The sequence below is a fragment of the Rattus norvegicus genome, chromosome X (genome assembly GCF_036323735.1).
Source record: "Rattus norvegicus strain BN/NHsdMcwi chromosome X, GRCr8, whole genome shotgun sequence".
NCBI classification, from domain to species: Eukaryota; Metazoa; Chordata; class Mammalia; order Rodentia; family Muridae; genus Rattus; species Rattus norvegicus.
This window is the reverse complement of record NC_086039.1, coordinates 124,614,119-124,686,207: the sequence shown is the minus strand read 5'-3', so window position 1 is coordinate 124,686,207 and position 72,089 is coordinate 124,614,119. Positions and strand designations below refer to the sequence as shown.

Here is a 72,089-nt window from a genome sequence, read left to right as displayed (position 1 = left end):
TGAACTTTCGTGAAGTAATGCTGTTTGGATGAATTAGTAATTTTTATAGAATTCCAGGTTTGATTCAAATAATCTTAGGAAGAAAGATTTAAGAGATGGTTTTAGTTGTTTTGCTAGAAAGGTGTAATAAAGTTACAATCAAGACTAGAATGTTTATACTCCTCATAATAGTAAGTAAAGGCTGCATAATAAATGCAATGAGCTTTCATAATTACACTAAGTAGAGAAATAGGCTTGGGTCAAATTTGTGTTCAAGGGAAAGCATTCAGGTCCAATGATGAAGCCAAAGGTGTGCAGTATCATAAGACAAGGCCATTTTTTTTCATTTTTAGTGGTTATCATATTTATTTACGTTTCAAATTTTATTCCCCTCCCCAATTTCTCCTCCACCAGCCCCTATACCCTTCCCCTCCCCCTGCTTCTATGAGTGTGCTCACCCATCCACCCACCCACTTCCTCCTGCCTCCCTGCCCTGGCATTCCTGAAAACTGGGACATCGAGCTTCTATAGGGCCGAGGGACTCTCCTCCCAGTGATGCCCAATGAGCCCATCCTCTGCTGCATATCCGGCTGGCATCATGGGTCCCCCCATGTGTACTTTGGTTGGTGGTTTAGTCCCTGGCAGCTTTCAGGGGTCTGGTTGGCTGATATTGTTCTTCCTATGGGGTTGCAAACCCCTTCAGCTCCCTCAGTACATGTTCTAACTCCTCCATTGGGGTCTCCATGCTCAGTCCGATGTTTGGCTGCATACATCTGTATCTGTATTGGTCATGCTATGGCAGAGCCTCTCGGGACAGGTATACCAGGCTCTTGTCAAAAATAGTTTCTTGTCATCTGCAATAGTGTCTGTGTTTGGTGCAGACGGGATGGATCCCTAGCTCTGGCATTCTCTGGATGGTCTTTCTTTGACTCTCTGCTCCTCTCTTTGGCCCTGTACTTCCTTTTGGTAGAAGGAATTCTGCATTAATATTTTTGAGGTGGTGCATGGCCCCATCCCTCAAGCAGGGGCCATGCCTAACCTCTGGATATGATTTCTACATGTTATATCTCCCCTTTTTTGGGTATTTTGGCTAATGTCCTCCCTGTTGAGTCCTGGGAACCTCCTGGGTCTCTGGGACTTCCAGGCAAGGACAAATTAAACTGTTGCTTTGAACTCATAATGAGCCTATAGAATAAAACATTGCTTTGAATTTGTTACTGATACTTTTCTGTAACTCCCATTTTGTGTAATATTTTATCTATGAGGTCATTTCCTAAGCACTTTTGTCTATAGTAAGGGCAGAGAAAAGAAATAAAGAGGATGGTTTTGGCTTGGTGGTGCTGGTGGTGGGGCTCTGTGCCATTCACCTACCCATCCATCCCAATGTAATGATGTAGTTGTTTTCCTCTTCACCTGGTGGTGTGTGTGTGTGTGTGTGTGTGTGTGTGTGTGTGTGTGACCTTTCCTTTCCTTTTTCTCTCTGTTTCAAAAAGTGTTAACCAGCCTGACCAGCAAAGGTCTACTGCCTGCCCAGAGAAGAGAGGCTTCTAGCAATATATCCTTTCACTTAATTCCTTGCTGCTATACAGCATGTGTTAATCATGAAGACCAGTGGTTTTCAGCCACAGAATAAGCAAGAGAGTGTTAAGTCATCAGCTAATAGCAACCAGAGTAGAGTTAGGGAAAGTTACAAGGCCAGAAATCATCAATCTTTTGTCCTGCATCTGACTATATGTCCAACCTCAGCTCATTCCTTTAAGTCCAGGCAGGCCCCTGGCATAGTTATATATTCTAGCTACAATTATAGTTATCCAGTCACACCAGCCCATGCTTAAATGATAGGAAGACTTTTGGTTCTGTGAGATAAACCTAAATAATTCAGTGTCTACATAGAATAGTTCTATCTTTCTGACTTGCATCATATATCAACTATTTTAATGCATAGCATATTTAATTGCTGTTAAATTATTAGTTGTTTAGAGAGAAGGAACTATTAAATTTTTAGATTCATATGTATATTTCTTATAGTTCACGTAGTAATATTTCATACATTTATTTTATTTCTTGCCAGAGTCCAGCCCCAGCCTTTGGGTACAGGTGAGGTTGGACACAGTATCAGTTAAAGTTCACTGACTATGATCTCTGGCCTTGTACCTCTTTCTATTTTATTGTGCTAATAAGCACTGATTTCTTTTCTCTCTTACTATTCTGTGCTAATAAGTGCTGTTTTCTTACTATTCTGTGGCTAAATACCCCTGTTTTCTGGTAATAAACTCCGATTGGCAGCAGGATAGAGCCAATAAATTAGAACGTATTGCCAAAGTTGATATGAAGCCAAACAGAACAGTTTAGAGAGAAGCTGAGAGAACTTGGATTAAGTCACTCATCATGGAAGATTAGATTATATAGAGTCTAGAAGCTTCCAGGCCTAGACTTAGGGATATGTAGTACAGAAAAAAAAAGTAGTGTGAGCTCAGCCCAAGCCATGTTTGTGCATAGCTTGTGTATGGCCCTCATCTCATCCCTGCATGTGAGGAAATACAAGTGAAATTTAAAGTCTGGTCCATACTTGGAACTTTCTGTTAGAAATCTGCATGGCCCATTAGTTTCTCCAAACTTGATTTATCCAAGATTCATTGTATCCCTCTATTTTCACTGAATCTGTTTTTCCCTAAACTATATATTGTTATTTTAGTCATAATACAAATATCAAATTTAAGAGTTATTAATCATAGAAATCACTATTGTAGATTCTATTTCTGATATACAAACTATTTTGCTCTGTCCCTTTCTACTACCAGTATCATTTAGGCTCCCATTATATCTTATTAAAACACACTGCAACCATAAGTTTTATAGAGTTTGTTCTAAAATTCAATGCAAAACTATTTTTTAAAGATTTTTTTTATTTTGATTTTATGAATATTAGTGTTTTGCCTGAATATATATGAGTAAACTATGTACATGAAATGGTCACAGAGGCCAGAAGACCACATCAAATCTGTGGAACTAGTGTTACAAATGGTCACTGAGTTACCCTATGGGTACTGTAAGCTGAACCTGTGTCCTCTGCAAGAGCAGCTGCTCTTAAACACCAAGCCATCCCTCCAGCTCTGTAGTGAAACATTGCTTTAGAACCTGTAAATGATCTGACATAGAAGTAAGTTTATAACAAATATAACAACAAAATAAAATGCATATATTTTAATTATAGACTAACGGTAGGCATAGTATAATACTTACATTAGGAGAGTCCCAAAGGAAGTAGGAGATTGGCCGGGCAATAATTGTTCATGTTCCCATCTCAGACTCTCCCTAAGGTATAAATTAAATGAATGGAATAACAGATAAAACATCACACTTTAAAAAGCAGGCCATTTCTTTGTGGAACATATATTATAAAATACATGTATGCTAAAGTGATACATGCTTGGACTGTGCCTTGAGTTTAATATGACCTTTCAAATTTCTACCTACCTCTAATCCATTTAAAAGCACTGCTGCCTGGCTAATTTTGTTGGAGTACATTCTTATTATGTGCCTTTCTACTATGAATATCATCAACACTGCCCCCAAAGCAATAATTAAAGTGTCTTCAGTCTGCCATTCTGTAAACTGGATGAGCCGTATGAAGCATTATACAAGCACACCAGACACATGCACAGGCACACACACATACATGCATGCATACATGTACACACACACACATATACACACAGTTTCTACTAACCTAAACTATTGAATTTGGTCTTTGACATTTTGACACTTTTGCTCACTTTGTTTTTCCAGAAATACTCTAACATCATTTTATCTAGATGATATTATCAAGAATATTATATAATATTAATACTTACTAATTAACCTTCATGAAAAATTTGAAATTAAACCAAAATCTTTTTTCTGTTTCTTCAATATCTATCTGTCTGTCTGTCTGTCTGTGTATATCTATCTATCTATCATCTACCTATTAATCTATTTTCTATACATTTGTATCATCTACAAAGCTGTATCTACACATAGATATATTTATGTATCATTGTTTTTAGATAGAAGTTGTTTATCTTTATTTATGTTAATTAAAAATTGACACCACACTCATATACACTGTAATGTGATCCCATTTATGACACACTGTTTTTCTCTCATTTATATTTTACTCATACTGCCTGTTTTATTTTTCCTAACTAATCAGTGTCTTAGTGACAAAACACCATAGATACAACTTATCAAAAAAAGCATTTAATTCCGGGTTCATGTTTCAAGAGGACTTAGAGTCCATAATCATTCTGGTGAGTATCATGACAGTGAGAAGACTGATATGGCGCTGGAGTAGTAGCTGATTGCAAAAATTATAAGGTAATGGGGGGAGAGAGAGAGAGGGAGAGAGAGAGAGAGAGAGAGAGAGAGAGAGAGAGAGAGAGAGAGAGAGAGAGAATAAGAGAGGAGCATGCAGAACATACTAACTTGGAATGATGTGAACATTTCAAACCCCAAAACCCACCTGCATTGCAAAGCCACACCTCCTAATCCTTTCCAAATGGGTCAACCAACTGAATAGCAAGCATTCCAACATATGAGCCTGCGGGAACCACTTTCATTTAAACTACCACGTAAACCTGTCTTCATGTCCTTCCTTCCTCTCATCAACCCCAACCCCACTCACTCTCTCTCTCTCTCTCTCATACACTCTCCCTTCCTACCCTACTTTCTTTTCCAGGCACTGTGGAGGCATTCATAGATATTTTGTGTGCATGAGTGCAATCCCCATAATACTTTGCTCCATTCTTTGGCTCCTGCAGTCTTTCTGACCAGCATTTCAGTGTTCTCTGAGCCTTGGATGGGTGTGACATGTATATTCTTCTTGAGGTCAAACATGCAGAAGTCACTTTTTCTCAGTGCTTTTGAATAGTTATGAACCCAAACTATGAAGATTATCTAGTGCCAAATGGGGCTTGTATGATCAAAATTGAGGGCAGTACTAATCTATGATCATAAACATACATCTTTGGAAGGCAGTTTTATTAGATGTTCATTTGGCAAACCTTTAGTAGTAAACTACCTCCTAAGATTTGTGACCTCCTTATCCATATCATTTTGAGTAGTTTTACATTGGAATATATGAATTAGTTTTCATGGAGCAGGCCTTAAATTTAAGCGGAAAATGATTGGTAACACCAGAATATTGATGTCAATGTTTCAATAGTAGCCATATCTTTTAAGGCAGTACAATGTTGTAGGGTCTGTAGGTAAATGTGATTGCTACTAAATTTTATCCTTCAACAATCTACATTGTTACTTTATACCACTATGGGTGCTAGCCAGCAGGGAAGACAGGGTTAGATCAGTTCCAGCGTGGTATCTAGGTTCCTGTAGCTAAAATATGTGGTGTGTTAGGAATAAGGTCTTACTATTTTGATCTAGTGGAGACTGAGGTAAACACAGCTATATAACAGTTCAAGTCTATGATCTACAAATAAGAGAGAAACTCCAGTGTTTACCTATCTTGTCCTGGCTTACTTTACTTAGCATAGTGTTTTCCAATTCTACTCATTTTCCTGAAAATTTTATCTTTACGTACTGCTGAATAAACTTTCACTGTGCAAATCTAACACATTTTTGTTACCCTTTCATCAGTTGATGGATATTTCAGCTGACTCTATTTCCTAGTTATTGTCAATAGGGCAGTAATCTTATCCCATACTGGATTATCACTTTCCAAAGAAATATGAATACATCTTCTTCCTATAAGCCTCTAGGAAACTCTATCGTACTTAATGTGCATTCTATGAATAATATTAAAGAATTATAATTAAATGAAAATGATTTAATGATTCTTCCTTCTCCCTATTCCTGAACCCTGCCATATTATTATTCAGTACCTTTTAGTGTTATTTTAACAACCACGTTAGTAGTGCCTTTCTGAGATGACTCAGATTTTTAGAGGATAAATGGAAATTCAAAGCACAGCAATCTAATGAAGTGCTGGGGGTAGGGTTGAAGTGGGAGAGAAACTAATTAAAGTTAATTTAATTATAGGATAAGAAAGAACATGACTTAAGTACCACTATTAGGCTTAAATGTACTGAATCATTTTGACAGAGGTATGTGAATTGAACATCATTCCTTTACCATGCCTGATGAGAATGGTCATTCTCATGTAACTAAAAGACTGAAATAAATGGACCAATTTACTTCTGAGAGTGAAAGGGGGAAAAGTGCATGCATCTGAGCACATTCATCTTTTAGTATGTGAGTCTAGGATGATTTGGTTTGACATTTGCAAATATGAATTAGAAGTTTGTCCAAAGATTTTGGGCCAGTGTACAATACCTACCTGAAAAACCACTTCATACTTTAACGGAATTAAATGTTCAATACATATCCTATTTGTATCTTATGAATGTATCTACTGCACTGATACCAGTACTGCAAAGAAAGAAATCAGTAAAAAAATGGTCCAGAGACAGCACAGAGCCAGATAAACAAAGCATAGCTAGTGAATAAAATATACAAGCAGAAGTTGGGATAGTCCTACACCAGGTCAACGACAGAAACCATGAGTTGAAAAAGTCCATGTATAAGCATAAGTTAATAAATATGACACTAGACTTTCAAAACTGAGCCTCTCTGTGGATATGTTCCTTTAAAATCATATAAACGTTGTTCTCAGACCATGAGCATAAATTTTCCCTTTGAACAGCATGACTCTTCATTGACGAAGATGAGCTACATATTCTTATTAGGCACATGTGCTCAAAATTTTTATCCCATCCAAATTAAAAGATTAAAAATAAAAAACAAAACCCCCAAGGATTTCTAATAAAAAATTAAGTGTTAGAACAATTATCATTAATATTTTATTTGAGTGCTGGTATGGATGAGTGTTTTATCAGTTAATCTATAGTTTGAGGCTTGTTTTTGTAATGTTACAATATGCAAATGCCAGAATGTATAGTCATTTTCCTGATTAACTTTGATTTTTTACTATGCTCACATATTTCAACCTCCAGATAAATATACTGATTATTTTAATGACAGTCAATATTCCATGAGAATTCACGATGATCTTTAGCCATGTCGTGCAGAAGACAGAACTATCAATTAGGATCCACTATGTATTGTTCAGTAAAAAAAAATGATCCCAAGTGTCAATGGCTTAACAAAACAAGGTTTACTTATTTAGACAGAGTCTATTGTGCGTCCCAACATTCCTCCAAAGAGGAGCTTTCTCCCTATAGTTACTGTAACACATGGTGACTTGATCTCTGGCCTTACCATTTTCATGCCTCCTTCATGATTGTTATAACAGAGGAGGAGAGTTAGAAAAGAGTTACATGTGTTTTTAATAATTCACATCCTAGTAGGCATCAGTTTCCACATTTTCACTCATATAATTCATTTTGCTGCATAGTGGCCATGGATTGTTCTAATGGGAAAGAACTAGATATTGGTAAACTATAGTGTAACAAACATATAGTTCCACACAGCATCCCTTCCCATTACATTTGATTTGGGAACAGCTGTGGTGAAAGTTCATCTCATCCTATGAAATATAAAGTCTCTGCTTCCGTATCTTGACATTATCTCCAAAGTGTTCTTAGTTTGCTCAGCCTAATCATTCCCCACCTGGGCTGCCTAGTCTGGCCTCAGAGGGAGAGGATGAGCCTAAGCCTAAAGAGACTTTATGTGCCAGAGTAGGGGGATAACAAGGGGAACCCCACCATCTGAGAGGAGAGGAGATGGGAAAGGTCCTCTCTGAGGAAGGATGGAAGGAAGGGACAGCAGTCAGGATATAAATCGAAAAGTAAATAAATTAACGGAAAAAAGTATTTCAAATTAACATCACACAATAGGTACTTGAAATCCAGAAAAGAAAGGACATAACCAGTTTTGATAAGATTTTTAAATACATAATTGGGGAGCTCCAGTAGAACAGAACAGCAGTTGGTTACTGGGTAGCTTATTCAAGAGTGCATATTTTGTTGGCTTGTGGCCACAATCATTCACCTGGGCTTTTCAGATCACTTACTAATTTAGTTTGCTTTAATTGTTGTGATAAAGACCATAACACAAGACAATATGGGGTAGAAATGGTTTGTTTTGCTTATATATCCTGGGGCATAGTCAATTGAGGGAATCTGACTCAAGTCTGGAACTTAAGCAGATATCATGGAGGAATGCTTACTGTCTTTCTCTCCATGGATTGAACAGCTTACTTTTGCATACAACCCAAGACCACTTGTCATGGGGTGGAACCACCTAGTTGCTTGGCATTCATACATAAATGGTGAATGAGGAAAGTTCTCTACAGACTTGTCTAAAGGTCAATCTGCTGAAGGCATTTTTCTCTACTGAGATTTCCTTTTCCAAGGTGATCCTAGCTTTTGAAAAGTTGACAAAAAAACCCAAACAAACAAAAAACAAACAAACAAACAAAAAAAGCGACCAGCATATTTCCCATGTGAACTATTTTTTCCCAATTTTCGTGTCTCAGGGTCTTCTATAAGAAGAATGTAAGCTAAACCAGCTAGCAGTGTAAACACCTTTGGTCTATAGCATGATTTCATGGGAGAGAAGGAAGGCATTGTTTCAGGCCTTTTGTCAGTCATTGTAAGACAGTTATTATAAGTGCCTCCTTTTTATTTTTAACCTTTAAAATATGTTTTTGGACTACTAAATCTCTAGCACTATTATGTGATTATATCATAATTCTGGTTAGTAGTCTTAAAATATTTCCTGTAGATTAATATTTCTTTGTCATTAAAGAGGAAAAAATAAAAATAAAGATTTTTGTTGTTTATAATATTAGCCAAAAAATTTTTAATTAGATACAAGAAAAATATATTTCAAAGTATAATTATTTTTGAACATTTTAAAGATGAAGATTACTACTACTTGTAAGTTAAATGATGTTTAATGTGGTGTATGCGCTACTAATTTGATTCTATTTAGGTGTGTGAGTATAGGGAGACTAATTCATTACAAATTTAGCTGGTCAGAAATGGGCCAGAGATCCTCAGCCTCCTTTTTCATAAAACCAAAGAAGAAAATGTCAGTTAGTCAATTCAGACCAAAGACTTCCTTAAAATGATGACCTTCCAGGGGGCTATCCATGTTTAGCTTTGGCAAATATTAATAAAATTTAGCTAACACTGAGTAAACACCATGTGCCAGATGTTGGCATAAAAACATAACACAAATTATCTTATTTAATGTTCTCTAGAATAAATGATGTAAGCACTATTGCAAATGTGCTTTTTTGCTAATACATTTTGCTAGTATATTTTGCTAGTGAGGAAATTAAAGCTAAGACATATTAAATTTACATTCCCTAGATCACATGTGTGCTGAGTGGCAGAACAAGGACTCAAACAAAATACGCATTTGTTATTATAGCTTAAGTATCTAATTTTATTGCTGCAGTGTCTTGCCAATGTTGGGTAATAAGTGATAGTCCCAATACAGACTTTGAGGTCCTAAAAGAATCTTAACAACAAAAATAACAAAAGAATAAAAGAAAAAAATCTTTAGTTTTGGAATTTTATTAGTCCAGGAAACTCAACCAAGAATTCAGTACAGTTATTACCAGATAGCCTTCTGAATAACTTTAAAATTATTTAATTTATGTGTTATGCATTAAACTTATGATTATGAAAAACATGAAAAGGTTTTCCCCAGCTGTCATTGTTCTAAATTCATAAGATATTTTGAATATAAATCAAAATCTCAGCCTTATCTACCCATTTGATCTCAAATATTTAGAAAACTGAAAAGTTATATTTTTGCTTATTTAAAGAATATATTCCTAGATGATTCAATGGGAAGAACACTTGATGCTCTTTTATAGGATGTGATTTCAGTCCCAAGCACCCACATGATGCCTTAAAAATGGCTATAATTTCATTTCCAGTGGATCTCATATTCTCTTCTGGCTTCCTTGGTTACTAGATATACACATGGTATTCACATAATTCAGTCAAACACTCATAAAATAAAAAATAAACAAATCTGTTGAAAAGTAAAAAATACCTTATATGTATTATCTATCTATATCTACCTACCTACCTAAATAAATAAATAAATATTAACAGATATATATTTTTCCATTATTTCATAGCATAGAAATGTTCAATTGGTTGATACTTTTCCTTGTATTCCATATTCTAGGAGTAAGGAAAACTATGCTTAACTAGTACTATGAGGTAACAGTAGATGATGAGGTTCATGGGGAGCAGATATTTTGTGTGGGCTCACACAGAGGTCTTTCAATGCAGGAACAGTTTTCTTCATTAATTATTTATTCACTTTATATCCCTATTGCAACTCTTCTTCCTCCTCACCTCCCAGTCCCACCTTCACAAACCCCTTCCCTCTATTACCCACTCCCATTCTCCTGAGACAAAAGAAAGTCCTTCAGGGCTACCAATCCTCCATGGCACATCGTGTCAGCAGGACTGTGTGCATCTTCTCCCATGGAATTCCAACAAGGCAAGATCCAGCTAGGGGAAGAGGATCCACAGGCAGGCAACAGAATCAGAGACAGTTCCCACTCCAATTGTTAGGAGACCCATATGAAGACCAAGCTGGTTATCTGCTCCAAATATTTAGAGGGTCTAGGTCAAGCCACTGCATACTCTTTGATTTGTCTCTGTGAGCCCAAATGGGTCCACATTAGTTGGTTCTATAGGTCTTCTTGAGGTATCCTTGACTTCTCAATCCTATCCCCAATTCTTCCATGAGACCCTATAAGCTCCACCTACTGCTTGGCTGTGGGTTTCTGCATCTGTTTCCATCAGCTGCTGGATGAAGCCTCTCAGGAGACAGTTATTCTAGGTTCCTGTTTTCAAACACATCAGAATATTATTAATAGTGTCAGGGTTGGTTTTCTCCCATGAGATGTGTCTCAAGTTGGGCCAGTTATTAGTTGGTCATGCCCTCAATCTCTGCTCAGTCTTTATCTCTGAGCATCATCATCCACCATGATCAAATAAGCTTCATCCCTGGGATGTAATACAATATATGAAAATCTAGCAAGCCATTCTACCATATAAATGAACTGAAAGAGAAAAGAAACATGATCATCTCATGAATGTTGATAGTTTGACAAAATCCAACACTACTTTATGTTAAAAGTATTGGAATGATCTGGGATACAAGGTGCATACCCAAACCCAATAAAGGCAACAAATAGGAAGCCAATAGCCAACATTAAATTAAATGAAGAGAAACTTAAAAAATACCACCGAAATCAGGGAAAAGGATATCCATTCTCTATCTATTCAATACAATACTTGAAGTTCTAGATAGAGTAACAAGACAACTGAAGGAGATCAAAGGGTATAAATTAGAAAGGAAGAAGTTAAATTTTTGCTGTTTGCAGATGATATGATAGTTTACAAGACTCCAAAACTTCTACCAAAGAACTCCCACTGCTGATAAACACCTTCAGCAAAATGGCTGGATACAAAATTAACTCAAGAAATCAGTAGCCCTTCTTCTACAAATGATAAATGGACCAAGAAAGAAATTTGGGAAACACCCTCACCCCCTTACAATAGCCACAAATAATGTAAAATACCTTGGTCTAAGTCTAACCAAGCAAGGGAAAGACATGAATAACAAGAACTTCAAGTCTCTAAAGACAGAAATTGAAGATGATATCAGAAGATGGAACGATCTTCCATGCTCATGTATTGGTGGAATTAACATAGTAAAAACAGGCATTTTACCAAAAGCAATCTACAAATTCAGTGCAATCTCCATCTAAATTTTAATGCAATTCTTACAGACTTTTGATGAAACAACTTATTAAACAAATTACCCCTGAAGGAAGTGTGGATGTCTTATTAGGTTGGAAGTATGGTGATTGTGTATGCTTTTTCTTTTCTTTTGGTGATTAAAATGAAAGCGTTGCATTTAAGTCTGTCTAGGATCCAGCAGATATAGCTGGTTGAGATGTTTGTGCAAACTCTTTGAAAGGGTAAATTTACTTACGTAAGTATTACTGAAAAATGTTACCATTGCTGATAAGATCAGTCTTCCTCTTTTGGCAAATGTGCTTGAGGATAGTCTAAAATTTTGGTGGAAAGGTAAATATTCTTTAGGAATCTTCTGTAGGAGGATTTTGAGTTAGAAGCACAGAATAAAGAAAAAATGGCCAAGACAGATTTTTGCCTTTCATGGCTAGTAAATGCAGAGCATTTTATCTTTTTATTTTCAATTTACATTTAAATGGAGGAACCCCTTAGTGTTGATGGAGGTGATGGGGAAAATGGTATCTGCATTATGAATAATAAACATCAGGGGAAATGTCATTTTTTCCCACAACCTACTGGCACATTTTGTTGCTATGACAACAGAATGCAAAATGATTTCTTAAAGGGAAACATGAGAATTTTTGAAGATAAAGTGATGTTCACCAAACATAATATATTTACATATAATCTTAGATTCATAGAAACAAAGAACACATTGAAAATGATGTAGATTTCTCCATTATTTCTTTTTAATAGAACTAATTATGAGAAGACTCATGCTGAGGGTAGCAAGTAAAAACATCAGTAGGGAATTTCCCCTTGAAAATATAGGACATGGCCATCACTTGGTCTATCTAGTGTAGAGCCAGTAATTGACACCAATAGACATAGATACTTTTAGTTCTCAGACAATGGAAAAGGCTGTGTTTTAACATTACCAGTGCATATACAGCTTTTCAAACTGAGCCCATGTTTAACTATTTTTAAACCATTAAACTCAATAGAAATTAAAATTTTCTATCCTCCAAGGTGAAACTTACCTATCTCTAAAAGAAGACAATGCTGAGACATGATTAATGAATTCACAATTTCATATGCTATGACTATATGAGAAAGAATTTCCAAGTGGTTGAAATAATACATCCTATTGATGTCTCTGAGAGCAGATGGCATTCAGATGTTTGATTTTATTAGCATCAGCTTCAAATTTCCTATTGGGGAGTCCCTGCTTCCAAATTTCAAGCAAGATCTTTGTAGCCTGTGGCAGGTATCACTACATCATTATAACATTCTTTTATGTGGAACCTGGAAGTCCATTTACCGTCTTTCTCAACATGATGCTGCTCTAGGCAGTCAACAACCACAGTATATTGTTTGGCACTGGCACAAGAGAAGAAACCAATCTGCTAACTCCACATGATGTTATAGAAACAACAACCAAACACATAACCCTGGGTTTGAGAATTTAAAAAGAAAAAGTCCTCTCTTTTCACTGAGAATGTCCTGAATGTTACAGCTTATTCTCATTTTTTTTCTTCCATGCAAATCTTATTTTCTTTGTATTCTTTAAATTTCCTTTACGTTTTAATTCTTTGTTGTCTCATGAATCTTAATTCTCATCCCCAAGTGTATTTTAGAAAGGCAGGCCAAAGGACAGTTAGAGAAAATCAACATTCTAATTTATAAATTTTTCCAAGCTGTTCATGGCACTAGAGTGGTAAGGGTCCTGATTAGAAAGAGTACTGAAAGGAAGGTAGAAAAGCAGACAGAGGACATATGGTCATCGGGCACGGTATGGGCTTTCTTTCTCCAGCTGTAGAGGTTCCTGGATTGCAGAGGATATGGTAAAGGATTTCAGTAAGAAATTTTTAATCTTGACTTTTGGCATTTAAGAATTACTTTATTAATTTTAATTAAAATATAATTGTATCACCCTTGCCCTTTATATCTCATCTTCCAGTCTTTTCCAGGTTCCTTCCCCCAACTCCTTCCATGTGTACTTTCACTTCCACATTAATAGTCTCTTTTACTATGATTATTTTATTTTGATTATTCTTGTGTGTGTGTGTGTGTGTGTGTGTGTGTGTGTGTGTGTAAAACCAGATACTGCATGGGAGATCTTTCTACCTGGTATGTTCTTTACTTTTTCTTTTCTTTTTTTTTTTTTTTATTAACTTGAGTGTTTCTTATTTACATTTCGAGTGTTATTCCCTTTCCCGGTTTCCAGGCAAACATCCCCCTAATCCCTCCCCCTCCCCTTCTTTATAGGTGTTCCCCTCCCCACCCTCCCCCCATTACTGCCCTCCCCCCAACAATCACGTTCACTGGGGGTTCAGTCTTAGCAGGACCAAGGGCTTCCCATTCCACTGGTTATCTTACTAGAATATTCATTGCTACCTATGAGGTCAGAGTCCAGGGTCAGTCCATGTATAGTGTATAGTAGTGGCTTAGTCCCTGGAAGCTCTGGTTGATTGGCATTGTTGTTCATAAGGGGTATCGAGCTCCTTCAAGTTCTTCGAGTTCATTCTCTGATTCCTTCAACAGGGGTCCCATTCTCAGTTCAGTGGTTTGCTGCTGGCATTCGCCCCTGTATTTGCTGTATTCTGGCTGTGTCTCTCAGGAGCGATATACATCCGGCTCCTGTCGGCCTGCACTTCTTTGCTGCATTCATCTTGTCTAATTGGATGGCTGTATATGTATGGGCCACATGTGGGGCAGGCACTGAATGGTGTTCCTTCTGTGTCTGTTTTAATCTTTGCCTCTCTATTCCCTGCCAAGGGTATTCTTGTTCCCCTTTTAAAGAAGGAGTGAAGCATTCACATTTTGATCATCTGTCTTGAGTTTCATTTGTTCTAGGCATCTAGGGTAATTCAAGCATTTGGGCTAATAGCCACTTATCAGTGAGTGCATACCATGTATGTCTTTCTGTGTTTGGGTTAGCTCACTCAGGATGATATTTTGCAGTTCCAAACATTTGCCTACGAATTTCATAAACTCGTTGTTTTTGATAGCTGAGTAATATTCCATTGTGTAGATGTACCACATTTTCGGTATCCATTCCTCTGTTGAAGGGCATCTGGGTTCTTTCCAGCTTCTGGCTATTATAAATAAGGCTGCAATGAACATAGTGGAGCACGTGTCTTTTTTATATGTTGGGGCATCTTTTGGGTATATGCCCAAGAGAGGTATAGCTGGATCCTCAGGCAGTTCAATGTCCAATTTTCTGAGGATCCTCCAGACTGACTTCCAGAATGGTTGTACCAGTTTGCAATCCCACCAACAATGGAGGAGTGTTCCTCTTTCTCCACATCCTCGCCAGCATCTGTTGTCCCCTGAGTTTTTGATCTTAGCCATTCTCACTGGTGTGAGGTGAAATCTCAGGGTTGTTTTGATTTGCATTTCCCTTATGACTAAAGATGTTGAACATTTCTTTAGGTGTTTCTCCGCCATTCGGCATTCCTCAGCTGTGAATTCTTTGTTTAGCTCTGAGCCCCATTTTTTAATAGGGTTATTTGTTTCCCTGCGGTCTAACTTCTTGAGTTCTTTGTATATTTTGGATATAAGCTCTCTATCTGTTGTAGGATTGGTAAAGATCTTTTCCCAATCTGTTGGTTGCCGTTTTGTCCTAACCACAGTGTCCTTTGCCTTACAGAAGCTTTGCAGTTTTATGAGATCCCATTTGTCGATTCTTGATCTTAGAGCATAAGCCATTGGTGTTTTGTTCAGGAAATTTTTTCCAGTGCCCATGTGTTCCAGATGCTTCCCTAGTTTTTCTTCTATTAGTTTGAGTGTGTCTGGTTTGATGTGGAGGTCCTTGATCCACTTGGACTTAAGCTTTGTACAGGGTGATAAGGATGGATCGATCTGCATTCTTCTACATGTTGACCTCCAGTTGAACCAGCACCATTTGCTGAAAACGCTATCTTTTTTCCATTGGATGGTTTTGGCTCCTTTGTCAAAAATCAAGTGACCATAGGTATGTGGGTTCATTTCTGGGTCTTCAATTCTATTCCATTGGTCTATCTGTCTGTCTCTGTACCAATACCATGCAGTTTTTATCACTATTGCTCTGTAATACTGCTTGAGATCAGGGATAGTGATTCCCCTTGAAGTCCTTTTATTGTTGAGGATAGCTTTAGCTATCCTGGGTTTTTTGTTATTCCAGATGAATTTGCAAATTGTTCTGTCTAACTCTTTGAAGAATTGGATTGGTATTTTGATGGGGATTGCATTGAATCTGTAGATTGCTTTTGGTAAAACTGCCATTTTTACTATATTAATCCTGCCAATCCATGAGCATGGGAGATCTTTCCATCTTCTGAGGTCTTCTTCAATTTCCTTCTTCAGTGTCTTGAAGTTCTTATTGTACAGATCTTTTACTTGCTTGGTTAAAGTCACACCGAGGTACTTTATATTATTTGGGTCTATTATGAACGGTGTCGTTTCCCTAATTTCTTTCTCGGCTTGTTTCTCTTTTGTATAGAGGAAGGCAAATGATTTATTTGAGTTAATTTTATACCCAGCCACTTTGCTGAAGTTGTTTATCAGCTTTAGTAGTTCTCTGGTGGAACGTTTGGGATCACTTAAATATACTATCATATCATCTGTATATAGTGATATTTTGACTTCTTCTTTTCCGATCTGTATCCCCTTGACCTCCATTTGTTGTCTGATTGCTCTGGCTAGAACTTCAAGAACTATATTGAATAAGTAGGGAGAGAGTGGGCAGCCTTGTCTAGTCCCTGATTTTAGTGGGATTGCTTCAAGTTTCTCTCCATTTAGTTTAATGTTAGCAACTGGTTTGCTGTATATGGCTTTTACTATGTTCAGGTATGGGCCTTGAATTCCTATTCTTTCCAGGACTTTTATCATGAAGGGGTGTTGAATTTTGTCAAATGCTTTCTCAGCGTCTAATGAAATGATCATGTGGTTTTGTTCTTTCAGTTTGTTTATATAATGGATCACGTTGATGGTTTTCCGTATATTAAACCTTCCCTGCATGCCTGGGAGGAAGCCTACTTGGTCATGGTGGATGATTGTTTTGATGTGCTCTTGGATTCGGTTTGCCAGAATATTGTTGAGTATTTTTGGGTCGATATTCATAAGGGAAATTGGTCTGAAGTTCTCTTTCTTTGTTGGGTCTTTGTGTGGTTTAGGTATAAGAGTAATTGTGGCTTCGCAGAAGGTATTCGGTAGTTATCCATCTGTTTCAATTTTGTGGAATAGTTTGGATAATATTGGTATGAGGTCTTCTATGAATGTTTGATAGAATTCTGCACTAAACCCGTCTGGACCTGGGCTCTTTTTGGTTGGGAGACCTTTAATGACTGCTTCTATTTCCTTAGGAGTTATGGGGTTGTTTAACTGGTTTATCTGTTCCTGATTTTACTTCGATACCTGGTATCTGTCTAGGAAATTGTCCATTTCCTGAAGATTTTCAAGTTTTGTTGAATATAGGTTTTTATAGTAACATCTGATGACTTTTTGAATTTCCTCTGAATCTGTTGTTATGTCTCCCTTTTCATTTCTGATTTTGTTAATTTGGACGCACTCTCTGTGTCTTCTCGTTAGTCTGGCTAAGGGTTTATCTATCTTGTTGATTTTCTCAAAGAACCAACTTTTGGTTCTGTTGATTCTTTCTATGGTCCTTTTTGTTTCTACTTGGTTGATTTCAGCTCTGAGTTTGATTATTTCCTGCCTTCTACTCCTCCTGGGTGTATTTGCTTCTTTTTGTTCTAGAGCTTTTAGGTGTGCTGTCAAGCTGCTGACATATGCTCTTTCCTGTTTCTTTCTGCAGGCACTCAGCGCTATATGTTTTCCTCTTAGCACAGCTTTCATTGTGTCCCATAAGGTTGGGTATGTTGTACCTTCATTTTCATTAAATTCTAAAAAGTTTTTAATTTCTTTCTTTATTTCTTCCTTGACCAGGTTATCATTGAGTAGAGCATTGTTCAATTTCCAAGTATATGTGGACATTCTTCCTTGATTTTTATTGAAGACCAGTTTTAGGCCGTGGTGGTCCGATAGCACGCATGGGATTATTTCTATCTTTCCGTACCTGTTGAGGCCCGTTTTTTTTACCAATTATATGGTCAATTTTGGAGAAAGTACCATGAGGAGCTGAGAAGAAGGTATATCCTTTTGCTTTAGGATAGAATGTTCTATAAATATCCGTTAGGTCCATTTGGCTCATGACTTCTCTTAGTCTGTCTACATCTCTGTTTAATTTCTTTTTCCATGATCTGTCCATTGAAGAGAGTGGGGTGTTGAAATCTCCCACTATTATTGTGTGAGGTCCAATGTGTGTTTTGAGCTTTAGTAAGGTTTCTTTTACATATGTAGGTGCCCTTGTATTTGGGGCATAGATATTTAGGATTGAGAGTTCATCTTGGTGGATTTTTCCTTTGATGAATATGAAGTGTCCTTCCTTATCTTTTTTGATGACTTTTAGTTGAAAATTGATTTTATTTGATATTAGAATGGCTACTCCAGCTTGCTTCTTCTGATCATTTGCTTGGAAAGTTGTTTTCCAGCCTTTCACTCTGAGGTAGTGTCTGTCTTTGTCTCTGAGGTGTGTTTCCTGTAGGCAGCAGAATGCAGGGTCCTCGTTGTGTATCCAGTTTGTTAATCTATGTCTTTTTATTGGGGAGTTGAGGCCATTGATGTTGAGAGATATTAAGGAATAGTGATTATTGCTTCCCGTTATATTCATATTTGGATGTGAGGTTATGTTTGTGTGCTTTCTTTCTCTTTGTTTTGTTGCCAAGACGATTAGTTTCTTGCTTCTTCTAGGGTATAGCTTGCCTCCTTATGTTGGGCTTTACCATTTATTATCCTTTGTAGTGCTGGACTTGTAGAAAGATATTGTGTAAATTTGGTTTTGTCATGGAATATCTTGGTTTCTCCATCTATGTTAATTGAGAGTTTTGCAGGATACAGTAACCTGGGCTGGCATTTGTGTTCTCTTAGGGTCTGTATGACATCAGTCCAGGATCTTCTGGCCTTCATAGTTTCTGGCGAGAAGTCTGGTGTGATTCTGATAGGTCTGCCTTTATATGTTACTTGACCTTTTTCCCTTACTGCTTTTAATATTCTTTCTTTATTTTGTGCATTTGGTGTTTTGACTATTATGTGACGGGAGGTGTTTCTTTTCTGGTCCAATCTATTTGGAGTTCTGTAGGCTTCTTGTATGCCTATGGGTATCTCTTTTTTTAGGTTAGGGAAGTTTTCTTCTATGATTTTGTTGAAGATATTTACTGGTCCTTTGAGCTGGGAGTCTTCACTCTCTTCTATACCTATTATCCTTAGGTTTGATCTTCTCATTGAGTCCTGGATTTCCTGTATGTTTTGGACCAGGAGCTTTTTCCGCTTTACATTATCTTTGACAGTTGTGTCAATGATTTCTATGGAATCTTCTGCTCCTGAGATTCTCTCTTCCATCTCTTGAATTCTGTTGGTGAGGCTTGTATCTACAGCTCCTTGTCTCTTCTTTTGGTTTTCTATATCCAGGGTTGTTTCCATGTGTTCTTTCTTGATTGCTTCTATTTCCATTTTTAATTCCTTCAACTGTTTGATTTTGTTTTCCTGGAATTCTTTCAGGGATTTCTGCGATTCTTTCAGGGATTTTTGCGATTCCTCTCTGTAGGCTTCTACTTGTTTATTAATGTTTTCCTGTGTTTCCCTAAGGGAGTTCTTTACGTCTTTCTTGAAGTCCTCCAGCATCATGATCAAATATGATTTTGAAACTAGATCTTGCTTTTCTGGTGTGTTTGGATATTCCATGTTTGTTTTGGTGGGAGAATTGGGCTCCGATGATGCCATGTAGTCTTGGTTTCTGTTGCTTGGGTTCCTGTGCTTGCCTCTCGCCATCAGATTATCTCTAGTGTTACTTTGTTCTGCTATTTCTGACAGTGGCTAGACTGTCCTATAAGCCTGTGTGTCAGGAGTGCTGTAGACCTGTTTTCCTGTTTTCTTTCAGCCAGTTATGGGGACAGAGTGTTCTGCTTTCGGGCGTGTAGTTTTTCCTCTCTACAGGTCTTCAGCTGTTCCTGTGGGCCTGTGTCTTGAGTTCACCAGGCAGCTTTCTTGCAGCAGAAAATTTGGTCTTACCTGTGGTCCTGAGGCTCAAGTTTGCTCGCGGGGTGCTGCCTAAGTCCTCTCCTCGGCGGCAACAACCGAGAAGATCTGCGCCGCTCTTTCCGAAAGCCTCCGTGCACCAGGGTTCCAGATGGCGTTTGGTGTTTTCCTCTGGCGTCTGGATGTGCGCAGAGTGCAGTCTCTTCTGGTTTCCCAGGCTTGTCTGCCTCTCTGAAGGTTCAGCTCTCCCTCCCACGTGATTTGGGTGCAGAGAACTGTTTATCTGGTCTGTTTCCCTCAGGTTCCGGTGGTGTCTCAGGCTGTCTCAGGCAGGGGTCCTGCCGCTCCTGGGCCCTCCCCCACGGGAGCCCAGAGGCCTTATACAGTTTCCTCTTGGGCCAGGGATGTGGGCAGGGATGGGCAGTGTTGGTGGTCTCTTCCGCTCTGCAGCCTCAGGAGTGCCCACCTGATCAGGTGGTGAGGTCTCTTTCCCACAGGGTCTGGGAGCAGAGAGCTGCTGCGGGCCGGGATCCGCGGGCGTGGGACCTCCGGCAAACACAGGACCTGCCCGGTCCTAGATGAACTCTGCCTCTGTGTGTCCCGATCTCACCAGGCAGCTCTCTTGCAGCAGACAAGTTGGTCTTACCTGTGGTCTGTTCTTTACTTTTTCAGTTTATCATATGAGAATTTTTCTACTTCCTTGGTTAAATTTATTCTGATATATTATTGAAGCTCTCATGAATGGTATTATTTCCTTGATGGGGTTTCTTGAGATATTGATCATTTCGGTCTAGAAAAGACACAGTATTTTGTGGTCATTTTGCATTATCAAGCTGAGTGCCTTTGTCAGTTGTAGGTCTTCTCTAGGTCTTTTTATTGGATATTTTCTTTATTTTCATCTCAAATGTTATCTCTTTTCTTCGTTTGCCCTCCTGAAACCCTCTATCCCATCCCTCCATGCTTTTATGAGGGTTCCCCCCAATCACCCATCCACTCCCTCCCACCTCTCTGCCCTGGCATTTTCCTTCATTGGGGCATGCAGTCTTCACAGAACCAAGTGCTTCTCTTCCCATTAATGTCTGACATGGCCTTCCTTTCCTACGTATGTTGATGGAGCCATAGGTTGCTCCATGGTTGATGTTCTTTGGTTGTGGTTTAGTCTCTGAGAGCTCCAGAGTTTCAGGTTGGTTGATATTATTGTTCTTTCTATGGGGTTGCAAATCTCTTCAGCTACTTCAGTCCCTTCTCTAACTCCTGTATTGGGGGCCCCATTCTCAGTCCAATGGTTGGCTATGAGCATCCACCTCTATATTCGTCAAGCTGTGGCAGAGCCTCTCAGGCGACAGCTTTATCAGGCTTCTGTCAGCATGCACTTCTTGGCATCCACAAGAGTGTCTGGGTTTGGTGAATGTATATGGATGAATCCCCAGGTAGAGTAGTCTCTGGATGGCCTTTCCTCAGTCTCTGCTCCACACTTTATCTCCATATTTTCTCCTGTGAGTATTTTGCTCCTTTTTCAAAGAAGGACTGAAGCATCCACATTTTGATCCTCCTTCTTCTTGAGCTTCATAAGATCTATGAACTTTTCTTAGGTATTCCAAGCTTTTGTGTTAATACCCACCTATGAGTGAGTGCATACCATGTGTGTTCTTTTGTGAATGGGTTACCCCACTCAGGATGATATTTTCTACTTCTGTCCATTTGCCTAAGAATTTCATGTAGTTATTTTTTTTTAATAGTTGAGTAGTACTCCATTGTGTACATGTACCATATTTTCCGTATCCATTCCTCTATTGAAGTACATATGGAGTTCTGGCTGTTATGAAAAAGACTGCTATGAACATAGTGGAGCATGTGTCCTTGTTATATGTTGGAGCATCTTTGGATATATGCCCAGGAGTGGTATATCTGGGTAGTACTATGTCTAATTTTCTGAAGAACCTCCAGACTGATTCCCAGAGTTATTTACCATCTTGCAATCCCACCAACAATGGAGGAGTGTTCCTCTTTCTCCACATCCTCACCAGCATCTGCTATCATCTGAGTTTTTGATCTTAGCCATTCTGACTGGTATGAGGTAGAATCTCAGGGTTGTTTTGATTTTCATTTCCCTGATGACTAAAGATATTGAACATTTATTTAGGTGCTTCAAGGCCATTTGGTATTCCTCAGTTAAGAATTCATTGTTTAGCTCTGTAATGCATTTTTGATGGGGTTATTTGATTCTTTGGAGTCTAACATCTTAAGTTTTCGTTTATATTGGATATTAGCCCTCTATCGGATGTAGGATTCGATCTTTTCCCAATCTGTTGGTTGACATTTTGTCCTATTGACAGTGTCCTTTGCATTACAGAAGCTTTACAATTTTTTGTGGTTGAGGCCCCACTTGTCTATTCTTGATCGTAGAGCATAAGCCATTGGTATTCTGTTCAGGAAATTTTGCCCTATGCCTGTGTGTTTGAGGTTCTTCCCCATTTTCTCTTCTATTAATTTCAGTGTGTCTGGTTTTAGATGGAGGTCCTCAATCCACTTGGACTTGAGCTTTGTATAAGGAGATAAGAATGAGTCAATTTGCATTTGTCTACATGCTGACCTCCAGTTGAACCAGCACAATTTGTTGAAAATGCTGTCTTTTTTCTTTTTTCCCCATTGAATAGTTTTAGTTCCTTTGTCAAAGATAAAGTGATCATAGGTGTGTGGGTTCATTTCTGGGTCTTTAATTCTATTCCATTGATCTACCTGCTTGTTTCTGTACCAATACATATAGTTTTTATCACCATTTCTCTGTAATATTGCTTGAGGTCAGGGAGAGTAATTTCCTCAGAAGTTCTTTTATTGTTGAAGATTGTTTTTTGCTATCCTGGGTTTTTTGTAACTCCAAATGAATTTGCAAATTGCTCTTTCTAACTCTATGAAGAAGTGAGTTGGAATTTTGATGGGGATGGCACTGAAATTTTATATCATGTTGAGATAGGTCTTCTCACATCATCAAGTATCCGGGATTTAACAATGAAGTGAGGCTGGATTTTGTCTGTACTTATTGGCTTAATGATGCATCTGACAGTATTAAAAACAAACAAACAAACAAACATTTTTCCATAGCAAAAGTACTTTAAAATGGATAATCAAAACCCCAGCTGAAATTAATTTAATACAAAGAAAAATAAATACAATAAAATTAAAGGAACAAAGAGTTAGTTCTTTGAAAACATTGACAATATTGACAAATCTCTGGCCAAATTAACCAAGTGAAATACAAAATTCAAATGTATGAAAATGGAGTTGAATGGGGAGTCATTACAGCACACTAAAAAAAATCATATAATTATGTGGACACACTTGCTATATTTTAGCAAATTTAAAAATCTAAAGTGGACAAAATTCTAGATATATATTGTCTACCAAATCTAAATAAAGCTAAAACAAATAATTCAAATAGTCCCATAGTATTCAAAAGTAATTAAAGTCTTAGAAAGCCCAGGGCTACATGGAATCAACATAGAATTCTGCCAGACCTTCAGAAGAGAATTACCACTTACATTTCTAAATTTGTTCAATGAGATATAAATTACATAACATTTCCAAATTTGTTCTGAAACTAGTATTCCTCTGATATCCAAACTAGCAAAAGACTCCAAAACTGCAAAAGAAAAAAAGATGCAAATTTTCTCAATAAAATACTTACAAACTGAATTTGAGAAGATATCAAGATCACCCACTATACTCATGCCTACTTTATCACAAAACCGTAAGATGCATCATTATATTTAAATTACCAAATAACACATAAAGAGATTCAAGGACAAAAACCACATGGACAGCTCATTAATTGCACAACAGGCCTTTGAAAAAATTGAAGGAGACAGTTTTCTATATGCTTTACAGTCTTTTGTTGGCTTTTTACACAGAGCCAACTAGAGAAGCACTGAGGGTTTTTCTTTGATGCTCTCCAGAAGAAACTCATCCTACCCTTGCATTGTGGTTTCTTCTCTTTCACTAGAAGAAAAAAAAACATGAAAAATAACCTGTGGTAATATGTTTCCTGTTACTTTTTCATAGGTATGTTCTAAATGAGAATCTAGAAAATTATTTGTCTGAAATAGTACTTTTCATTCTTTTTTTTTTTCAGAGCTGGGGACCGAACCCAGGGCCTTGCGCTTGCTGGACAAGCGCTCTACCACTGAGCCAAATCCCCAACCCCGAAATAGTACTTTTCATTGGAAGAATTTTAGGTGTTCGATTATTTATAAGGAAGGGGAGAGAGACTATACATGAGGGCAAAAAGAAGAGATGCATAATCAAGCAATTAATATAAAAGTACAGACAAAGCTGAAAGTGGTGAGGGAACTGTAGCTGTCATTTTCATCTACACCAACTTTATATAATGTTATTGTTTCATTTTTGCCTTGACTTATTTGATTTGGTGATGAAAATTGGGTGTCATATCTTCAGATAATATGAAAAGTTTCTCTTAGAAATAGCAATAGAAGGAACATGCTCATTACCCATTTTGCAATGCGACATCATTTGTTAGGTTAGGAAAATAGTATTTATTGTTTTGGGACCTCAAGTGTTGTTTTCTTGTTATTTCTTCAAGGTAACTCAGCAGTAAGAAATGTGGCAAAGCAGTTGTTGGAGAGAGGTGTTTCAGACAGCTTTTGGCCATCTATGGAGATGTCTATTTGACTTTTAGACTCAGATTTCCCCCCCTTCTTTTCTTAGTAAGCACACTTTTGTTTTTCTTTGTGGTACATGTCAGACAGTGAAACAGCACAGACAAGAAATTTTCAAGCTGGTATTCTATAAGCCAAATTTGGTAAAGCAGTTTCTTGTGAAAACACACAGGTCAGAGATTTGTGTTTCCATAACATCTTTTAAAACTTTGTAGTGTATATTAATATATTAAAAACGTGGGAAAAATCAACAGTGAAGTGTGTTTAACTCTACTTAACCAAGCACGTTTTTAATACAACTCAATCCTCTATGAGCTAACAATGCTTAGAAACAGTATCAAGTTATTGCTCTATGAAACAAAATTTTGGAGAACTTTGACCTGAGGACATATCCTTCTTTACTTAATTACATTTTGTATTTTCATAAAGCATGAACAAAAATATATATTACAAGGGCAGATATATTTATCTCTCAAGCGTTCAAATGCTATTTTATTTCCTTACTTAAACCCTCTCCTCTTTTTTAACCATTGGAAATTTCCCATTGAAATTACTCTGGAATTTTGTTAGTCTACAATGTTTAGGAATCAGTGATGTCTACTAAAGCATATATATTATAGATTTTAGAGTTAGACAGACCTGCCTTTAAATCTGTTTGATTGAGTTATTGACTGAATTAATTCACTCATTATTATTTTACAAGTTAATTAACATTTTTATGAATTTACCTTTTTATTGTAAAATTGGAGGTAATGCAAATGCCACAGGTTTGCTTTGAAAATTATGTTAGATACTGTATCTAATGCTTTGACGCACCTTCTTTCCAATTCTCCACCTTTCTAGCAAAGTTAACCTCTTTTAAAATATGTATATTCTGCTAGAAAAGAAATAATCCATAAAATCTGCGTTTGCTCTTACACATTATTAATTTGTAAATGGATGCATATTGTTTGTGAAGAGTGGAACAACAGAAATTTCCGTGAGTTTTATATATACATAAAGAGCTATCTCTTTCCATAGAGCAAAAGTCTAAGCTTCAGAAACCAACAAGGTTTATGACCTTGCGAACTACATACAGCTCAAGTTTTTGCTTTTAAATGTAGGATGTCTCACATACCATTCGCAAATATTGGCTTTAGCAACAAATGAATTATTAAATGTCAAATTGTTATTTCCTGTGACAGTTTCCAAATGGACTGGGCCTACACTAACAAGTACTGAAATGTGCCTCCAGCCACCTCACAGCTGTGGAAGAAACGGATTGCCACGCCAGTGGTCTCATTTTACCTGGCAGGCGAGAACTGGAAGGCTCACCCATCTGTCAACACACATTTTTCTTTCAGTCTCCTTGAGCCCTTTCTTGAATTTTTTTTCTTGTTTAAAGAGAAAATGAAGAGTTGTTCAAAGGAGTGGCTTTTTATAAGGACAACTCAAGTATATTTCTTGATAAAGTAATCATGATATCAAATAAATCAATAACTCTCTTAACTTGCTACTATTCTCTTTCCTGTTCTTTCCCATCACAAAATAAACACATTGAAAAATAATGGGTTTACTATTTAAGTTAATCATAAACTGGACAGTATATAGTATTTCCCAGTATGGAAAAATCAATTGAAAAATACTTAAATGTAATTCTGTCTGATCTTCACGTAAGATAATATATGTTATTACATTAAGCAAAATTATTCTAGGTATGTGCTAATAAGAGTATTTTGATTAGATACATATTTTTTCTGAAATGTATAACATTATCATTTATTCATGTTTCCAAATGGTATGGAATAAAATTGATATCTATGTAACACACAAAAATTAGTGTTGAATCATCCGTTGCTACTCAGAAAAGTCTGGAATGAAGCTGTTGATTGTTTCTGTTATAAAAATTAAGTCCATACTGTCTCTATATGTAGACATGTTTAATATCTGATGACTGAAATATATTCTTGTTAATGCACTCCTCTCACTATTATTCCTATGTAGGCAGTGAGTTAAGAGTTTAGTTCAAATATCATTGTGGGCACGTTAAGATTACTTCATTTGGTGAGCTGAAAATGATTACCTTACTAAACAGCATTGTATGATTTCAGGTATATTATTTAAAACATAACAACATATGGTAGAAATTATAAGATTTGGTATGAGAGATGGTAAAGAATAAATAAAGATGGAATTTATCTGATAAAAACAACCCAAAGGATAGAAAATATTATTATAAAACTGATGTTGAGTTGGTATTAATGCAAAATAAATTGTTGCTAGAAAAATTGTCCTCCCTAGGGAAAACATTAATAAATTAACAAGCAGTTGAAGAATAACTAGAAAATATCTATTGAACACAAAAGAAGAAAGTAACAAATGAAAAATGACAAAAGATGTATAAAAATTAAAAACAAATATGACAGTCAAAAATTCTGTATCATCATTAATTATATGCATATGATTTAATTGTTCCAATTAACAGGTAGATAAAGAAAGGTTGTATTATCAAAAACCAACCTGGTTTTGATTGAAATGTACAGATATGATGAAAGTAGAAAAATTAAAATATATATAATGAAGGCAATAGTAGAATGTCTGTCTATTATAATATAGACATGTTTTACAAATACACAAAGCCATAAATACAACACACACATATACACACAGAAAGGGTTAGAATGGAATTACTCAATATTACGGCAACAATGCCCCAGTACACACCAAAGGCTAATATATAATTACCTTAGTGTCCGCTATGAGTTGCTTCTTCTCAGAGGAGAAAAATAATAATTAATTATATCCAGACATTAATCCTTTGGGCTAGAATAATACCTGGGAAAACATGCCTACTGGTGCAATAGTGCCACAAACATCATGGGAGTGATGAATCCTCTTCTGATTGGATGCAATTCCCACTCCACAGGGTTAAACACATTATGTGTCAAGAGCCTAGGGCTAAACATATCATATGACACAGGGTAGAAACTAATACTATTCTGTTTTTATGTGGTACCAAACTGACTCCTAATAACTTATTTTACCCATAGATAACCACACATAAAATTTCTTACAGAAGGACTGTAAGAACCAGAGCATTAGCACAACTGCTGGGAGATTGTTTCTATTAGAAATGATAGGTAAGCCACACCTATGATATATTTTGGCTACTAAATGAGGCTTGAATAAGAATAACACCAATAAAGATGATAATAGGAAGGGGGAAACCTCACAGAATCTCTTGCTTAGACAAATATCTGTAGGGAAAGAAAGTCTGGTGAAAGTGGGAGAATTAATTTTCTACCTGGATGAGCCCTCTAACTGGCAATCCAATACCACATTATTGGCCCTGAAGTCATATAAATACAAATAGAACAGATGGTGTAGATTGATATTATTATGCACATGAAGGCAGACAAGATAAAACGAGGCCTGTCATAGGACAGGAAGGAAGGGAGGTGGGAACAGAGGTTTTAGAAGGAGAGGAGAAGCAGGAGAGAAGGGCTAGGAGAATCAAGATAGAGACAGAGAAGGATGACCCAGATCCAAGTGGTCTTGAATCTTGGTAGGAGGTTTATATCCTTGTAATTGGTTGGGGGTTTATTGTGTGGATGTATTGTGGATTGAGAATTTAACATATAAATCTGATTGTTGGGTTGCAGTTTATTCAATCATGATTTCACTGGGTTACTGGGAGTGTGTGTGAGCAGAGTCCATGGCTAGGAGCAGTGATAGGCCAGCTTGTGCTGGACTTCTAGAGCTCTGATTTTACCAGGTATCTGGAACCAGAGAGTTCGCAGCTAGCAGAGAGCCGCTGGGAGAGATACTAATTAGAGGTAAATTATGGTTAGTTCCATTTGGCCCCACATGTGCCAGTACTAACTCTAGGGACCAGAGTGGCAAGGTGCCATCCTGGAACGGCCCGTGGATCACCTGGGTCACAGAATACTTGGGGGCATGCGTGGAGCTGCTGAGATAGACTAGTGATAGTTCCTATGGCCAGACAATGGAGCCAGAACTGGCAAGAGGGGGATCCTCCCCGGGTCAGAGGGAGCTGGGGAGAGAAGTGCAGAGCAGTATGTGTGGGAACTGGTTGTCGCTTTTTTTTTTTGTTTTGTTTTTACTGCAACAGTAGTGTGCGTGACTGCGCACACGTGTGTGTGTGTGTGTGTGTGTGTGTGTGTGTGTGCGTGCATGTGCGTGTGCGTATACATATGCACATGTATACACATATATCCAAAAGAAAAGAAAAGAAGGCCACGACTTTGAGAGAGAGTAAGTAGGAATATGGGAGTAGTTAAAAGAATAAAAGGGAAGAGGGCAATGATGTAATTTTTTAATTTTAATTAAAAAAATTAAGAGTGAAAAGACAAAGGATGATATTTTAGAATAAGAGGTGTGTATGTAACAACAGCATGAAGCAAAAGTAGATGGAACTGAAGCACAAAACAGATTAATGGTAATAGTTTGGAATTCGTTAACCCACATTTAATAGAATAAATCAAAGTTAAAAGTAAATAGAATTGAAGAAAACAAACTGTCAAAACTAGAACACAACCTGCCCCCAACTCCTGTCAATTTCTGTACCCAACAAGAATAACATATTTTTCTTAAGTGCCGATAGAAAAAAATAACTTTCAATGTATTTGAATGGCTAGGAATAATATAAAATGTGTTTTTCTATAAAAGTGTAAAGAAAATAGAAATCATAACAGAGCTTTGATGAATTCAGAAATAATTGTAAATTAAAAAAACCATGTTTCTGAAGAACATGGTTGAAGAAATCACAATGAAATTGAACAACTATTTTAAAAGTAATATCCGGCCTGGAGAGAGCTCAGCCAGTGAAATGTTTGCCTTGAAAGCATAAGGACCTGAGTTTGATCACTGGGACTCTGGAGGGGAAAAAGTGTTCCAGGTGTTCCAGGAATGCTTATAAACCTAAGGTGAAGCAGTCAGAAATAGGAGAATTACAGGGGCTCAGTGTTTGGCTAGAGTAGATGGTTTTGTGAATTAGCATAAGCCAATAGCATAGTCTACTTCAAAAAATAAATGGCAGAAAGTATTAGAGGCCCAATCCCTGAAGTTTACTTTGGCTTCTTCTGCATGCACAAGAAATGTAGTAAAATTCACAGTATAGTAAACATATGAAGTGTAGTAAAGGTTATCAGGTAAATTCAGATGAAAACTGCTTAAAATTATATCCCATTCCAATCAGAATGTTCATAATCAGGAAGACAACTGAATAAAGACTGACATGGAAAAGAGAAACCTTTTAATTATTGGTCAGAATGGAAACTAATGTAGCCATTTTGGAAATGAATCTTAAGTTTCCTCAAAACTGGAAAGAGAACTAACATATGACCCAGGTATACCACTCCTAGGAATGTAGTCAAAGGATTTTATATGGTACTACAGAGAAGTTCACATATTCATGTCCATTGCTACTTTGGTCACAATAGCTAAGAAATGGAGTGAATCTAGATGCCTATCAACTGACAGATAAGGTTTGGCCTTTGGAGTCTTTCTGTAAGCCAACCCATTAGAGCAAAACCAATCTAATAAAAATATATTTTAAAGACATGATGCTTTTCCACATGCCAAATTTTTAGTTTATTGAGATGCTTTCATTCACTAAAGTCACTAGATTGTTTTAGGCAGTAAAACTGCCAAATCAGGAGATTGTAAAAGATTGGCATCTTATCTCTTTTCAAATATATGTTGTATCTACCTAGAATAAATGTTCAGAAAGAATTTAGAGTGCATTTTTGACAGAATTTGAGGTGGAAAAAATAGAATGAACATTTATATTATTTTATTTTTATGTGTGACAATGTTGGAATGAAAGAGAAAGCATAGAAAACAAGTTAGGTTATCAAAATTTTCCAAGAAGTGTTTGATAGGATTTTAAGAATGTTGGCCAATAGCACTTGTCATTCACCAAAAAATAATCTTTTGTCAGAATGATCCTACACTGAGGGCTCCTATTGTGCTTAGCCAATGTCTGCAAGTAGACCAAAGGGAAGGTCTTCCTATTCACATAAATACAATGGTTGATCCAGGGTTCAATAATTAGAACTGGTCAGCCAATATGTCTCCTGTAGAAGCAGATTTAACCATTCATTTTCTTAAGAACAACTTCCCCCTAAACTATGTCTCTTTCCAAAGTCCAGATAGATTGTAATTAAACAGAAAGAGACACTGAGAAACAGAGACACACACACACAGAAACAGAGACAGACTAGGGGAGGAACATAATATAGCACACAAAAATCAACAGAGAATGACAGATGGGTAAGGAAAGAGTGGATCTCAAAGTGTTGTAATGAAACACATTACTTTGTCTGCTAATTAAAAAATAAATTAAAAAGTCCTTTTATATAATAGTGATAAGTTATACCCCAGAGAATAACTAAATAACTTAAGGCTCCATGCCTAGTTACCAGTGGAACTAGAGCTAATATCTAGGCCAATTGCCCTTTCTACTCTATAATTAGTTTACTTTTATCTCTAATTTTCTGAGAAAATAAAAATTTTTAACACATTTAGTGCCATTCAATGAACGTTCATTTCAATTTGTCCTCAAACACAATTAAAAAAAATAGATAGACTTTCTAAAAGTAATTTATGAGAAATTGCATTAAAATACTCTGTTTGACTAACAATTGCCTCCTATATGTGTGTATTGGGAAGCATGTCTGTTGACTGCCTTTTTATGTCAGGTTACTAGAAGTAATTTATAAGGAAGAGCACGTTTCATGAATTTATTAGATTTAATATTGTATATTGTGTGAAAAAAAGAGCAAGCAGCAGTAATGCTTCTAAGAAAAGTAACTCTCATTAGTAAATGTGGCAAGGATCTTTTATCTGAAATAATAAAAGAATGCAATAATAGTAGTAATTCTCCACATAAACCTTTACAATAAGGAAAAGTCCTACCATGGTGAGGATCTAAACACTTTCAGTTCCAGTCGCATGTGGATGGGTATTATTTTTTAACTCTGATGCATTTAACTTTTGAAGTGGCAATGGTAGAAAGATGAAGTAAATAAGATTAAGAGCTGAGATTTTAAAATTGTTAGGTTCTTTGAATTTTTACTTCTTCACAATTAATATTTGACCTACTCTTCTCATGTTGGATTCAATTCTTTGCTTGATTATCAAGTGTTTACTTTGTCAAAGGCAAAATAATTCCTAAAAATATCTCCTTAATCTTAGGAGTTCATAGGGGCAGTTACCTTTAATGAAACACTTAAGTTAATCTCATCATTTATTGCTGATTATAACCTTGGCTGTATTAACAAATTTTAATTACTTAACACAACATTTTCTCATCTACACTAATTCAATATAAGTCAGGTTACATGGATGCTAAATCAATTCGAAAACTTTGGCCTGTTCTGTTGGTGTAAAGCAATCAAAAAATACTGAATAGAGACGGCAATTCAACAATTTCATAAAAGTAGTCTGTCAAGCAAAGAACAGATGACTTTGGGGTTCAGTACTTTCAAGTGTGGTTTCCATGGGATTAAAAATACTATAACAATACTTTTTCAGATTTATTCACTTTATGTATATGAATACACTATACCTGTCTTCAGACACATCAGAAGGTGTCATCAGACCCCACTACAGATGGCTGTGAGCCACCATGTGGTTGCTGGAATTTGAACTCAGGACCACTTAAAAAGCAGTGAGTACTTTTATTTTTTTAGTTGAAAACATATTTCTTTCCATCTTTATTAACTTGGGTATTTCTTATTTACATTTCGATTGTTATTCCATTTCCCGGTTTCCAGGCCAACATCCCCCTAGACTCCCCCCTCCCTTTCTACATGGGTGTTCCCCATCCTCCCCTTATTATAGCCCTCCCCCCAAGAATCCCATTCACTGGGGGTTCAGCCTTGGCAGGACCAAGGACTTCCCCTTCCACTAGTGCTCTTACTAGGCTATTCATTGCTACCAATGAGGTTGGAGCCCAGGGTCAGTCCATGTATAGTCTTTAGGTAGTGGCTTAGTCCCTGGAAGCTCTGGTTGGCTGGCATTGTTGTTCATATGGGGTCTCAAGCCCCTTCAAGCTCTTTCAGTCCTATCTCTGATTCCTTCAACAGGAGTCCCGTTCTCAGTTCAGTGGTTTGCTGCTGGCATTCGCCTATGGATTTGTTATATTCTGGCTGTGTCTCTCAGGAGAGATAAATATCCAGTTCCTGCCAACCTGCACTTCTTTGCTTCATCCATCTTATCTAGTTTGGTGGCTGTATATGTATGGGTCACATGTGGGACAGTCTCTGAATGGGCATTCCTTCAGCCTCTGTTCTAAACTGGGCCTCCCTATCCCCTCATAAGGGTATTTTGTTCCCCTTTTAAAGAAGGAGTGAAGCATCTGCATTTTGGTCATCCTTCTTGAGTTTCATGTGTTCTGTGCATCTAGGATAATTCGAGCATTTGGGCTAATATCCACTTATCAATAAGTGCATACCATGTGTGTTTTTCTGTGATTGGGTTACCTCACACAGGATGATATTTTCCATTTTCATCCATTTGCCTATGAATTTCATAAAGTCATTGTTTTTGATAGCTGAGTAATATTCTGTTGTGTAGATATAACACATTTTCTGTATCCTTTTCTCTGTTGAAGGGCATCTGGGTTCTTTCCAGCTTCTGGCTATCATAAATAAGGCTGCGATGAACATAGTGGAGCACGTGTCTTTTTTATATGTTGGGGCATCTTTTGGGTATATAGCCAAGAGAGGTATAGCTGGATCCTCAGGCAGTTCAATGTCCAATTTTCTGAGGAACCTCCAGACTGATTTCCAGAATGGTTGCACCAGTCTGCAATCTCACCAACAATGGAGGAATGTTCTTCTTTCTCCACATCCTCACCAACATTTGCTGTCACCTGAGTTTTTGATCGTAGCCATTCTGACTGGTGTGAGGTGGAATCTCAGGGTTTTTTTGATTTGCATTTCCCCTATGACTAAAGATGTTGAACATTTCTTTAGGTGCTTCTCAGTCATTCAAACTTCCTCAGCTGTGAATTCTTTGTTTGGCTCTGAACCCCATTTTTTTTGGTTCTTTTTTTCGGAGCTGGGGATCAAACCCAGGGCCTTGCGCTTCCTAGGCAAGCGCTTTACCACTGAGCTAAATCCCCAACCCCCTGAACCCCATTTTTAATAGGGTTATTTGTCTCCCTGCGGTCTAACTTTGTTAGTTCTTTGTATATTTTGGATATAAGCCCTCTATCAGTTGTAGGATTGGTAAAGATCTTTTCCCAATCTGTTGGTTGCCATTTGTCCTAACAACAGTACCCTTTGCCTTACAGAATCTTTGTAATTTTATGAGATCCCATTTGTCGATTCTTGATCTTAGAGCATAAGCCATTGGTGTTTTGTTCAGGAAATTTTCTCCAGTACCCATGTGCTCGAGATTCTTCCCAACTGTTTCTTTTATTAGTTTGAGTGTATCTGGTTTGATGTGGAGGTCCTTGATCCACTTGGACTTAAGCTTTGTACAGGGTGATAAGAATGGATCAATCTGCATTCTTATACATGTTGACCTTCAGTTGAACCAGCACCGTTTGCTGAAAATGCTATCTTTTTTTCCATTGGATGGTTTTGGCTCCTTTGTCAAAAATCAAGTGACCATAGGTGTGTGGGTTCATTTCTGGGTTGGAATTTTGATGGGGATGGCATTGAATCTGTAGATTGCTTTTGGTAAAATGGCCATTTTTACTATATTAACCCTGTCAATCCATGAGCATGGGAGATCTTTCCATCTTCTGAGATCGTCTTCAATTTCTTTCTTCAGAGGCTTGAAGTTCTTATCATACTGATCTTTCACTTGCTTGATTAAATTCACACTGAGGTATTTTATATTATTTAGGTCTATTATGAAGGGTGTCATTTCCCTAATTTCTTTCTCAGCTTGTTTCTCTTTTGTGTAGAGGAAGGCTACAGATTTATGTGAGTTAATTTTATACCCAGCCACTTTGCTGAAGGTGTATATCACAGGTTTAGTAGTTCTCTGGTGGAACTTTTGGGATCACTTAAATATACTATCATATCATCTGCAAATAGTGGTATTTTGACGTTTTCCTTTCCAATCTCTATCCCTTTGATCTCCTTTTGTTGTCTGATTGCTCTGGCTAGGATTTCAAGAACTATATTGAATAAGTAGGGAGAGAGTGGGCAGCCTTGTCTAGTCCCTGATTTTAGTGGGATTGCTTCAAGTTTCTCTCTGTTTAATCTAATGTTAGCAACTGGTTTGCTGTATATGGCTTTTACTATGTTTAGGTATGGGCCTTGAATTCCTGTTCTTTCCAGCACTTTTATCCTGAAGTGGTGTTGAATTTTGTCAAATGCTTTCTCAGCATCTAATGAAATGATCACATGGTTTTTATCTTTCAGTTTGTGTATATAGTAGATTACTTTGATGGTGTTCCACATATTAAACAGTCTCTGCATCCCTGGAATGAAGCCTACTTGATCATGATGGATGACTGTTTTGATGTGCTCTTGGATTCGGTTTGCAAGAATTTTATTGAATATTTTTGCGTTGATATTCATAAGAGAAATTGGTCTGAAGTTCTCTTTCTTTGTTGGGTCTTTGTGTGGTTTAGGTATAAGAGTAATTGTGGTGTCATAGAATGAATTCGGTAGCACTCCATCTCTTTCAATTTTGTGGAATAGTTGGGAGAGTATTGGTATGAGGTCTTCTATAAGGTCTGATAGAATTCTGCACTGAACCCATCTGTACCTGTGCTCTTTTTGGTTGGGAGACTTTTAGTGACTGCTTCTATTTCTTTAGGAGTTATGGGGTTTAACCACTGAACCCTCTCTCCAGCCTGCAGTAACTATATTTAAGTATAGAATTCTGTATTATATGTATGTTCACACTACTGTTAAATAAACTTCCAGAAGTATTTCCTATTTAAAACATAAAATAGTGTTTTTCTCTCTTTCTCTTTCTCCTAGTCTCTTACATATTGATTCCGAATTTTACCAAATACCTTGTATAAATGCAATCTTATATTATTTGCTTTTGGACACCTGACTTATATTCCATTACTGTAACCTTCTTCAAGGCAAGATGCCCTTCATCTTGCTTTTGAAAAAACAGCCTCTTTATGTATCCCTAGCATTCCTCAAGTTTTCTATGTAGACCAGGCTGGTCTTGAACTTCCAGAGATCCAGCTGCTTTAATATCCCACTCAATGCATATACAATGTTTTGTTTGTCCATTCACCAACAGATATTTGGATTTTTCCCCCATTATATATGGTTGATGATAGTGCTGTGAATAGAAGTATGCAAATAAACCTTCAAGTTCACGATTTCAATTCACATAGAAATCAAGTTCATGATTTCAATTAATCCAAGAATTGGAACATTTGCATCCTATAGTACTCTTATTTTAAATGTTTTTTTTAGCAATTCTCTATTGTTTACAATAAAAGTTGTTGTATTATTGTATAATTACACCAACAATTCACAATGTTTCAACTTTTTCAGTTCTCACCAGCGTTTTTATATTTTTAAGTCATTTCTTTGAAGAAATGTGTATTCAATTACTTTGCCATTTTAATTAGGTCATTTGTTTTGCTGAGTTGTAATGGTTCTTTATATATGCTGAATATTCACACCTTATTAGGTTTATTAGGTTTATGATTTAAATATATTTACATCATTTTTACAATAATATATTAATTTTAAGATAAAATTTCTACTTTTAAAAAATGCTGATTGGATTTTGATGGAGTCCTTGAAGTAAAGATTTCTGAAAGATCATGGGCAATGAAGGGTGTCTTATTTGGACAATAAAACTGCCTTTAAATTATGTGTTTTATAATTTTTTTTCTCCTGGAATTACTGGGATATTTCAGGCAACATGACTTTTGGCCTCTCTACTTTTTCTTCTCTGTACATACTGTTCACACCTTTCTCTCCAGAGTAATTATAGAAAGCAATATCATTTCAGAGTAACTTAAAATTCTCTTTATATTGTTAAGAGCTTCAAACTCTTGGACTTGAGCTTTGTACAATGCAAAGTGTGGAGCAGCGACTGACGGAAAGGCTACCCAGAGACTGCCCGACTTGGGGATCTATCCCATATACAGTAACCAAACCCAGATGCTATTGCAGATGCCAAGAAGTGTATCCTGACCGGAGCCTGATATGGATGTCTCCTGAGAGGCTCTGCCAGAGCCTGACAAATACAGAAGCAAATGCTCACAGCCATCCATTGAGCATGGGGTCCCCAATGGAGAAGTTAGAGAAAGATCAAAGCAGCTGAATTGGTTTGCAACCCTACAGGAAGAACAACAATATCAACTAACCAGATACCCCAGAGCTCCCAACGACTAAATCACCAACCAAAGAGTACACATGGACAGACCCATAGCTGCAGCCACATATGGAGCAGAGGATGGCCTTTTCCGGCATCAATGTGAAGAGAGACTCTCAGTCCTTTGAAGGTTTGATGCCCCAATGTAGGGGAATGCAAGGGTGGGGAGGCAGGAGAGAGTGGGTGGGTTGGTAAGGGAGCACCCTCATAGAAGCAGGGGGAGAGGGATGGGATAGTGGATTTCCAGAGGGGAAACCATGAAAGGGAATAACAATTGAAATTTAAATAAAGAAAATATCAGAAAAAAAGGAAAGAAAAGAAAAGAAAAGTTCAAACTCTACTTCAGCCTTATCCTATTATTCCTAAATGGCCTCTCAATGGTTTAACCTATAGGTTTCAATAATGGGAAAATTCCTTAATATGAAATGCAACTTGCCTATTATTGAGAAAAAGAAGAATTAATAGGTTAAGATTTATATTCTCACTGCATTTGTCTTTACCAAAACCATAAGACATCTTAATTTTAAGCTTATAAACTTCTTTCCTGTTATCAGTCCTTACCATGTAGCAGCACTTACCCAAATGACCAAGTAACAACAATGAAATTACTTCCAAAGTTCTAGACACATAAACCAAACTCTATGGAAGGGTAACATATATTAGAAATTCTGAAAGTGCTTCTAAAATCTTCACAATCTTCCTTAATATGTTTTCAGCCTGTGTGTGGTTTAGCTTCATGGAATTTATTTCCCAGTTTATATGCTGATAAATACCTAATATTCAAATGTAATCGGGAGAAAATCAGGCATACCTGTCTTCAAATTCTATTCTCAAATAAAAATGGCTTGTTTGAATTAGTTCTTATTAGTTCATTGTAGAAAAAACATTACAATCATGGAACATTACATCTGGAGTGAATATTAGTGATTATCTACCACAATTGCTCTCAATTGCTGGGCATGATGGCACATGGATGTAACATTAGTACTTAGGAGTCTGAAGATGGATGATTATGAGCTCAGTGCCAGTCTGCGGGAGCTTCAAATCAACCCTTTTTGTAGCTAGGCTGTCACTAACAAGTATAGAAACCACCGAGGGTGGACAGTCCAGCCAAAATCTGCTTTGGAACCCACCTATTCTTTCTCCAATAACTTTCGAAAAGGAAACATCACAACTGTCCCTTCTTAGTATTTATGATCGCATATGTATAGGTGGATGTATCTAAGCCAGGCAAGAGAAAACTACTTCCTCATGGTGAACAGAATGGATTCTGAATCTTATCTCTGGCCCTGAACATATACATGCCATTTTGAGCTGCCCCAAACATTCTATATTATTGTCTCTTCCCTTAAGAGTTAATGCAGACAGATGCAGATACTTACAGCCAACCATTGACTGAAGTCAGGGACCCCTATGGAAGAGTTGTGGGAAGGATTGAAGAAGCTGAAGGGGATGGCAACCCCATAGGAAGATCAACAGTGTCACTATCTTGGACCCTGTGGATGACCCTTCCTAAGCAACCAAAGAGCACACATGGGCTTGTCCTTGACCACTGGCACATATGTAGCAGAGGACTGACTTCTCTGTCCTCAATGGAAGAGGATGTGCCTATTCATATAGAGAATTGATGCCCCTCCCAGGGGTGAGGTGAGGTGAGGTAAGGTGAAGGTGAGTGGTGGGTGGGGTGAATGAATGGGGGAACATTCTTTCAGAGGCAAAGTGAAGGGGGATAGCATGAAGAACTCTGGGAGGTAAACCAGGAGGTGTGGGGCAGTGAAAGACATTCTGGTTCTAGGTTGAGTTGAGGTTCAAAACCCTGGTGACCCTGAAAGGCATGGTCAGCATTTCCCTAAGCTTCTAGGAAATCAGGCCAGTCACTGTCCTGCAGTCCTTTATAGATTTGTGACCATCAATCACGTAAGGCCAATGTCCCAAGTCCCTTTGCAGGTAGAAGATGTGACCATAGGTCACATAGGCTCAAGACAGATCTCCATTATAATGAGGTGTCTAAAGGCCTGGAGTCAGTGAATTTCCCTTCCCAGACTCTCCTCCCTGCAAAAGATATTTAACCTCAGGCTTACCCTGAGAAGTGGGGTACAGTTTTACTCATCCACTTTCTGCCATGACAATAAATGCCTTGAAACCATGGACTGCTTCTTTTCATGGGATCCTTCCTGGGGAGCCATAGAGAAGGCCTTAACCTACAGAGCCACAGTCTAATCTCCTGAAGAAGGCCTCGCTGCACTCCCAATGGTGGCCACCACGGTGCGCAAGCCCACTCTCCCTACAGGACCAGCTGGAGTTCCCCCTCTTTCCCCCCTTGGCCCGGGCTATATCCAGCCCCGCAGCGAGGGCCTACACTCTGTTCTTGTTCTCAGTTCTTCTGCAGCATCCCAGCAGTGCCTGGATGCCCAAGAGCCTGAGAATCGATGGCTCTGGCCTCCTTGTAGGCCCGGTGACCTCTGAGCCAGCTTTGGCTGTATCCTGTGGTCAGGCTCTGCTTCCTCAACCCTGGAGTGGTGTTCCAAAGCTTCCCACGGTCCTGTGGCATCAGCCTCCCCAGACTCCGAGCCCTGTGGAGGAGCAGACAAGCACTCCCATCTCCAATTTATCTCTACAAGGACGGGTGACATTCAGAATGTAAATAAAAGACATACATTTTTTAAAAAAGAGTTAATTCTAAGGTGTTTGTCTGTAGCTTGGCCAGGAGAACAGCCCTCAGTATTTCTAATTCACCTTAAGACTTGCTAAGGCTATAAAAGGAATACTTACCTCTGTACTGAAATAATATACTTACAATTCCTAAGAAGCCACACCTTCAAGACACTTGCTTACAGATCTTTACCGCTAAGTCTGCCTACTGTTATGAGTTCTAATTCAAAAGCATAACATTTCCCTTTCTCTATCTCTTCTTAGGCTATATACCAAAATCCTAACTATGCTTGCCCTGATACTGGGTATCATCACTCTGTCTCAACCAACCCCACGACAACACATCTGTTGGCCCAACTCCATTGCTGAGCAAGCCTATGTTCTTGAACTCTAACTCTGAAGGCATGGCTCTCCTCTTCCTTGTATCCATCAAACCTTCTCCCAGCAGCTGGCAAGGTTTACAGCTTCTCTTCCCTGTTGCTTTTCTCTCAAACTTTAATAAAATGGTTTTTTGGTCTTCTTTCTGAGTCCATTAAAAAATTATTAATCAATGAGATTAAGAGCCCACAAAAAGAGAACCCTGAATTCGGGTCAAGCATGAGCTAAGTAATGGGACCCAAGCCATAAAAACAACGAACAACATGCAGAGAAGAGATAAAAAAATAGATAAAACAAGACAAAAACAACTTCCTGGACTTCTAGCTGAGAAGATTAAGGATCAGAGAATTTTGATGACATTTTGGTTGTTCTATTCATGCTGAATTGAATATAACATCCATATCTCTCACTCTTAGTATATTGCTTTTCTAATACTTAGTCAGGAGACTGGTTTCCCCAAATCTAGTTTGGCATAGAGACTTTGATTTAAACACTTTTAAAAACTTTGAATTTTTTTTTCACTGCGACAATCAAGATACTTTCAAAGTCAATAAAGTACTTTTTTTTACATCAGTGTAATCAAAATAACACTAGGAAAAGGTTAACAGTATTAGAGTTTGTCATTCTGCTGTTTGTCTTTATGTAAGTAGGAGAGCCTGTGGGAGCAACATGGGGTAATAAAGGTTAATCACTGGGAGCTTAAGGGTGCTTATGCTTAATTGGTGGGCGATTAAAGATGCTCAAGGTTAATAGCTGTGTTTTCAAAGCTAGTAATTCCTTTCATACAAGCTCCCCCCTGTGGGAATCACCAAACCTATCAGTCAGTTCTAGCCACCAGCCAAAGGGATAGCAAATTCAGGCGCCTAACCCTAAGTAGATTTGTGGATGAGGTAGATTGCATTAACCCTAGAGATAACTTTCAAAAATAGTAATCTTCAAAGGAATTCAATCCTTTTCTAGTTTCCCCTCCTGATGGGTTTGGTTTTGTCTTATAGAGGAAACTTCAAATGTGACTGTTTCTAAGGGACTTAAAACCAACAGTATTTAAAACTGATAAAATCAATTCACTGATTTTTCGAGGCTAGTTTATGACTTGACTTTAAAAACTAGAGCATTTGGTGCTGCATTTTCAAGATGCTGAGTTTGACTCCACAGTGTCTACAAATATCGATATACTAAAGGGATAGTTCCAGGTTCGGACTTGTTAGATTGTAATGAAAATCTTAGAAGGTGAGGTGGGAAATAATGAAATTCCCTTAAAATAGCTGTAAACATGAGCGATTTATTAGGTCTGGATAAGTGTCATTCTCCTTCTTCATATCCAGACACAAGGTGAGCATTTGTATTCCACCACTGGTTTCTGCATTGTATTGTGATGCACCATAGGCACCAAAAATTGAGTTGATTTAGCATGGCTGAAATGTCCAAACTGTTGAGCTAAACCAAGCCTTTTATCTTTAAAAGTTGATTCATTTCTGTTATTTGCTGCAATAATGGAACATTGACATATATGGCACTGAGAATGGAGTGGCCATAGTGGTGTGTACATTACATGATGCAAAGCTAGCTTTATAGCTGGCTTATAGGAGTTAAAGGAGCAGGTGGACAAAAGCCTAGAATATTGTAAGGCAGTTCAACAAGTAAGTACAGTAAAGTCTCTGAAATTCAGAACTGTGAGAAGAATGGGTACAGTGAAGACTATTAATAAGGTCTCAAGTGGAAAAGAGAATGTCAATGGAAATTAGATTTGAGACTATGAATTTTACAACATAGCAAAGAATAAAGACACAATTTGCAAGCAATGTGTCTGGGCCTTAAGACTTTACATAAGGCTGAGCTTCAAAGTCACAAACAAATATACCTGGTACAGAAAATTTCAACCCAACACAGCAGGAGTATAGAAGAACAGAACAAATAACCTTTTCCAGTTTGACTAAAGTGGAAATAGAATGATGGAGCATCCATTTCCGCTATGTAGGGGCTCTGCCTTCTTTATTCTAAGATTCTATTTTTAACTGAACAATAAAACCTCCTCCTGAAATGCAACCTCCCTTGGTCTGTGGATTCCATTCCACTATTCAATTTTTCATAACAAAAATTTGGGAGCCATTGGGAAGGGATGGCTTTAGTATCTGTTAATTTTCCAGGACTCATGACTTGCAGCCTACCAGAAACTAGAGAGACTTAATCATCCCACATGGTGGCTCCATCCAGCAAAGAGATGGGAGTTGGATTGTCTACTCTGTTTGGAACCCATATCTTACCAAAGTGTGTTTCAGATGCCAAAAGCAGATGTTGGTTTTAATATTTACCGTGATGATTTTTATAGTCTTTCTTTGTTCTGCTCCATTGTTGCTTCCCTATTCTTTTGGAAGTTAGACCGTTTTCCCCATGCCACTTTATTTTGCTTGTATGTGACTTCCCCCTATCCCTGACTTTTACTGGTATTTACAACTAAACGGTATCTCAGGTTTTGGATATGGAGTTTCGAGCAATGTTGGAACAGTCACAGTTGACTCTGTGAAATGATATGCATTGTATATTATAAAATGAACATGCACTCTTTTGACCAGGAGGAGAAAGCTATAATTTATATGTTAAGGTATTATTACCTTGCTTGACACTGTTGAGAGGTAGCAATATTATACAGTATTGTCCATTCTAGGAACTTCTAGTCACTGGGAGATAGGACCTCCAATCCAAGCAAGTGTGCAATAATGGTGACTTTCTATCTTCACTTTATGGCCATAAGGTGAACAATCTGATTCTACAATGTGCTGCTTACCATAATATACTGCCTTACAACTGGGCCAATCAGTGATGGATTGTACCTCTGAAACTAGAAGTGAAAATCATTGTTTTCATTTCATCAGTTGATTTATCTTGGCTACTCATTACAGAAATGGAAAGCTGTTTACATGCAAGATGAGTCATGCAATCAAAACTATTTTCTAATCTTGATGGGCTATTAGAGGTTAAATAGTGACTATTACATAATCAATACACAGGGTAAAAAGATTGTTAAACATTCACCTTGGAAGGTCCCTTAGGGACTCTGCATTGCATTGCAGATAGTGAATTGAAGAAGCAGAAGTCTAAAGAGACTGGATGATCTCCTCTATGCCACTCACTCCAGCTAAATCCAGGACCTGATAATTTTCTTCCTGGCAACCATTTAGCCAGTGATAGCTTATAGCTTATCCTAAATTCTATATTACAATGTGAATGTAACATGTATATATAATATATTCATTTCACAACTTTAAATTTATAGATTTATAAGTCTACAAATAAACCTCATAACTGAAAATATATGCAATTAATATCAGAACTGAAGAACTTTTACCCATGATGAAATTTTCTCATAAGCGACAAAACACTTTAAATTTCATGTTTGACAATAATCAGCAATATTTCTCATTGACTCCTGATTGCTTTGGTTGCTATTTCATACTAATGAGTCATTCATAATAAATCTTTTTCGAGAAATCAGACATTAATGTTTTCGCCAATTGCTGCATAGAAAAGGATAGAAATTATTTACAACACCCATTAACAAATTTTGAAAATTTCATCACTGAATGTAGGCTAGCGGTGTGATTGTGATTGTCATTTATCTCTTTTGCCAATAATAACCTGTTCTTGCATTATTAAATGAAAATAGATTCTAAAGATTGATTTATTTAAAATCACTCAGTGGGGAAATTTGTTCCCACACGCTAATCCCCTCCTTTTAATATTGTTACCTTGTTGCACATTATAAAAGAGAAAGATAGAATACATAATGCATTCCTAATGCAGTATTCAGAAACATTTAATTAAATGGAAATAGATTTTTTATTTTATTTTAAGGTTTAAGCAATGTAAATTTTATGCAAAGTACGTCAGTGGCAGGGCCTAGAGAGGTCTTTTGGAAAATCCTGTTAGCAGCTGTTGAAAGGATACTTCATGAGAAGTTCAGGGTTCTTAGTATATGCATGTGGGTAAGAATTTTGGCAGATTGAACCCATAACTAACAGGTAGGCTACAGCAGTGATTTTTATAATTAAGTAGGAAATTGCAACAGAAAAACACAAGTGCTATTTAAAAACCCAAACCCATTAGTTTTGGGTTAATCGTGATGAAATAATGATTGCTGTGAGCAATTCCCCATTTGTGAGTTTTAGCAGTATTGCTCAATCCTTGGATTTGTTCACGAAGGAATAATTATCACCACTCATAAGCCAGTTTAAAAAAAAAAAATCAGAAACTCCGCAATAGCTCTGGATTTCAAGCAATGGGTTTTTTCTTCCTTTGATTGCTTGCTTGTTTGATTTGCACTTGACTAGTACTCATTCATTCCTTTAAGAAGCTCATTGAGAAAAGATAGCCTTTTACATTTTAGAGATTCAGCACAGAGAAACTTAAGATTGGAGCAGAGTATTCTCTGCTGAAAATGTGAATTTTCTCTGCTATTCCGAGTCAGTTTAATGTAATGATTTTTATCTGCAATTTCTAGTCAATTTATTGTAATGTGTAGTCAAAAATCATGTAAAACTTGAGTAGTTTCTTCTATGATTTTGAAAATTAGGCTTTTTTTGTTGCAAAAAGATTTGAAATAGAATTATAGAGAGGTAGAGAAAACTCTAGTTTGATTCAACAGAGAGTTAAAATATCTGATGACTAAAGGTGACAACAAGGGAATAGGTTAATATTTTTTATTCTTTAAATATCTAATGATTCACTTCTGTCTTTTCCAGTTTTATATGTGCATATAAAGTTTAGTTGTTTTCATCCTCCATCCTTTTCGCCTCTATCTCTCTCGCTGAGATACTTTTTATTCCCTACAAGTTTTCCTCCTACTTTTTATGATCCTTTTCATGTATCTGACCTACTGAATTTAATTAGCACTGCTTCTGTGGGCACAGGTGGGAGGTTATTTACTGGGACATGGATGGACAACTTATCATGGATACACTAATGAAGGAAATGATATCTCTAACACAGTTAAATGACTATTAACTCCCACTAGTGCCTCATGCAGGGGTGTGGCTTCATGTTCCTCTAGTAGGCTAATTCTGAAGATAGTAGGTTCTTTGACAATAAAAGGCAATCTGGGAGCTGAAAATTTCATTTCATGATGCTCGAAAGACCCGAATCTCTACATTATAATGCCAAAAATCCCTGGTAATTTTTATAATTTTTCCAAATGGTAGGTGTCCAGATATAGCTTTTTATCTGGCACCACTCAAAATTGATAATAAAATTGTCTATCCAATTAAGTACTGGGTGATATGCTGCTTTCATTTCAGTTTAGTATGTACCATTCTGAAATTATCACTCTTGTGCCTTAACAATATCAGATTTACATTTGTAGGAGATTTCTACGGTACTTTAAAGATTTATTTATCCATGCTTATTCATCTGAATAGGTGTATAGACTTGAGTGTTTGCAAGTGTATGTACCTATGCCAATGCCAGGAGGCTAGAAGGGCCTCTAGTCACTAATGCCCCGTTAAATCTCATTTTTACATCATTTAATTTAAATATGTTGCTGTATTAAATAACTGATATACATAAATTGGCAATTAGAAGTTGTGTCATCTTAGAGAAATAATCATGAGCTCCTTTTCCTATGAGCCTTGTGGCTGGAACAACATCAAGATCCAGGCAGCAGTCAGGATCTGGGACCAGGAAGTGTGCTATACCTCAACAGTTAGAAGCCAAGAGGGCTTGAATGGAGAAATGGTGAAGACAGGCTCAGCCACCACAAGGATACCTGAGCTGAATTTTGAAACTCTAGCTTTTATCTGGGTGCTATTGAGTGACTGAGTAACCACACAATCACTGGCCTGGAACAGGACCAACCCACGTGAAGGACAATGGAAGGTTTCATAGCTGAAAGAGTTCATGAGTTCATCGGCAAACTGAAGCTTCCCTTTGCACTGTGATCATCAAAAATCCCTCTGGAAATAGCTTTGTAGACAACTCACGTGCTCCGCACAAATATGTTGCCTTGGTGATCATATACTGTAACCAGAACCTATAGCAAGCTGAGATGCTGACAGTCCAAGCAGAAGAATGAGAAGTTGGAAGAGAAAGACCTTAGAAACAAAATCCTCCTGTTCAACACAAACTGCCCAGAGTGCAATGGCCCAGCTTAGACCAACAGGAAGCTTGTCTAAACCCTCCTCTTTAAAGAGGGTATCATCATGGCCACCAACTTCGAGGATTGTGGGCATTGGACTAATAAGGAAGGTCCAAGGGAAGCAATACAGCCCTTGAGTACAAAGATCGCTCTCCACGTCACAGGTCCCTCAGAGATGACCTTAAGTCTGAGACCTGTGGCATGGAGATCCTGAAGCTGAGTTTTGAACTGAGAATTGCTGTCCTTGGGGGGCAATTTTACCACTCTAGAAGGGATACTGAAAGATATCTGAGAATTGATAAGCAAGAACCTATGCACAGTGGGCAACAGCTTGAAACCTGACCAGTTAGAGAAACTGCAAGAGTTTAGCCAGAAGTTAGATCAGATCATTAGGGGCAAGATGAAGGCCCACTTTATCATGAATGATCCAGCCAGCAAGAGACATTTACCTGCAGCATGTGTATGACCCTGAAGATGATCTGGAGATGAGGGTAGAGTGGTTAAAGTGTACCTATGACCAAAATGAGGATCTCAGCCTCAATGACATGAAGGTAGATAGCTATGAGGCAGGTCTGGCCCCACAGCGGTAGCACTGGGAAGTTCACAGGCCAGCCTCAGTGCCACTCACACTACAGAGTTATGTATTACTATTCGAAAATCATGAGTTCCTGTCCCCGCCAGCGGGGACCCAGTTATTCAGGGTCCCGAAGAGGCTTTCTACCTGTGGGCCAAAATGGGGGTGAAGAGAAGAAGGAGACCAAGCAAAAGTTCTGTTGTCAAGGTCTCGTTTATTGGGATGAACATTGCAGCTTTTAAGGCTTTCAGGTAGGGGGAGTGACCTTTGTGAAATATGAAGGAGGGGGAGATGAGGGTATAGGCAGTGATAGCTGGAGGCAAAGAAGTCAGGCGATGAGGTCAGGTGGTGGAGACACTGGGTGTTGACTGAGGAGATAACTGGTATCTGCTGAGGGAAGGTATCTGCTGAAGGGAGCTGAGGCATCCCTTGAATGTTATACTCCTGTGCTGTAAATTCATGGGAGAGGCTTTATCCAACAATCTTAAGATTTATGGCAGTCATCTTCGGGGTGAGTCTCTGTGGCCAAACAGCCCAGAGTCACTTTGAACCATGCAGTCAAAAAGCGGCTAGGCCCAAATCCAATATGGCTCCGTGCAAGTTCCCAAGCCCTTGCTGCTTGAGTTAGAAATCTAAGCATATGAGGTGAGCAGCAGGCCCATTGTGTTTCCTATCTTTGTTTTGGAGGTTTTAAGTCAATGGGAGAAAAACCCCAGAAACTGTCTGTGGTCTGGCATCACCTTTTGCCAATCTGCCCACCAATGCTGGAACTTTGAAGTTTGGGGAAATGAATACAAATTCCAGTAGCTTTGGTCATATGAAGTAAAAACTTTCATCAGGGAAGAATATCTGTGGAGTCTAGCAGGTACAGGTCGAGATGCTTACATTAAAGTGATAGCTTTTAAACAAGTGAATGAACAGATGAAGCAGTGTCATCAAAAGGAAGCTTATAAGCGTATTCATCATCTTCGAATTTTCCAACTTCCTTCATTTTTATTTATTTTTCACTCATGATTATGCTGTTTAACATAAGACACTTTATCAATAAATTTTAGAAATACTACACAGTATTATTAATTATATGTTATACTGTATCATATCTGAATTACTTTTAATGACATTTAAAGATACATAATAATTTTACAGATGCCTGTTTTTATTATTTTGACTTATATACTAGGGTTTGAAGTGACTAGGTAATAGCATTAGAGGTTTGTCATATTCTGTATTTTTTTTTTAAGTTTGCTTACTGACCTTTTATTCTTTGGTATGCTTTATATTATTATTGAAGATTTTTTTCATTCAACTTAAAGCACTATTTTTAACACTTCTCCTGAGGCAGGTGTCATGGTGACAAATTTGTCCGTTTTCATTTATCAGTGTAGTCTTGCCATGTATAAATCTTTATTTCACAGTTTTTGTATTGAATCTTCTATACATTCAAAATGGCTTTCTTCATGATAACTGTGAAGGTTGGGAAGAGCTGACCACTGACTATAACATATTAGTTGTAATTGCCTTACTATGTTACCAGAAAAAAATACCTGTCTGATATACTAAGGTTTGGAAATTGCTTGAATGCATTTCCTAAAGGTTCATGTCCTAAAATCTTGTTCTTGGAAAACTCAGTGTTGTATTGCTGAGATGGTGAAACTTTTAAGATCTGGGGATTACTGAGAGTAGTTTACATCATTAGATGCAATATTTTGGAGAGGATTAATGGACTTCTTATGAGACTATTTCCCAAGGGTTGACACCTGTGCCTGAATGTCTGGTTACCTATCTCACGATGTAGTATCTTCTACAAATACCATTATCATTGTCATGCTATCTGTTGTAGACTGAGCAGATAAGGGAACTTATTTAAAATTTTCTGCCTTCAGAATGCCAGCAGCAAACCACTGAACTGAGAATAGGACCCCCGTTGAAGGAATCAGAGAAAGAACTGGAAGAGCTTGAAGGGGCTCGAGACCCCATATGTACAACAATGCCAAGCAACCAGAGCTTCCAGGGACTAAGCCACTAACTAAAGACTATACATGGACTGACCCTGGACTCTGACCTCATAGGTAGCAATGAATATCCTAGTAAGAGCACCAGTGGAAGGGGAGCCCTGGGTCCTGCTAAGACTGAACCCGAAGTGAACTAGACTGTTGGGGGGAGGGTGGCAATGGGGGGAGGGTTGGGAAGGGAACACCCATAAGGAAGGGGAGGGGGGGGATGTTTGCCCGGAAACCAAAGAATAATTATTAAGTATTAAATAAATTTAAAAAAAAAGAAAAAAAAGAAAATTGTAATGAGAGTACAGTCCACACAGATGTGGGATGGTACTCAGGATGCCCTTAGCAAGTCCTGCAGACAGTTAGAGGATGCTGAGGAGGTCCTCAGGAAGTATTGGACCCTGTTGGACATTCCTTGAAAGGATGCGGTTAGAGATATCCAGAAGATATTGAGGGGCACTCAATGAGAAGGCTGCTTAGGAGGAGGTACACAGTGAGTTGATGTCCATAGGAGCCACTTGGGTAACTCGTGGGAAGACTCAGAAGGTACAAGATACATCTGCATTAAAACTATGATGCAAGTAAAAAAAAATTTTCTGCCTTCAAAAATGTAACTTAAATAAGCCTCTCATTACAAAGTCTCCAGCTTCAGGTCATTTATGGTTTGTTATATATTTAATATTTATGCTATATACTAGTATAGAAAATAATTCACAATTACTAGAAAATCAGCAATGAAGTTATGAATTTCATTTGATATAGGATGTGAATGATAGAAATAATGAGGAATGGAAAGCTCACATTCCATCTAAAGGTGGTAGCTACTATTCTGTTAAGCAGTAATATGAGTGCAGTTGATGCTAGATTTTCTAAAATTTCAAGGCAACTAGAAACACTGTATTTTGTATGATAGCTTCTGATTTAAAAATACTGGCAACTGATACAACAATATTTTTAAAACATTGTGTGGGCCCAATAGAAACCATCTGTGGGTCAGTTTGGTTTCAAGTTTTTCTTAGGCATGCTGAGTGAGTAAGCCATAACCATTTTGAGGGCATGAGTTAGGAACACATCAGAAGAACTGGAAGCAAGCCATGTTAGTTCTAATCCCCAGTTGATGGTTGTGCTTCTCTGTTCATTCCTAAAGCTGGAGAAATCACTGAAACTTGCATTTGTCCTTGTAAAGGAAGAAAGAATATATTTTTGGAAAGGGAAAAGAGGTTTTGGGGAACATTCTAATTACTAATATTCACTGCAATAATAATTGGTACTTGTTAAGTACTTGTGTTCAGAGGATCTTCCACATCTTATTTATTCCTCATGAGAAACGTATGGAGTAAATATAATAATGTCTATTTGTTCCATCACTCTATAGATATATGGCAGACCCCTGTCAATTTATTTCCATATACAGAGGCTGTAAATCACATACACATAGAAACACACACACACAGACATAGAACCCACACAAACACACAAACACACACACACACACACACACAGAGAGAGAGAGAGAGAGAGAGAGAGAGAGAGAGAGAGAGAGAGAGCTTATAAATAGTTTAATTAGTTGCATAATGGAAGTTTCTGAGACTACCAGGGCAAGCTTACCAAGCTGGCATAAAAATGACTTGAAAGAATTGTGGGGGCTGGGGATTTAGCTCAGTGGTAGAGCGCTTGCCTAGGAAGCGCAAGGCCCTGGGTTCGGTCCCCAGCTCCGAAAAAAAGAACCAAAAAAAAAATGACTTGAAAGAATTGTGAAGGGAAGACTAATTTAGGATTTTTGCTATGGTTGGGGGTGATACTAACATATACCCAAAAGCTTATGAAATCTATTTATCTACAAGTAACAATTGCTTTTTAATCAGTTTTTCAGGTAAAACAGAGATAGGTACCATTAAATCTATAATCTCAAATATAAAAACGAAAGAAACTAGAGGCAAGTCCTTGAGAGAGGAAATATTTTCAACAGAGTTTACTGTATAGTTATATCATAATAAACATTATCTATGGTTGTCAAAAACAATATATCATAAAGGTAAGTATTTAAAACAAACTAGATGTTGGTTAGAATAATGGCTTAGTGCATAAAGTCCAGGCTTCTCAAGCATGAGGACCAGAATTGGGAATCCTCATAACTCACAGAAATTCCAGGCAAGTATAGTGAAACACTTTTAATGCTGATGGTTCAGAGAATGAGGCAAAGGATCCTGGAACAAGCTGGCTAGTTTGATTAATCCTATTCAGAACCACCAGGCTCAATGAAATATCCTGCCTCAGATAAAACAGTAGAAAGTGATAAAGGAAGACACACAAGGCACTCTCTGATCTCAATACACATGTGTTCCCATATACATGTAAACATGCTAAGTTTCATATCTTCTACTATGACAGACTATCCTACTAGGTCATGACATATGATAAACATACTAGGATAGACTATCCTGATAAAAAGTAACTTAAGGAAGAAAGTAATTTTCAGCTTTCAGGTCCAGGTTATAGTCTATCATTGTGGGGAGTCAATGCAGGAAATCAAGAGCTAGTCATACTACAGCCACAGTCAATCATGTTGATAAATAAACACACACTAATCATTTGCATAGTTGCATGCTCTCAGTTAGCTTCCCCCTCTCTTATAATGTTTAAAACCGCCTGTCTAGGGAATGGTACTTCCCATAATGGACTGGGTCTTCCTACATCATCTAATTATGAAAACAATTTCCAGAGACATGACCACAATCTAGATAATTCCTCTTTAAAATTCTTTCCAAATGATTATCATTCTAGGTTATGTCAAGTTAACAGTTAATGCAAACCAACACTCATGAATATACATGTACATGTGTGATACAGACATATGTGAATGGGGAGAAATAGAGTCAGTAAATGTCATTAAATTTTGTAGATAAGAGTGTTTGGTCACTAGTAATCATCTATTTTTTCACTGCCACCTGGTAGAGTAAGGATTTAGTTCATTTCTCATGTACTTATAATGTGACATGGATATCGTCAGGTCTATCCTATTTGAAGTTTGTTTTAAATTTGTGCAGTTAGACTTACCAAAACATCATAAAGAAGCACTAACTACAATGGGAGATTTAAAATGATAATGGTAAAAAACATGCAATAGTGGACTAAGAAATATAAATGTAAGTTTTTAAATTAATCTTTTATTGCTTCATGCCTGCAAATAGCTATAATCTTCTTTTTGAGAAATATCATATCTGAGGTTAACTTAACAATCCTAGACGAAGTATACCTTCAGATCAATTGCATTTGGCTTGTGTGTAAGTAGGGATTCTCTTGGTGAATATTTTGTTTGTACTAGTGCTTCCTTTTCTGCTTATACACTGGAGCAATATGCCTGAAATTTCCTCTTCAAGGGTACAATTAAGAGGTAAACAAAAATAAGAATCTATGCATTCCCCAATATTTAAATTTAGCTTCATATTAAGTGATGTCAAAGTACCTAAATAACATGTATAGCTTCTTGTGCTCTTTAGTTATGCTTCTCTCTGTGGCTTGAACTTGACATTATTCAAGTGTGTCTTGTCTTTCTGCTTAGTCAATAAACACTGACTATGATTTAATATGATTCTTCTGGAAATGATCTACTGTGCTGGACATCAGCAACTCAAGTGCACTCAAGTAGAGATTCCTGGAGGATCTGAGAGTGATCTTCAGGTTGCACTGCTGTCAACATTGAGTTGCTTTTCCTGCTGCTGATATCACTTTGAGAAACGATATAATTTCTGCTGCACTGAATCCTCTTTCTATTCGAACCTCAGTTCTGAACTATGAAAAGAAAGAATCAAGGATATTTCTAGGATTTGCTTATTTGCCAAATGGTAGCAAGACAGATAAAGCAGCTGATGCAGTAATCATTGGAATAGGAGAGAAGTTTCATTCTTGGGATGCTGGATTTGAGGTTTCTACAGCAAGTAGATGAGTCTCTCAAGCTCTGAAAACACATTTGGCTTGTAGATACAGGGAACAAGTTCTACTGTGCAATCTATCCTCTGTGAGGTAGACCTACATGACATCTAACTAAATGTCAGTCTATTCTAAAACCAGGTTGGTATCGTTATTATCCCGTGGTTGTATTAAAAGTTATATACCACAGCCAAAGATGTATTTAGACTCTTGATTTGAGTTAACAGTTTCTTTCCCTAGTAGTACAGAATCTACTATTATCATGTCAAATCTAGAACACTCTGAGCTTTTATATAATTCTGTTCAGGTTATTCATTCTCCTCTAAAAGAGGATAACCAAGTACTTTTTGTACTAAACATTAACAGGAACCAGAAAAAATCTCAAAAATTAAGAATATTAATTTTCCTGGAGAAATAATAGCATGAATGATTCATAGTGTCACTAGAAGACCACAAATTATTTGAGCATTGTATAGTTTAACTCAAGCTGAATCTAGAATTACTAAGGCAGTATAGTGAACAAGCCCAATTCTGCATAAATTGGAGCTTTGTCCTTTGCTATCTGTCAGTGTTCAGACTCAGGTACTTAAGTTCAAAATTAGTCTTCTAAAAAATTCCATCTTCTTTTTCTCCTTTCATAACAACAATCAAATTTCAGGAATAAATGACAACAACAACTTCATCAACCCTTGATACTCAAGTGACAAACCAGGTATGGTGTATACTTGTTAATTTCAATTGGGGTGGTGGAGGTAATGTAGGAGGACTACTAAAAGTTGCAGGTCACCTATAGTGAGTACCAGGCTAAGTGAAAACAAAATAACAAAGAAAGAAAACAAAAATAACAAGATAACAAAAAAAATCAAACAACAATAACATCACGGTTTTTAATTTATTTTGCTTCACTGGTAATTGTCTTTAAAATATTCATTGAAAGCAAATTATCTAACACAAAATAAAGAGCTGATACATTCACTTATTCAGAATTATCGTGTTTATAGTTTGTTACCTTGTTTTTAAGTTTCTATTAATTCTTTGTGAGTTACCCATCTTCTCCCCCAATCCCACTCAAATTCCTATCCCTTCACATTCTCCCAAGAGCTGTAGCCTGTGAGGGGTTGGAGGAGTTATCTTGCACTCATACCCTCAGGAATTGCTCCCCTATGCCTTAGCCATCACTGCCCAGGAAAGGTACAGGGCCTGCTTTCTTGAGTGCTGCAGCCAGTGAGGGGCAGGGCAAGTTAATCATCTCTCATGACCCTGGGGTCAGCCCTTTCCACTACCTCAGGTGGTGAGGGGTGAGGAGGCAAAGGGCATTCCTTCCTTTCTCATCCCAGACCACCTCAGGCCAGTTCTCCTTGCTCACACCAGCAGGGCTGGCTCACGAGCACCAGAGCCGTGAGAGCTAGCTATAATTTGGTGCTCAGGTGACATGTGGGGCCAGCTCTCCTGATTGTTACAGCCCTAAGAGGCAGTGCCAGCTCATCTGTTCTCATGACCCTGGGGCCAGGTCTTTGACCTACTCAGTAGCAGGACAAGCTCTTCTCTGTTCTTTCCCTTGGGGATATCTCACTGTATCCCCATTACTAGTGCCCGCGCTTCTGTGCTGTGAAGGTAAGATGCAGGGTCTGCTCTTCCTAATGCTGCAGCTACTAAGGGGCTAGCTCTCCCCAGCTCATGACCATCTGCGAAGCTTTCCTAACTCTCAGAGATGATGAGGATGGCATCAAACCCTAAGACCAACTTCCCGACACCCCTACCTCCAGGGCCAGGTCTACTCTGCTGCCTGGGTGAGGTGCAGAGCCTGATCTGTCGAGTGCTGCCAGGCCCCAGCATGACATCCTCCATCACTGCTGAACCGTATGAGGTCAAGCAGGCGTCTATGGTCTGTCTGGGGCATGTGTTGGAGGGCATGTCTGTGGGTGGCATAGCAGTCTACAGGTCTCTGTATGTCTTTCTTCTGCATTATGTGCTTGGATTTGATTTGATTTTTAGGAGTCCTGGGTGTAAAAGAGCTTTGGTAACAAAGCCAGGCATTAAGCGAAGATGAACAAAAGAATGCTTTTGATTGATAAAAGAACACAGCCCCCACCAAGTGTCTCTTTGCCCATGCCCAGGTTTGGGAGGTACAGAAGACATATAGTCTTCAAAGCAAAACAAAACAAATAACATTTCTTCCACTGGGATCCACATAATGGTCCTTTTTGAGGCTTAAGGATCTCCTATTACTCAACTGCCGTGCATGAATTTTTAGTGAGAGTTGAAGATTTTTATTGTATACTTGGACCTTCAAACAGTATACCCGATTCTGTCTTTTTTTTTTTTTTTTTAAGTAGAGCCTTGCCTTTGGTACGGATAGATAACTAAATATTTTCTGCATTTTCTAGTTGAGCTGCAGTGCTATGATACTTAGAGAATTTTTGCAGTAACAGAAAAGAGTTTTAGATATGGTACTAGGGTTCTTGTTAGAAATTCTATGGCTTTTGTACAGAACATTGTTGATGATACATGCAAATTTCACAATATACTTTTAGGACTTATATATAATTTCAAGTAAATACAAAACAATATGATTCCTTGAAGCTTTATCCAACATTTTGGGTATTATTTGTCTCTCTTCCATTTCTTTCTGTGTTGATTCCCAATCCCCTCCTCAACTAGAGACTCAATTTTCTCCATTTCCTCTTTTTTATTGCATTCTGGTATTCCCCTTTCTAGTTCCCTCATACTTTCCTCATTTCTGAGGTTCTGAGGTTGCTCCAGATTATATACTCACATCTGATGATTTGAGCTAGGAACCATAAATGAGAGAAAGAACATGCATTTGTCTTTCTAGGTCTAGGTTATCTCACTCAGTATATTACCCTTTGTAATTCTTCCCCCTTACTTGTAAATTTCATGATTGCATTTTTTCTTTGCAGGTGAATAGTATCGTGTTTTTGTATCAGTTCCAAACTGGTTTTATTACTATGCTTGTCATATATTTTGAAATCTGAAATCGTAATTTCATTGGTATTTTTGCTCAGGATTGTTTTGGCTCTCTGGGCTTTTTGTGATTACATTTGAACTTCAGGTTAGATATTTATAGTTCTGTGAAGAATGAGATAAGGACTTTGATTGCCTTGAATTTGTAAATAATGTTTGGTAGCATGATCATTTTCACAATATTAATTACCAGATCATAAGCATGGGAGTTCTATTTTCTTGTATCTTTTAGTAGTCCTCCTACATTAACTCCACCGCCCCAATTGAAATTAACAAGTATACACCATACCTGGTTTGTCACTTGAGTATTAAGGGTTGATGAAGTTGTTGTTGTCATTCTTGCAATGTTTTAATGAAGAATGGAACAGCTTTTTGCCCTGGTCTGAAGGGTCTGCCTGAGGCTAAGGTAAAGATATTCAGATTAATTGCATTGACAAGGAAGTCTCAACCAAGTTTAGATTCTGTCCTGTGGTTTCCTCTTATGGGAAACATTCTGATCAAACATAGCAAACTGAGAAAGGAAAAAATACAAAAGGTGTGGTTCAAGTAATAAAGGAGCACCTGGAAGTAAAACAGAGCTGAATCCTGTATTCAAGGATATTAAACAGTTGAAGGGAGTGTCAACCTCAGGGCAAGATCCCACTCAGCTAAGCTTATTGTTTATGTATTTTCAGTTGAACAAGAAATAGTTATATCATGTTAAATGTTATTATCAGGTCATTATTTTCATTAGGCTTTTAATTAGAAAGGAACAACAATCCAGAAATGGAGGTCACACCTATGATCCAGATCTTGAGGCATAGTTGCCATGAAAAGTTTAGGTCCTGGTATACGGTGGTACATGCCTTTAATCCCAGAGGACAGAGACAAATAGATCTCTGAATTCACGGACATCCTGGTAAAGAGCAAGTTCCAAGTACAGAAAAGCCTCGGTTCAGACATGGAGGTACATACCTTTTATCCCAGAAGTCAGGAGACAGAGGCATGCAAGCCTGTGTTGAAGGTTGGTTTACAGAACAAATTCCAGGACAGCCAAGCTTAGGAAGTGAAGGATGTAATAGAAAAAATGGTTCATGTTTCAGCCCCAAGAAGCAGCAGAACACAACAGCTTTGGCTGCATGGCTCTGGGTTTAGAGCCAAGAATAGAAGGGATTACTGTGTCAATTGATACTGGTTAGCTGGAGCTAAATGATTAGCAGTGACTAAGAAGAGACCAGCATCACTGAAACGAAATCTTCTGGGAAGTGGTTTGTGTGAGCACAAAGAAGCTGTGTTCCAGAGATAACCAAGGTTGTACCTCATGCTGCAGCTAGACTTGGTAATAGGTAAGAGTCACTCAATTAATATTGGTTTTGAAGGAATAAACAGGTTGTGGAGAGCAGCTGAAGCTTGGCACTATGAGAGGCCATGGAAGGCCATTGGTGAAGGTGCAGCCTTAGTTTAAGTTAATGACCCGGGACTGAAGGGGTTATACAAAGTATTTAAAGCTTGGCACCATGAAGGGAGCCTGAAATGATATTGGTGAAACTGAAGACCGCAGCAAATTGGAGATATCAGTTCCATTGGATGGCAACCAAGAACAGCAGCAGCAGTGGAGTTGAGTCAACCAGACTCACAGGATATCTGCTGAGAAAAGCTAAGAAGAAGTATAAACAGCGCAAGAGTAACAAGTTTGTTGCAGTCAAAGTTGAAATGAGTTGGAGATCTGAAGAGCCCTTTGACCCTAGACATAGAGATGCTGACTCTAGACATAGAGAGGCAGAATTTCGAGTTTGCCCAGCTGGTTTTTGGACTTGCTTTGGTCCAGTATTTCCTCACTATGATATTTTAGAGTGGTACTCTATCTATATGATATGTTGGAAGTATATGATCTGCTTTTTCTGTTAATTTTGCAGGGAATTACAGTTAAGAGACTGCATGAATCTCAGATGAGACTTTGAACTTTGGACTTTTAACATTATTGGTACTGTTATGGAGTATGGGGACTTCTGAATTTTGATTATCTGTATTTTGCATTATTACATGATTAGGTATGGCCCCCAAAGAGTCATAGGTTTAAGAAAGCCTATTGGGACTAGAGAGTGGAATGAGGTGGTTTGAATAGGATTGGCCCTAGAAGTGACACTATTAGGAGGTATGGCCCTGTATCCCTGTAGAGGTAGGCTTTAAGGTCCTCTGCTTAAGTTCTCTGTCCAGTGTGGAAACAGAGTCTACTGGCTGCCCTGTGATTAAGATGTAGAACTCTTTAATTCTTTCTTCAGCACTCTGTCTGCCTGGATTCTGCCATGCTTCCTGCCATGTTAATGGACTGAACCTCTAAAACTGTAAGCCAGCCCTAATTAAATGGTGTCCTTTATAAGAGTTGCCTTGGTCATGGTGTTTTTTCATAGCAATGGAAACTGAGACAGCCACTGTCTTACTTGGTTTTATTGCTGTGGACAGACACCAGGGCCAATATAAGTATTTTTTTTAATTTTTATTATAAATTTCTTTACTTACATTTCAAAGGTTATTCCCCTTCCTGGTTTCCTGTCCATAAGCCCCCATTCCCTCCCCTCCCCAATATAGGTTTTCCCCCTACATTGCCCTCCCCCATATTCCCCTGCACTGGGTGTCCAACTTTGGAAGACTAAAGGCTTTCCCTTCCACTGGTGCCCCAACAAGGCTATTCTCTGCTACATATGCAGTTGGAGCCCTGGGTCAGTCCATGTATAGTCTTTTGGTAGTGGTTTAGTCCCTGGAAGCTCCGGTTGATTGGCATTGTTGTTTTTTAGTTGGGCTGGCTTACAGGTTCAGAAGTTCAGTCCATTATCATCAAGGATCGAACATGGCTGCATCCAGACAGGCATGGTATAGGAGGAACTGAGAGTTCTATATGTTCACCTGAAGGAAGCCAGGAACAGACTGAACATCTTCAGGCAGCTAGGAGGAGGGTCTCCAAACCCACCCCCACAGTGACACAATTCCTCCAGCAAGGCCACATCTTCTTATAGTGCCACTCCTGGGCCAAGCATATGCAAACCATCACATACCTTTCCCTGGTCTCCATAGGCTTGCTCAAACACATGAATCTATGGAGGTCATACCTAAACATAGTATAATAAAAAAGTACACTTAATCCAACTTCCAAAGTCCCCGTAGTCTATAGCAGTATCAACAATGATAAAAGTCCAAAGTTCAAAGTCTCTCCTGAGATCCATCCTATCACTTAACTGTAATACCTGAATTAAGACAGACAACAAGCTGGGCAAACTCCACACTCTGTCATCTTTGTGTCTGATGTTAAAGTGGTCTTCAAATCTTCAATTCATTTTTCATCTTTGTTGACTGCAACAAACTTCTTCCTCCTGAGCCCTCCCTATGAGCAGCTTTCCTCAGCAGATAGCCCATGGCTCTGGCATCTTTAACATCCTTTGGTCTCTCAGCAACTCCTTTATATGACCTCTTTAGTCCTGGGACATCAATTGCAACTGAGACTGTACCTTCACCAATGGCCTTCCATGGCCTCTCACAGTGCCCAGCCTCAGCTGCTCTTCATGATTCCTTCATGCCTTCAAAACCAGCCACTGAAGGGAAAATTATACATATTTGGGGTTTAAAAATAGGGAGTTGGAAGAGTGTGTTGCAGGGTTCACAGACTCAGGACTAAACACTGTGAAAAGCAAGTCCAGGCAGCCCCGCCCTGCCGCTACAACTAATAGGAAAGGAATGCAGAACAGACCAGGAATACCGGATTTGACTCACAGGCCACCTGGCTTGAAGAGATAAGCCCCCAGCCCCCGACATCCAGGATGCCCCAAACCTGCCAATGTGTGTAGCTATACCTTATTACCTCATCATGTGAAATAGCCAATCATATGTGAACATGTCTATGTGCCTCGTTTGAATCCACCAATCCCCGTAACTATGCATCTGCTTCTGTACGCCTGCTTCCGCTTCCCCAAACCCTATAAAAGCCCCATGCTGGAGCTGCTGGGCGCGCAAGTCCTCCGAAGAGACTGTGTGCCCGCAGGTACCTGTGTTTTCCAATAAACCCTCTTGCTGATTGCATCCGAGTGGACTTGGCTTAATCATTGGGCGCTTGGGACTCCTATTGAGGGAAAGGTCCTCTCCGGGGGTCTTTCACCACCAGCTGACTCTTACACATTACCAAGTACAGATGCAGCGTGAGGTACAACCTTGGCTATCTCTGGAACACAGCTTTTTTGTGCTTTCAGAAAACACTTCTCAGAAGATTTCACCTAAGTGATGTCGATCTCTTTCTTAGCTCCAGCTAACTAGCATCAATTTTTCCAATAGTTTCCTTCTCCTCTTGAATATAAAGCCAGAGACACATGGCCAAAGCTGCCGACTTCTGTCACTTACAGGAGCTGGAATATGCCCCCCTCATTCTATTATATTTCTAACTCTTTCACTGCCTAGACTTGGCTGTCCCGGATTTTGCTCAGTAGATTGACCTTTAATTTAGAGATCTGTAAGCCTCTCTCCGGGGATTAAAGGTTTGTACTAAATTGCCTGGAGCTAACCTAGCTGGGTGGGATCTTGCCCCAAAGTCATCACTCCCTTTATTCAATTTAATATTCTTGAACACAGGATTCAGCTCCATTTCACTTTGCGGTATCCCTTTAATACTAGAACCATATATTTTGTACTTTTCTTTTCTCAACTTCCCTTTTTTCATTAAAATGTACTTCATGAGACTTAACCAGAGAACAAAGTCTACGAGGTTATTTCAGAGACTTCCTTTGTCATGTAATTAATCTGAGTCTTTTCACCTTAGCCTCAGGCAGACTCTTCAGACAAGGGCAAAAGTCAGCCACATTCTTCACCAAAATACCACAAAAGCAGTCTTTATAGCACATACTTAATTTCTTCTCTGAAACCTCTTAGGCCAGGCTGGCACAATTCAAATCATTCTCAGTAACAAAGACTTCTGCATTCCTACTAAGATAGCCCATTAAGCCCCACTTAAAGCATTCCACTGTTTTCCTAGTCCAAAGTCCTAAAATCCACATTCTTCCAAACAAAAGCATGGTTAGGGCTTTCACAGCAACACCCCAGTCCCAACCTCTGTCTTAGTTAGGGTTTTATTGCTGTGGGCAGACACAATGGCCAAAGTAAGTTTTATATAGGACAACATTTAATTGTGGCTGGCTTACAAGTTCAGAGGTTTAGTCCATTATCATCAAGGTGCGAGCATGGCTGCATCCCTGTTGGGGACCAGGACCGGACTGTGGGACTGGGCAAAGCTAGAGCCCTGCCCTGAGCAGATTCCTGAGAAGGGCTTGACCTTTTCAAAGAAAGAACATGTCCCTGAAAGACTGTTGCCTCATTGTCTAAGGAGAATATCCTTGGTTTAATGATTCACCCTATGTCCTTGGGTACTTCCCAGTACTCCCCCCACCCTAAGCTTCAGTTCCTGCTTCAGAGCTTTAAATGCTGTACACTCCTTTCTATAAACAGACCTTGACTAGGACACTGCTTGGTCTCCCTCCTCTTTCTCGCCTTTTCTCCCGCAGGTATGGGTCCGCATGAATAATTGAGTCCCCACTGGTGGGGGCACATCCAGGTAGGAATGGTATAGGAGGAGCTGAGAGTTCTATATCTTAATCTGAAGGAAGCCAGGAACAGACTGAGTGTCCTCAGGCTGCTAGGAGGAAGGTCTCCCAGCCCATTCCCACAGTGATACACTTCCTGCAACAAGGCCTTACCTTTTAATAGTGCCACTCCCTGGGCCAAGCTTATGCAAACCATCACAGGCACCTACATTGCTGAAACTGTTGATTGTTTCTAGGTGTTTTCTGATGTAACTTGGTTGGGTTCTGTGTATAATATATTGCCTGAAAAATAGATATAATTTAAATTCCTTTTCTATTTTTAGCCCTTTTGTTTTATTCTCTAGCCTTGTATCTTCAATAAGTGCTTCAAGAACTATTGTCAGGAATATAAGTGAATTCATTCTGTGTAACTTAAAAAACACCTTTGTGTGACTTGGAATTATAGGATGCCTGTAAAATAGGAGCTTCCCACCAGGCAACTCTGATAAGAGATAGATCTCAGAAACAATCTCTGATGTACTGGCCACAGGTAGGCCACTGAGCAATTCATAAAGATTCAAGACTAAAACAGGACTTGATATGCTAATAAGCTAACCCCAAGTGGCCTTGATATGCTAGGGAACCAGCCCCAAGCTGTGAGTCCTGATAGCACAAAACTACTGACCACTGAAATGATACAAAAATTGGACCTTCGGAGACAGTCTTTAGTCACACACTGCCTTGATCCCAAAATATGGCTTTTTGGCCACTTCTTTATACTCATCAGGGAGAGGACTTGTCAGTGTCTCCTAAATTTCTGGAATGTTTGCTGTGCCCACACATACTCACAATTAGTGATAGACACTGGCTAAACCTTTCTTTTTTTTTTTTTTTTCTTTCTTTTTTTTTGGAGCTGGGGACAGAACCCAGGGCCTTGCGCTTGCAAAGCTCTACCACTGAGCTAAATCCCCAACCCCTGGCTAAACCTTTCAAAGACTTTTTGAACCCCCATTAATAACATCCTCCCATTATGCCACAGCTGAAGTATTCCCCAGTGGGCATAGTTTGAGCCCCAAAGCTTTCAAAGTGGAGACAATTTACAAATAGAACCATGCCTGTAGCAGCATTTTTTGCACAGTCAACTGTTTCCCACTTGGTGAGATGTTTGTTTAACTTTTATATTAATATGACATTACAAGGAATGTTTGTGTGAATAAACTGAGCATATTTTAAGACTTATCTTGCCTGGATATTCTAATTGCTGAGTGCCTCCTGACCCACAGGAGTGCTCTCTACAATGATATTGAAAAAGAATGAGCATAGTTGAGAGTTCTGTCTCATTCCTGATTTTAATGAGATTGCTTTGAGTTTATCTCAATTTAAGGCAATATTGTCTGTGGGTTTTTCATATATTAATCATACATTCTGTAAAACATTTTTCAATCATGGAAGTATGTTGGATTTTGTCAAAGAATTTTTCTGTTACTGAGATGATCACATGATAATTTTATATTTAAGCCAATTTATTGCATTATTGATTTATTTATTTTGAATCATCCATGAGTCTGTTTTCAAACTAAATTGTTCATTGCACATGATATTCTTGATATGTGCCTATATTTGGTTTGCTAATATTTCATTGCACATTTAGATATCTATATTTATGATTTTTGTTTTCATTGTTGTGTGTTATTTGGTTTTCATAAAAAAGTATCGTTGACTTCATACAAGTAGTTTATAGCACTTCCTTCTGCTTATATTTTAAAGATTAATAAGTATTGGTTGAAGATATTGTTTGAAAGTCTAGTAGAATTTTGTTGTGTGTCCATCTGGGCTTGGGACACATTCAGCCAGAAGGTGTTTTTATTACAATTTAAATGACTTTTATTTTTTTATAGGTCTACCATGGGGAAAAGATAGCAGCTTCCATACATGATGCTGGGAAACTTGGACTTTAACGTGTGAAAAAACATGACCAGATCCTTATATCTCACCTTTTACAACATTTAACTCCAAATGAATCAAGAACTTCAAATCTAATATCTGATGCCCTGAAACTATTAAGTGAAAAAAATTAGAAAGCAATTCATTCATAGGCACAGGCAAGGACTTTTAAGTAGAACTCCAGTAACACAAGATGAAAGACAAACAATTGACAAAAGGGATCTTATGATACTTAAAACCTTTTATACTGCAATAAAAATATCAATGAACAGGCAGAATACAATTGGAAAAAATCTTTGCCAGCTATGTTTGTGACCTAGGATTGATTTCTAAAAAATACTAAGGAATATATTTCTTAAACCTTTACCAATTGATCCATTTACCACCTGCCTCTGGCCATCCTTACTTTGTTTGTAGGAAGATTCACAATTAAGAACGAGAGAGACTGTGTGGTCATATCTGGATAATTCACATGAAAGTGCTACTTTACTCAGGATTCCCCAAATTTGTATTTATTTTAGAAGGAAAGTGTGCTTTATGATGACTGCCTATGGGAGTGAAAGCAGTAGGCATTTTAAAATGCATGTTTTTAACGTTACATTTATCAGGATCTGTTGATTGCCCCCATGAAAGAATACTCAACCAATGCTTGGGTAAATTATACCATTCCTTCCTGCCCTTTCAATCCATTTACCCTGAAGACCCAACACCATGTGGATACTAAAGGAGTATAGTTCATTCAATTTTCTATTTTCTTGGCTCCTTTTTTAATCCAATTTCCTTTCATAAGTGACCTTTCTATAACCTTCTTTGAATAGCTTAGATAGCCAAAATCTCAACACAGAACAAGTAATTGGTATAAATATTCTCTGGGACTTGGCAAACTTTATGCTTCTAGGTTGGTGACTCAGGCAGTAGGAATGGGAACTGTGCTGTCAGTAGCAGAATCCTTCTGTGCAATAATACAAACTAAAATTAAATGAATGGAGAGGATGGGGCCTATCTATATTCTCTTTCTTCAGCCTGTTAATGACTCAAATTATTCATTAGATACAAAACAATTAAGCTGTATTGTTTTCTTGAATTTTTAATAAATGAAATGCCCACATTCAAATTATATCATCACACTCCAAAACCTGTTTAATCAAAAATATGTGATGAGATCTAAGGCAACATTTAGCTTACTGCAATTGACACAAGAGGAAGAAATGTGGGGTTTAAGAAATATTTTATTTAAAGACAGCCTTTAAAATGTTGTGGGAGGGATTTCCAGTATGTCAGCTGACTCACTGGCACCTTCAAAGAACTTTCTGTCATTACCCCATCTGAATCCCAATATGGTCCAGAAAGATACAGCAAGGACTTTGTCCCTCTTCCATACCCATTTCTTTACACTTACATAAACTCTATTTTTTCTTTTCTTGGATATTTTATTTACATTTCAAATGTTATCCCTTTTCCCAGTTTCCCCTCCAGCAACCCCCTATCTCATCCCCCCTCCTTTGCTTCTATGAGATGTTCCCTTACCCACCCACCTACTTCCTCCCTCCTCCCCACCCTGGTATTCCCCTACACTTGAGAAACTAGGCTTCACAGGACCAAGAGCTTCTCCTCCTATTGATGCCAGACAATACTGTCCTCTGCTACACATGCATCTGGAGCTAGGGGGTCTGTCCATGTATACTCTTTGTTTGGTGGTTTAGTTCCTGGGAGCTCTTGGGCATTTGGTTGGCTGATATTGTTCTTCCTATGGGGTTGCAAACCACTTCAGCTCCTTCAGTCTTTTCTCTAACTCCTCCACTGTGGATCCTGTGCTCAGTCCAATGGTTGTGAGTATCTACCTCTATATTTGTCAGGCTCTGGCAGAGCCTCTCAGGAGACAGCTAAATCAAGCTCCTGTCAGCATGCACTTCTTGGCATTCCCAATAGTTTTTGGGTTCGGTGACCATATATGGGGTAGATCCCGAGGTGGGGCAGTATCTGGATGGCCTTTCCTTCATTCTCTGCTCTACACTTGGTCTCCATATTTCCTCCTGTGTGTATTTTGTTCCCCCTTCTAAGGACTGAAGCATCCACACTCTTTGTTCTTGAGTTTCACATGGTCTGTTAGTTGTATCTTGGGTATTCTGAGTTTTTGGGCTAATAATCCACTTATCAGTGAGTGCATACCATGTGTGTTCTTTTGTGACTGGGTTACCTCACTCAGGATGATATTTTCTAGTTCCATCTATTTGCCTAAGAATTTCATGAAGTCATTGTTTTTAATAACTGAGGAGTGTAATTGTGTAAATGTGCCACATTTTATATATCCAATCATTTGTTGAAGGACATCTGGGTTCTTTCCAGCTTCTGGCTATTATAAATAAGTCTGCTATGAACATAGTGGAGCATGTGTCCTTGTTATATGTCGGAGCATCTTTTGGGTATATTCCCAGGAGTTGTATATCTGGGTCCTCCGGAAGTACTATGTTCAATTTTCTGAGGAACCGCCAGACTGATTTCCACAGTGGTTGAACCAGCTTGCAATCCCAACAACAATGGAGAAGTGTTCCTCTTTCTCCACATCCTGGCCAGCATCTGCTGTCACCTGACTTTTTGATGTTAGCCATTCTGACCAGTGCATGGTGGAATATCAGTTTCCTTTTTTTGATTTGAATTTCCCTGATGACTAAGGATGTTGAACATTTCTTTAGGTGCTTCCAATCCATTTGATGTTCCTTAGTTGAGAATTCTTTGTATAGCTCTATACCCTATTTTTAATAGGGTTATTTGATTCTCTGGAATCTAACTTCTTGAGTTCTTTGTATATATTGGATATTAGCCCTCTATCAAATATAGGATTGGTAAAGATCTTTTCCCAATCTGTTGGTCACCGTTTTGTTCTATTGACAGTATCATTTTCCTCACAGAAGTTTTCCACTCTTTTTAATACTCCTATGATTTCTCTTATTCAAAAATTTCTGGAGATAATTCCGTCTACCTCTATGGTTTTAGTATATGAATATGTATGAGATAAAAAATGTGTGACATAAAAAAAATTCCATGAGTATTGTCTTCATATCGAGGGTGCATTGAAGAAGTTGAAGGCCTGAGGTTTAAACAGTTTTTTAAAGTGGTGTTGAATTAGAAACTTATGTTTTCAATAAGATTTCTTTGGTGCCCCTGACAATTTACCCTTGTTTGTCCTTCTACCTGAGACTCTAACTACCAAACAGAATCCCTGTTTACTGACTTTGTTCTCTTTTTTATGTTCTCTTTGCTTTCTGTTCTGTTTTCCATTATTGCAGTTTATAAAAGAAGTGCTTAGCAACAAACCCAGTTTAGTGCCTTTGATAGTCCAAAGAAATAGTTTTGCCTGGGGCAAAAGCCATTTCAGGAAGACACAGGCTACAAACTTTCTTCTAGAAAAGCCAGAATTTTGATTTAAGATTCAGATTCCATATGAGGCAGTCTGTTAAAATATTGGCAAAGGTAGCTGAAATTTATTCAGCTGAAGATAGTGCTACTGAAAATAGTGTCATGGAGTTACAGATTTGTTTCATTAATGTTGTCCCTGCCAGCGGGGACCCAGTTATTCAGGGTCCCGAAGAGGCTTTCTACCTGTGGGCCAAATGGGGGTGAAGAGAAGAAGGAGACCAAACAAGATTCTATTGACAAGGTCTCGTTTATTGGGATGAACGTTACAGCTTTTAAGACTTTCAGGTAGGGGGAGTGACCTTTGTGAAACATGAAGGAGGGGGATATGAGGGTATAGGCAGTGATAGCTGGAGGCAAAGAGGTCAGGAGATGAGGTCAGGTGGTGAAGACACCGGGTGTTGACTCAGGAGATAACTGATTTTTGCTTAGGCTGAAGCATCCCGTGAATGTTATCTTCCTGTGCCGTAAATTCATGGGAGAGGCTCTTAGAGGAGTCTATGTGGCCAAGAGTCACGTAGCCACTTTGAGCTATACAGTCACAAAACGGCCAGGCCCAAATCCAATATGGCTCCCTACATAATGTAAATGATCCTAGAGACCAAACACTTTCCACAGACCTTCATGGTGGCAATGAACTTTAAATATATTCTAGTCTATTTCAAGAGATCAGTATTTGTGTTTATAATTTCCCTGTCAAGGGGTAGCCAAGACCTGGTTTAATCATTTTTACTTATAGGAACATTACTACCTCTTAACCATGTCTATACTTTCTGTGGATATCCCTTGTTTCATCTTGTAGACTTCTGTTTATAATGATTAAATCAGCTCTGTACGTTCCAAATACTTTCCTATGCACTCTTGAAGACACGAATAAGAGTAGCAGCCATTCCACTAAAGCACCTACTTGAGGCCAACCCCATTAGCAACTTCAGTCTGTTAAAACAATCCTAGAATATTAAGCCCATTAACGATTTCAGGTAATTCTGACCATTAAGACCCCCCTGCCATTTCCCAGGAATGTTTAATTATTGTAAAAGGATTTGCTAACTGCTTATTTGGGCTTCTGTGAAGTTGCTTTATTGCTTCGTGGAAAGGCCGTGGGACATTTTCACATCTAAAGATGTGCATGACCAGAGAAATGAAGTAATTGTGTAACTGTGTGTGCTGCCTTTTACCACCATCCCCTGCTCTGTCCTGCTAGCTTCAGTCAAGGCTATAATCAGGATCACAAATAAAGGGCTTTGCTCAGCTGTATCTTAGATAAAATATGGCTGATTAAAACTTGATAAAGTCAGGGGCTGGGGATTTAGCTCAGTGGTAGAGCGCTTACCTAGGAAGCGCAAGGCCCTGGGTTCGGTCCCCAGCTCTGAAAAAAAAAGAACAAAAAAAAAAAAAAAAAAAAACTTGATAAAGTCTGGGTAGTCTTGCCGATAGTTTTGAACTGAATAACAATTTCACCTTTATGATAAATCTTTACTTATTTGAGAAGAGTGTTTATCTTTATTTTGAGTTTTCTCATTTTAAGGTACTGTGATTTTGACTCCTTTGTATATGTTGTGGCTATCCTGATTTGCAAGCAAAAACCAAAGTATTTCAGTTTATGTACTATAGTACACACAGGAAAAAAAAATGCTTCAGGAGCTATACCTCATTAGTAGAATGTTTGGCTGCCATTAATAATAGCATGTTGAGTTCAATTCCTATTGCTGCAAAGAAAGAAAAATAGGAAGAAATAATATTTTAGTTGAATATGCTGATCTATGCCTATAATGCCAGCATTTGGAAGACTGAAGCAAGAAATTTGCAGCTTAAGCTACACAGTAAGTTCCAGGCCAGTTATGAAATGCTATTTAAACCAAAAAGAAATTATGCTATTTAAATGAAAAGTTTAAGAAACAATGTTGAAGTATATTATGTGCAGTTTTACCTATAAATAAAACATGATTAGAATAATTTATGTTGAGTGGTGGTGGTGGAAACAGAATGAGGTAATTATATATTGGCAGAAAGTTAATACTTGATCTTAAAAGTGTCTAAATAAGAAAAGATACATATAACACAAATTTTTGAGTTATGGCAATAATTAGCAAGAATCCCATGGAGAAATAGTTAAGAGTAGTATCAACGATAAGCCTGGTCCTGGTGGGAGAGTTGACATTTCTCTTTTCTGTTTTGTGTTTTACTCTTTCTAAAGAGTCGATTTTAATTACTGTGAGCATTTACAGTTTTAAATGTTTTGTATGCAACTCAGAAACATACTTTAAAACCTAAGAAAGATAGAAGCATTCTTTCATATCAGTTGGCTAATTTGGCTAATAACTTTGGCTTAACCTGACTTGTTTGGCAGAAGAATCTACATGATACAAAATAATGAATAATGTATATATTTATGAATATGAATGCATATTGATAAACTTTATTATTACCTTATAGGATGTATATTTACATATTTTCCTCTAAAACTGTCATTACTTGATCATGGCATGCTGCCTTATATCCTACTGAGTATATATACTATGTAATGTACAGTGTATGGCACTGTATTAGTTTTCTAAACCCTAATAAAAACTTTGTAATTAAATAACTTTATACAATATATCAATATATTTTGATTATGTTTCTTCTTGTCCCCAATTCCATCCAGATCTTTCTCACCTTCGCCTCCCTACCCATCCAACACACACACACACACACACACACACACACACACACACACACACACACTCACAGAAATCAAAATGTGATCATGAACTCCATTTTTGGAAGCCAACTACTCATGAGCATTTAGCCTGCTGTGGAGTATGTACTGGAGAAACCAATTTTTCCTTTCCTGGGAGGTATCAATTGTAAGTAACTTCTTAGCTAGAAGTAAGACCATCTATGACTTAAGCCTGAGTAGGTCTTGTGTGTACTGACATTACATATTTGAATTGGTTTTAAAAATAAAAGGCTTAAAATTTTTATTTATTTTATTATTTTGTATGTATGAATATTCTGCCTGCATATATATTTATATAAAACATTCATGTCTGATGGCTTCTGAGGTCAGAAGAGGACATTTGATGTTTAACAGATGGTTATGAGCCACAATGGGGGTGCTGGGAGTCAAACCTGGGTCAACAAAAGTCATCGTTCAAAACCATTGTACTATCTCTCCAGTGCCAAAGTTTTGAAAGGTATTGGTGCTTTAAGTGTTTCACATAACTTATTGTGGGCTCACAATACTTCACTGTGGTCCCACCCCTAACCAAGAACCTATTTGGGATTGGTACCTGCTGGCCAAGGGAAAATCAGTTTTGTCCAATGGAGTGTCATTGGGTATACTGCAGGGTGCTATACTTCTGGACACTCCCCATGTGCAGGAGTCGTTGCTCAAAACAAGATGACATGATCTATCTCCACAATTTGTTTGTTTGGGTTTGGGAATTTTTGATAAACTTTTGTTGTGTTTTTTTTTGGGGGGGGGAGCTTGTTTTTCATCTTATTGATCTTTTGTATTGATTTTTGTTTTTATAGTTTGTTTTTTGTATTTATTTTTGTATTTGTTTTTGTTTTTGTTTTGAGACAGAGAAACTAAATTGGGTAGGTAGGAAGGTAGAAGAATCTGGAAAGACCTAAGGTAGGGAAACATCATGATCAAAATCAATTGTATGAAACAAATTAATATTTCACTAGAGTATTAAAAAGAGTAGTAGAACTCCTAAGTATACAATACTTTTGTATGTTCTGACTTAAAACTGATCCTGTATAAACTACTTCTTTCAGTATAGCTATCATAGTTTCATTTATGCAGACTAGGAATAATCAAATTGATTCCTTTCTTATAATAAAGTTATTGAATTAGCCAGAACTTACTCTCTGTTGAATTCTGAAGGCTCCTTTACAGTTGCCAGCTTCATCCCCTAGAGTAATGGAGAAGATGAATTTGTATTCACTACATGGTTGTAATAAATAACCATTTCCCAGGTGGATTCAAAACAACAACTGATGTACTAAGATGATTTCAAGACAAGTTTGCAGTAACTGATTATTGGGGTTGTTACTACCTTACTATAGTGTGTAAAGTGTTATGTACAGTGTACTAACAAATTAAATGGACTTCATTTCACATATTAATCCAATATTATTTACTGTCCCCACCAGCGGGGACCCAGTTATTCAGGGTCCCGAAGGGGCGCTACCCTTGGGCCTAAATGGGGGGCCAGAGAAGAAGGAGACCAAGCAAGATTCTGTTGTCAAGGTCTTATTTATTGGAGTGAACGTTACAACTTTTAAGGCTTTCAGGTAGGGGGAGTGTCCTTTGTGAAACACAGAGGAGGGGGAGATGAAGATATAGACAGTGATAGCTGGAGGCAAAGAGGTCAGGCGGTAGACGGTGATGAGGTCAGGAGATAGAGACACCGGGTGTTGACTCAGGAGATAACTGGTATCTGCTCGAGGTGAGGCATCCCTTGACTGTTATCTTCCTGTGCTGTAAATTCATGGGAGAGGCCTCTGTCCAACAATCTTAAGACTTATGGCAGTCATCTTAGGGGTGAATATCTGTGGCCAAACAGCCCAGAGTCACCTAGCCACTTTGAACCATGCAGTCAAAAAGCGGCTAGGCCCAAATCCAATATGGCTCTGTACAATTTACTAGGAAAATCATCTTACTGTGAACTAAATGGTTTTACTTTTGCTCACCATTATTAGGAATGGAGGCTTTATCTATGAAACAGGTTTTGTGATGCAATGAATTACTTTACATTCCTGGCAAATAGTAAATAAGAAAAAAAAGATAGATATGCCGCTAGTAATAATAATAGTGAAAACAATACCACAAAGTCATGTTTTTAAAACTTTCTTGTAAAATCAAATCATATACAGAGTTTTACAACTCCTTGTTCTTTAAATTGAATTTCATTATCAATTGCATTATATTATATTATATTATATTATATTATATTATATTATATTATATTATATAAATGTGGGATTCAGGTCATTTCACTGAATAGGTAAGTTTGGGAGCAAATAACCTGAACTAAAAAAACTTTCTTGTTGCCCTTGAAACAGATATATTGTTGTCATATTAGAGGATTTCATACCTAATTGATGTGGCAGGTGGATTGCTAGGATCTTTAATAGCTTTTCTCAATCCCAGCACAGCAAGTTTGTGCTTGTTTGAGTGCTTGCTTTGTAATTACTTTAAAGTTTTTGAAAGTTTGGTCCCCTAGCTGACCCTTGTGAAAATGTGTGTCCATGCTGCCAAGTGAAATAAACATATTTGTGTGTGTATGCATTTTCTAAGCCCTAAAAATTGAATATTTTAAAACGTTATGCTTTTGTGTATTCCATATATATATGCATAAAATATTAGTGTCTTCGACTGTGATAATTTTATCAGAATATTCCAGTTTTTCTTTTTTTGCCTATACTACATTAGAACTTAGTTTTTAAAGTAATTTTCATATGCTGTTCCTGAAACGCAGTGCCTTGAAATGAAGTCAGTACTTCATTGTTTCATAATTCCTTTCAGCTCATCTCGAAATGTTAGTGTGTAACCAAAAAAATCACTTTCTTTTTTTTCGGAGCTGGGGACCGAACCCAGGGCCTTGCGCTTCCTAGGTAAGCGCTCTACCACTGAGCTAAATCCCCAGCCCCAAAAAATCACTTTCATGTTGATCACCATACATCATTATTGAGTTGTGTCGAGTTTTTTATTCAAAGAAAGCATCAAGGTCTTTTCATGTACACTGAT

At 37.9% G+C, this 72,089-nt stretch overlaps 1 pseudogene; it reads left to right on the top strand.

Moving 5' to 3' along the window:
• The first annotated feature begins 39,212 nt into the window (after window positions 1-39,212).
• On the top strand, window positions 39,213-46,552 carry Zpr1-ps1 (ZPR1 zinc finger, pseudogene 1; annotated as a pseudogene).
• The last annotated feature ends 25,537 nt before the right edge of the window (window positions 46,553-72,089 follow it).